The following is a 65,321-nucleotide window of genomic DNA, read 5'->3' on the forward strand; positions in this document are numbered from 1 at the left end:
AAATGCATAATTTTCGCCTCCTTTCACTTCATATTTGGATTTGAAATGCCAACCTTTCCGGTTTTAGATATTTTGGTGTTATTGATATTTTCTTTATTTACTTTTGTATGAAATGAAATACAAAGGAGTGTGAACATTATTGGATTGCGAACTCAAGTTGTACAATCAAATTATACTCTTATCTCCTTCTCTATGTCCTATCTAAATCATCCAAATTCCAAAGAGAACATGACCACCTGTCCTCGTTCAACTTTTTAGGGTCTTGTACGAAATTAGTATAGCTCATATTTTGACTATAGAGCAAGCACTTCTATTCGGCTATGAATAATATTTAAGTATTTGTAAATACTAAAGTTCAATATTGACAAATACTAATTTAGTAACGGTATTTTACAAATACTGAATTTCATTACAACATTCCAATGCGATTCTTCAAATACAAAAATTTCAATATTTACAAATATTCATATTTTTTGTTTAAAAAGTATTTCAAGTAAAATAATAGTTTACTCACAAATTTTTAAAGTATTTTTAAGTGAAGTTTATGTCCAAACACCATTTTTTCTTTACATTTCGACTTAAAATAATCTTTATTTTTTTTTAATTTTAATCAAATATTGTACAAAACAATGAAGATTGTCCACAAGAATGAAGAAGAATTTTTTAATCTAATCGAAGATAGCGTGCTTTAAAGGAAAATTGAACTTATTATTAGAGAGAGATATATTACAACTTTAACTTGCAAAAGGTAAAGAAAAAACATTTGCAGTTGTGATCAGATGTGAACCTAGACCATATTGGCCAAGAAATAAACAAGACAAAGACAGTGGCGTTAAAGTCAATTAAGATAACGTACAATACTAGATTAGTCCCCCACCATACCAAACAAAAGAGCCATTATGACTCCCCATCAAACAAACAACTATAAAATGATCAAACAAACCATTGCTGCTTTAATTGACATTGCTGTCACACAAATTGCCCAAATTGAAAATTCCATATTTTGAAATCATACTTACCCTTCTCTTTTCACCACAGCTTGAAACATACACTTAGGTCCTGAGTCAATACCCGAACCACCACCTTTGCTTTGTGTTAAGAACCAAAATTATAACCTTAGGCTACTTGAACCGCTCTGGTCCATGCCGGCCCTTACCACCTAGCAACGGTCGGTTAAGCGCGGTTCGTTCTTGACTCAGCCTCCAATTCTGCTCGAGCTCTTGACTCAGCCCCCATCAACTAAACACAATAGCACCTCTTTTTTACTAGTTAAGTTATATATTATAAAACAAAAAAAATTAAAAAAGGAAAGGGCGGTATGCCCCAAGTCAGATCATCATCACGTGAAAAGCACGTGTGATCCTTCTTCCAATTAGCTTTCACAATGAAGGGCAGCTTTAATCTTCTGAACAGTGCATGATATAAGATTATTGACTGTCTCAACTGATTCCACTGTAAGCTTGGCTGTAGGGAGGCTATTCACCAATATCTGGAAAGCTACCGTCAAGAGCGACCCGCTAATTCTTTGATCTGGGCCCCCATTACATGATGGCCCATTGGACCCACAATTGGCAGTATTAGACCCACGAGATCCTGGGCCGTCGGGTACAATCGAGAATCCCGAAGGGAGCAAAGCCACGTACGCAGAATCACCACCGTTCATCACCACATGCATTGCCGGGATATCAACTGGCGCGTAAACAACCAGCGCTCCTGCCGCGTCTATGCACGTCTCTTGAAGTATCAACATGCTGCTCTGATTCGCGTTAATAGCCTGTCAAGTAAATAAACCCTCAGAATGAATGAATTTACGAAGAGTGCCATTCTGCGGTATAATACGTCAATTTCTGTTACAGTGTTTAATAAACTGAGTCAACTAGGGATTAGGACTTTTCATGTAAAAGGTGATATCATGTGATAGGGCTGACCAAAAAAAAGGTAACAAGTGTCATGTGTTTTGACTTTTTACGAATTTACAAAAGAAACAACAAAGTTAAAAACTACAGATCTGCAATCAAATGTCGTTTAGAGATACTTCCAAATTCCCTTATTTGTCCTTTTCAATTCACCTTTTTATATCTTAAGAAAATGAACCCCACCCATGCAAAATCAATCAATTTCTCTCAAATACAATCAATCATTCTACATGCATTCATCTACTAACGCCATGCATTATTATCCTCACACCCTATTTTTTTATCCATTCAAATTAAAATCTCTTGCATGATGGAGTATTAATTTATTTTCTTTAAAATGAAAAGGGTTAAAGAAATTACACTAGCACGGAGGAGGGAGACGCAGTTGCCATGATCTTGGCCTTTGGCAATATGAGCCATTTCTTGCATAGGACCACCATTGGATAGGATATCCCACTCACTCCGGAGACGTTCGTCGCGGAGGAAATCGAAGAGTCTTTGTGGGGAAACCGGCAACCAAACGGAAGTAGCAGCGCTTAAAACAATCCCCGGTGGCTCACCGGGGTCATCGACGCTCTTTCGGGTCATAACACGGACATCTTCATCCACATTACCAGCACAAAGTTTGTTCCACTTGTGTACCGTTGAAGCACAAACACCAGCACAAAAGTTGTTTGTCATGCGTTGTGCTAGCTTCAACATGCTCCTTCTTCCACTTGGAGTTATTGCTGCATGTGATTTTTTTTTTAGTCACAGAAAATGTAAGGGACTCATCACATGAAAGGGGTTGATTCATTGAACAATGAAGCTAATTAATAGATTTTTTGATTTTGAAGTAATGTATACCCGTGTGATCCCTTGAAGATACGGTGGAGGACATGAGAATTGCAAGGCATTCGCACTGACGTTGGAGTGTGGCCACCCATCTTTGTGCACCAAAGCCCATCCCGGCACTGATCAACGGCCGGTAAAGATGGTGAATCACGCTCTCATCATATTCGCCATGTTCTACCCATGTAACCTGCACAATTCAATTGACAGAGAATTTATATAGTCAATCTAAACTTGCTTAAAATAGAAACCTTCTAATTAGTCACAAGGAAAGAGAAAAACTCAACTATATTAACATCAATTTTAAATTGAGACATGTTAACCACTGAAGACTGATTGTCTCTGGAAAGTCCAAGTTTCTTTTATTAATTGCAAAATGGTAACATGAATCATATTCGTCTACTACCAAAATTGTAATGTATGGTGTAATTTATGGCATTATTATTTTTCCACCTTTAGCAAATAATTCCAATTCCGAGCAATGTAGCAGAAAATATCCCAACTTATTGGTGCTACTACAATTTTTTTAAACCATAACATGGTCTAAAACCCAAAAAATTATAATCTAAAAAAGTATGCCATGGGAAAAGCGAAATGGAAAATGAAGTTTTTGTGATGATACACGACAAATCTTGGAAATAGGCCTTGAAAGGTTGGGTTCAAGGAGAGACATTATAGAACCTAGAACCCTAAAAGTGGAAGGCATAAAATACAAGTTTTCACCAATTTTTTGCAAATTTGAAGGCACGAGGTAGGCTGTAGACATTGAGAAATGTACTACAAAGCTTTAGACCTTGTAGATACTCACGTGACAACAAAATAATAGTCAGTCTTGAAGTTTGACTAAAAGGTCCTTTACTAGTATAAAAAACAAACACATCATAAGGCTGGAACCAGATAATACACAGTTAGATGAATTAATTATAGACAAGGGGGACTGATCGAGACAGCATCAGAGATTGGAATAGAAACATCAAATACATTGTTTATTTAAACCAATGTTTGAGAATTACAAGGCATCTTTTTTTCTTTCTGAATCATATGAAATTAATGTGTCCCAAGGCGCAAAAATAGAAGTAATGGAGGCTTCTATTCAATTTATTAATCACCTTAACCTCGATTTCCACACGTACGGTGATCATACAATATTAATATTAAGCTCATCTTAAGCAGGAAGTTGCTGAAATTTAAAGACTTTAATATTCTTCTGTCCCCTACAATCAGCATCTTATCAGGTTCAAAAATCTGATCTCTTTGTTTTGGACCAAATCAATAACCAAGAGACTAGCTTAGTCATTTTTTTGACAGTGATTTTGGTAATACAAACTAGGTGGAAACTCCAATTCAATGTCTTGAACTAAGCTCCAAAAATGTGTAGTTAGCTCAACCAAACTCATTAAACACAAAAGAGCAAAGAATAGCTAGCCCATGGATGTGCACTCATTGAATACTATAGTAAATGACACACTAAATATTGTGTTCTATGAGAAGTCTTAGTGAACAAAGTTGTCTAATGCTTGTACCAGTGAAAAATAATAAGTCAGACTCTAAAACTATTGTTAAAGAATAGCCCGGTGCACTAAGCTGCAGCTATGTGCGGGGTACGGAGAACAGTCGGACCATAAGGGTCTATAGTAGACAACCTTAACGTAACCTGCTTTTCTGCAAGAGGTTGTTTCTACGATTTGAACCCGTGATGGTAATAACTTTACCAGTTACGCCAAGGCTCATCTTCACTGTAAAACTAAAGTTATTAAAAAATATATAGTTGAAAGAGAAGGAGAAATTACTTTGCTATAGCCATTGGGCATATCTTGAACTAGACAGCCAGAAGGAAGTATCCTACTGTTTGGAAATGTCGGTGCATTAGAAGTTTCTCGGATGGTATCAATAGACACATCAACGACAGCCCAAACTCCTTCAGCATGCTGCTTGCAGAAACGCAGGAAATTGACCTCTCTTATTGGTACTAATGGTGAAAGCACTTGCAGTTCAGCATGCATCTGCAAATTTAATCAGTCAATTAATGTGTTATATTTGCATTAATAGGATTTTACAATGGACTAAACATAACACTGAAATTCAAAAAGTGCATATTGAATTACCAGCTGAAGTGCACCATTTCTGGTACCCCCCATACCACTTGATATAACATCTGTTGTTGAGGTTCTAGCAATCAAGCATGGAAACATTTCTGCCCATTTATTCTGTCAAAATTAAATGTAACCCAACTTAATCATAAAAAACATGACATCAAATTATCATCACTGACAAGGCTATAGGATTTAGATACCTAAAAGAGCAAATCAAGAAAGCTAAAAGAAATTACTTACTGAGTCCATTAATGTCTCAACAAGAGCCAAACTATTGATTATAACCATGCCTGTCTCCCTGGAAGCCTCAGAAACAAAACTATTTGGTCTCATACCAATGCAAGGAGTAAATGACCTCATGTATTCCTCATGGTTTAGTATTTCTCTACCACCTTCTACACTCCTGAACCAAAGGGGTTCATCAGTTTGTGCCATTTTTACAAGTTCATCCATAGCAGCCAAAGCAAGTTCTAAATACATGGATCTCTCAAGTGATCTCTCAATTCCAGTTGTTTGTCTAGTTGAAGCCACCACTGGCAAAGAATTTGAAATCCCAACACCAAAATCAGGAGGAGCTAAGGGCAGTGTTGTTGGTACATTGCTCAAACCACCAAATCCATTGTTTCCAACTCCCAATTCTAAACTTGAATTAGGCATTGGTGGAGGCATTGAGTTAACTAAAGATGAAATGGGTCGCCCCAAAAATTTGCCAGCAAGTGCACAAACTCGATCTAATTCGTCTTTCAGCCTAGCATTCTCAATCCTAAGATGTTGTTCCTCTAGAGATATTTCACCAATCATTGCTGGACCACCACAGTTTGTACAAATTGGATTTCTCATTGCCTCTCTTATTGACATGTTTTCTGCTCGAAGCTTATCATTCTCTTGCCTTAGTATTGAATTCTCATGGCGTTCCAGTTGAGTCTGGTGCAATCAAGATTCATCATTATTGATAAAAGAAAAACCCCATAAAATATTGAATCTTTTAAAGCCATAAAAATTAAATCTTTTTTACCTTCATCTGAGTTCTACGATTTTGGAACCAAAACTTAACTTGTCTAGTCTCCAAAGAAAGCCTTTTGCTCAACTCCAACCTTTGTTTCTCATCAGGATGAGGACACTCTTTGAAGAGACTAAAAACCAAAAAAAAAAAGAAATAAATCTCATAAGAAAAAAGCTAAACCTCGAAAAAAAAAATCCTTTTTTCAGTTGAAAAGATGGTAATGATTACGATTCAAGTTCTTGGATTTGCTGAGGAGTGTGTCGGTGATATCTTTTCTTCCTTGGTGGTTTGTCGGCAGCATCTTGATCATCACCTGATGCACCTTCTAAGTTATCACTTCCAGATCTGCTGTCTGGTTCTTCCTCTCTACTTCTTCTACCATTACTGTTATTCCCCTCGTAGTTTTCTGCCATTCTTGTTACCTCACTTTGCCCTTCCATGCCTGTTTGCTGCCCCCACCAAATGAAAAAAAATTATAAAAAGGGGTTAAAAAAAGAAAGTGGTAACAGAAAAGATTAAAAAATTTATGCTTTTTTTAAGGCTTACAAGAGCAAGAGAAAGCCCAGGAGAGTTGAACATGGATTTGGCAAGAGATTGAGTAAGAAGACGTGGTTGAGAAATTGCACCAGCGGGCATGTTGTTGTTGTTGTTGTTGTTGTTGCTGCTGTTGTTGCTACTATTGCTATTGTTGTTATTAAATGGTATATCAGCAACAATTCTTGCAACGCCGCCACCACCACCACCAGAAGTATTATCAAGAAAATCCCCAAAATTCATGAAATAAACCAACACAGTCTCAAAGCACTTAGCTGTATTTATTTTGTATATATATAACAGATTCAGTGTATCTTTTAAGCTAAAAATGAGCTATGAACAGAGAATAAGGAGTAAGGAAAAGGAAAAGTGGGGAGAAAAATTATGAGAGGTAGAGGAGACACAAGGACGAATCCAAATGTCTCCAACTTCCTCTCTAATTTTTACTCTAAGAGAGAAGAAGAAGAAGGAAAGAAAGCAAAACACCCTTTACTTTTGCTTCCGTTTAGTACTTCTTGCCTTTCTCTTCTCTATACTTTCCTTAAATAACAGTACCGATTAAAATTCCTCTTCTCTCCCTACCCTAAAAATAAAACCCAAAAAAAAAGGAAAAAATGGGGACCTTTTTCTGTATCTCTAAAACCACTCTTAGCTGCAAATACAAAAGCAGAAGCTTAAAAGAATGGTTTAAGCAAGCAAAACCCTAGTTTTGAGGGTCTGTTTCTGTTTTGTTATATGTATCTCTGCATGCTTGACTTTTTTTACAAAACAAAAAAAGAAAAACTTTTTGGTTCATGACATAAAAAAGCAGAAAAGGAAGTGAGAGAGAAAAGGGGCTTAAAAAGGCTTTGTTTTTTCAGTGTTGCAAAGACAATAGAAGAGACGAGAGAGAGAAAAAAGGGGTAGAATAGTAGAAACTAATGGGAGAAAAAAAAAATCACAAAAAGGTGAAGATAATACGCAATATTGTGGACTCATCGAAGCCTTACATATACATACATCCAAAACAGCACAGAAAAAGGTTTGGTTGACTCTTTCACTCACTTCCACCCACCACCCCCCACCCCCTATCCCCCACCCCGTGAAGACTGTGAAATAATGTGTAGCTCTTTTTATCTTCTTTCTTTTGTTGATTTTTCTAAGCTCGACTTTTTACTGTAACAAAACAGAGATTTAGGCAAGAAAAAGATGAAAAGCCAGAGTGAAGACAGTTCATTCAGATCCCAAGAATTTCTTTTACATACACTTACACACACAAATTTTGTTCTTTTTCTTCTTTTTCTTTTTCTGTTTTTTTTTTTTTTTTTTGCCTTCTTTCCGCTTGGATATGTTGGGATCTGGAATTACATGAAGATTATGAGAATTAATTACAGCAAGATGACAAATTTAAAACAGGAAACAGGGGTTTATTAGTCAATGAGTTTGTCACTCTTCTCTCACTGGATTAAAATAAGCAATAAGTATTTGGAAAAGAATAAAAAAGAAGATTCTTTCTCCTTTCTACTAAGATTTTGTTCAACATTGACTCCCTACTCTTGTGTGTGTAAGCAAGGAATTGATATTAAGCTTAACCCATTGACCGACTTCCGAACTGTATTTGTTGACGGAATTCGGTGAGTTAAACGACCGGTGACTCGCCTCTGACGTTTATTACTCATCCGTTCAAGAAATAGTACGGGCTTTTTTAACTTTTAGCAGAAACTATTTATATAACAATGCTTACCTATAATTGACATTTTATTGGCCTTTAATTTAGTTTGGCATTAGCAGCCCAAAAAAAAAGAGGCATTAATTAGCATAATCCCCAACGGACACGCTTTTATAATGAGAAATTTTCACAAACTACTATTGTTTAGTTGTTATTGGCTAGCTGTAGCTATCATTTACTATATTACTTTCTATAGTTATGTTTTCAGTTTTGTTAGAGTGTATTCGATGTATTTAAGCTACTGTATTCATGAATAAAGTAGCAAAAATCGGCGAGAAACAGGGGAGTACAGCTAGGCAATTATTGTATTCGACTGTATTCGCGATATGTATTTGTGAATACATTAACGTAAATAGCGTAAATCGTGGTCTATTCAGCTGTTTTTAAACAGAAAGTGAATCAATTAATACAAATAGACTCCTAATATAACTCAACAAACTTAATTATAAATCTTAATACATAAATTATATTAATTCAAAAAAATATGAATACATTCATGGAATATAGCGAGACAGTGAATACAATGAAATATATGGAATACATCGAGATACATTGAAATACAATGAATAAAGTAACAGACTCGTCAAGTTGCTCAGCCCCAAAACTCCCTCGTCTTTGTTCAAAAATAACCCTAATATCGTATCGTCGATAGCAGATTTCGAACCTCCATTGTTAGCCCCAATTTACCTTATGTCAGATTTCGACATCGATACAAAACATAAGACATTGATTTCTAAACAACTCTTCAACCACTAAAAAGGAAAGAGAAGTTCAAAGATAGAGAAACTCAAAATATTAAATATTAGATAAAATAGAAAGGCGAAGGTTTTGCGTCAGAAGCTTCCTGCTGCCCAGCCGACTACGTCATCATCATCGGGCCTAATAGGTGGATCAGCATCAAAATCTGGTACAAATGGCGACTCCATCACCGCAGTTGCATCTGTCGGTACGGTGATTTGTGGCGTTGGTTGAGAGAGAGAGAAAAGGTGGAGAAAAATCTGAAAGAATGAGAGAGAAAAATAATACAAAGCGTATTTTATGGCTTAAGGGTAGGAGGTGACCATAAATAGATATTTGGCTATAAAAAACAAAAGGTAGCTATGAAATATAATTTTCTAAAAGGATGTTTATTTAAAATAAATAGGGTATCAACCTTGGCTACAGGAGGTAAAAATTCCTTTTATAATCCCTCAAATATAGGGAAGAATTTTAAGATTTTGTCCACCCTTTACGCTTGCACGATGTATCCTTTCAGAATTATAACTACCTAGTCGACCCAAAATAAAAACAAATGCAGAAATTATATTTCCTTCACAAATCAAAAAGGGTGCGAAGGTTTTTCAGCAATCATGGCAGTTGAATATCAATTTTCAGATTTCAAATTCAATAATTAGTGCTTTGTTCAAGAATAAATTTCTGTATTTTTAGCTGAAAGAAATCAGTAAAACAAAGTTTTCAATCTCTATATATAGAAGAACAGATTCAATGATAGCTTTGCCGATTTTGATATAGCACGATAGACGCTGGGATAGCAAGAATCGATTTGTGGATTACTTAGTTGAAGGCGTGGTGATTAGTACAAATATTAAATTTGGTGATTTTGTTTCTACAATTGCAAAACAATTGATGGTTGACACCACGATTAATTTGCTTGAAATCAAGTACAAATGCGATGATGATTCACCACCAATGTTGATACACAATGATATGGGATTGTGTGTATATATCGAGTTGAAGAAGAAAAATTATGCGTCTAATGTATGTTCACTGTGTTTAACAGTGAAAAAGAGAGATATGCACGCTTTTAATCGAAATGAGGAAATCCATCTGGTTGCCTACAAATTGCCGATATATGATATACATAAAGGTGATACACTACAGTTGATTGGGTTTGATACCGTAGATGATCCTAAAGTTGTAGATTTTGATGAAACTCCAATAATAGATGATCATCTAAATAGTTGTCACGACCCAAAACTAAACCTGGTCGTATGGCGCCAATCATGGGACTAGGCAAGCGGACACACTCCTAAACAGTTTGATATTTCATTTAAAGATAGATAAAAGCCTTTTTCATACCGAAATTTCATAAAAAGTTCAACTAGAAACAAAATGCGGAAATAAACAGCCCGACATCGGGGTGTCACTAAGTCATGAGCAACTACTACAACCGTTCTGAAATATTGCGAGACTAACATAGTCTGAGAGTAGCCAAAATACACAAAAGGGAAGATAAAGAAGGAGAAAAGCAAGACTGCGATCGCCAGGCAGCTATCTCGCTATCTCTGATGAAAGTCTGCAACTGAAATAATCAACAGCTGCTACCGTGGCCAGAGATACCTGGATATTGACACAATGTGCAGGGGAACGTGAGTACACCAACTCAGTAAGCAAATAGTCCAAACTATGGACTGATAGGTAGTGACGAACTAACCTCAACAGGTAAACAGAATATAACTGTGCAGTAAAGTAGGCAGGCTTTCAATTCAAGTATTCAGCTCAAGTAGTGAAGTAAATACAAATATGAACAATGAGAAGTATAAAGTTGAGCTAGAGCTAATCTCTACGTGCCAATGCACAGGTGCATGAACATGTACCATGTACCTCCACTCTCAAGTGCTCAATCACTCGATGCTGTATATGGCCATCCGGCCCAGGAAAGATCCATCCTGGAATATATACACATCACTGACAACAGTAACTCAGTACCGAGGAAGGCCATTCCAGCCCTATGGAGAAGATCCATCTCCAGGTATAAACGCTTCGGACAAGATCCATGTACAAGGAAGATCCATCTCTCAATAATATCAACTGCGCTCACTAGGGGTGTGTTACAGAATCCGGAGGGGCTCCACCAGCCCGGCGCTATCATAATCATCATCATAACCGTTGCGGCTAGCAGCCCGATCCCATAACGGTCACTCATAATCAGGCTCTCCGCCTCACTCAGTCATCACTCTCTAGTCTCACACACGGGGTCACAATGACATGAAACTAGCCCGGAATAATGATATGATTTGTCAAATAATAACCATTGAGACTGAGACATGATATGGTATGCATGAATAAGATTGAATACAGAATAACAATGAAACTAATGAGATGACAGCAAGAAAAGACCACTCTGGTCCCAACAGTATCAGCATAAAACCCTAATATGATATCTAGCATGTTTTACAACTCATTTACTTAATCACATGATAGAAACACGGATATCAGCAAGAAAGAGTCACTAAGCGGTGCCATGGAATGAACCAGGCCACGATTCTCACGGTGCATGCCTGCACGCCCGTCACTTGGCATGTGCGTCACCTCAATACTAATCACGTAACACATAGTTCGGGGTTTCGAACCCTCAGAACCAAGTTTAGAAGCATTACTTACCTCAATCAAGCCAAAACCCTACTCCGCGATGCCTTTGCCTCTCGAACCGGCCTCCAAAGGTCCCGATCTAGCCAAAAGCAATACAATGCAATCAGCACAAGCTAGAGGAATCAATCCCATAAGAAAATGCTAAGCTTTAGGTCAAAAGTCAAAAAGTCAACTCAAAAGTCGGGCCCCGAGCCTGATCGGGTCCAACCCTACACCGCTAGAGAGTGGCAAGAGCGGTCGATGTAGCTTTTACCCGAGAAGGTCGGGATCGAATCCATAGGAAGCTAGAATAAGTTTGGGACTAGGTTCCTATCTAAACAAGCAATGTGCGATGTAATTGTTTACACTTCCAAATATGCTTTGATTTCTTTACTATTCTAAATTTTATACTAATGATGCAGGAAATTAGACTAAGTATGATATCTTTTTGTAGAGTTTCCTTAATTGATGGAAAGGCACTAGGGAAGCGACTTTCCCCTAGGTGAATATTTAATGGGTTCTAATACCTAAGGCAAAATTATTATGTTTGGGTTCGTGATATAGCCAATGCACGAAACTACTCACTCAACCTCTCGGTAGTTTGAGTGACTTTGCCCTAATTGACTTTTTCAAGACCAATTGGGTGTCAAAATTGTGCAAGCAATGTAGGCTCAAGTCGGGTATTACTATCTCTAGGTTTAACCCTTTAATTGGGACTATCAATCTCTTGAATACGCCCCAATTCCTTGTTGGCCTGATTTTCCTAGACTCAAACTCTCTTTCTCAAGAAGAGCCTAAGTCAAAATGGCACAAATTAGTGTTTGCAACCACTAATTCAATATGGAAAACACAAATCAGGCCAAATACCAACCACCCATAAATAACTAAGCCCTAAAATAAGAGACCCATCAAATACCCACACTAGGGTTGAGCCACAACCCTAGCTAATGGGTCTATCTACTCATAATAGCAAAAGAAATCAAAGATTTAAATGAAGATTGATCCGTAAAATGAAATTACAAGATAAAGTACTGAGATTAATTGCTAAACTAGCTATGAAATTACTCAAAAAGGTAAAAAGAGGTGGTTCACGTGCTCATCTAAACAACAGATGACCTAAAAATTTGAAAAAGAAGTATTTATACAAGGCTGAATTTTCTGGACAAAAATGCCCCTAACGGAGGTACCGTTGGTAGCGGAAAATGGACTGCTGCAGCGGTGAGGCCATCGTGGCGCGTAAAATCAACTGCGGACCGCGATAACTCGAAATCCCAGGAAACTCCACCTCTCTGAATCATGCCAACGCGGACCACTGTAAAAGGACCGCGGCCGCATAAAAGCACCGCGGTCAGCGGTGATTGGTAACCCCAAAATCAAGCTCTGAATCATGCCACCGCGGACCGCGATAAAAAGACTGCGATCGCGGTGGGTCTTCTGCGTCCGCGATGGATTTTCCGCTGTAGCGGTGCTTTGACTTGGTTTTGCACTTGTGCAGGTTTCACTCTTTTTTGAGCTGGTTTTGACTTCCTTGTCACTTTTTGACCAAAAACTGCAAACAAGCACAACATGTAAGCTTTCGGGATTACTTGTATACATTTTTAATCCAAAACTCAAGCAAAAATTCATAAAATAGACTAGAATCCCTAGTTATCAACTCCCCCTAACTTAAGCTTTTGCTTGTCCTCAAGCAAACAATGTAAGTCCCACCTCCTTAAGATAAAAGAAAAGAAAATTCAGTTGTCCTAAAGTGACCTCATCTAGCATCAATTGGGACTAACAATTGCCCTCAACTCAAATGAGTCATTAACAACATTCAACCTTTTTAAACACCATGGTTTTAGTGCGACACAAAAGCATCAAGAGTTGACTCACTCATGAAGAAAATTCTACTACTTTGGTCATTGTGGAACCCAAACTCATACTCCTAACCTCTCCACAAACAAACCTCACTTTTAGATTGTAACACTCAGAACGAGGATTGTGGAGAACACACTCATCTCTCTCGAAGAAAGGTCACAAGTCCGGCTCTAAGTACCATAAGCTTGCCCCTTATGTCAGTCACCACTAATGTAAGCTCACCCAACTCAAGATCATACATGGCGTTTGTGGTAATGTAATGAAGGTTTTTGGTTCAGGGTAGGATAGATTGGTCTAAGAAGGTTTCATCTTCCCTTAAGCACTTCATTTGCTTCATTTTGGCACACATTTTCTTGACTCTTTGAGTCATTTACTTCTTTAGGGGTTAGAGAGACACACTGTCACACTTTCTTGATCATTTCAATTCTTTTTCTCCTTTCCAACCTTTCCATGCCTTTCATCCTTTTGTTTTTATTGAATCCCTTCATTTCCTCTACATTGTTCACCTTCCTTTTGACTTTTTGTCTTTTCTTTCTTTTTCTCTTTTTTCTTTTTCTTCTCTTCATTTTGTGCCTTTTATCACTTTTGCATTCCTCGTCTCTCCCCCCAAACTTATGCTTTTGCCTTGTGCTAAGGAAACATAGGGTGCCAATAGAGGGTCATTTCAGAACGGATAACGGTTTTTATCATGGTTATTGAAAGAAAAAGGGTTATGGCTCAATGAGGTTGACTAGGGATATCATCATTGGTAGGCTATGGATGTTTTCAAGTCACAATTAGGATCAAGGAGAGCCTATAATCACTTCTCAAGTCAAGCTACACTTAGGATTTTGCTTCAACAAACATTCAGGGCAAGTTCTAAACTTATTGGCACGCGACTTGGACTTGCAAATCAATAACTCACCACACAAGCTATAGGATTGTTAAAGAGACAGAGTCGGGGGCCCACAACAACCTTAGCTAAGATTTGAGCAACACAAATGGTTCCGAAAAACCACTTGATCATTGTTTAGTCAACACAAGAGTCTTAAGGTCGCAGCTATCACCATCCTACACACCAATTTATTTCTAACCATAAGGTCAAAGGCAAATGTGTTAGGCCCAAGTAAAGCTTTGGTTGAGGCATTATTACTCACTAGCTACTATTTACACAAAACGAAAAGAAAACAGACTCAAACCCTTAAGAAGGTTGTCATGCCATCCATCATCGGGAAGAGCCACCCGGTTCACACAATCACCACCTTTAGAAGGAACCGTGGCATTAAGAAAACCAAAGGCTTATTGAACAAAAACTCATAAAATAAGAAGCTACGAACAGAAAAAGAAGCTACTAAAATGAAATAAGAAGCTATGCTATTAAGGAAAATTGCGAAAGAAGTTACGAAAGAAAATACGTAAAGTAAACTAAATATGTACAATAGGGGCTTTAGACAAATATACAAGAGAGGGAATGAATATATATAAGAGAGAGTAACTTTATGTACAAACCAAGATTGCAAAAATACGAAAAGTGAAATAACTGGTAAAATTATATACATACCAAAGTGAAAAATAAAGCATAAAAAAGGAAAATAGTATCATAATTACATTCCAACTACCAATGTCATCAAAGTAGGGATAGCCCCCTCAAATGAAAGGTAGCATTGTCCTCAATGCTAACTAAATAAAAATAAGCTCAAAAAGAAGGATAGAGAGTAAAGAAAACTCCCTATGGTTCCTCCGTCTGCATGGGTCATGTGCCTGGGTCCCTGGGTTATGTGACTGTTGTGGGAACTGTGGCTGGCTAGAAGCACCTGTATCCTGTGGGTCCTCCAGCTCAATCTCTGCCATCCACATGTGGAATCACTCTCCTTCTCTTAGGCGCTCTCTCCAACTCCTGCTCCTGAACCTGCTCAGTCTGAGCTGCTGGAGGCTGGTCATGCAGTAGTAGCTCCAATGGCAAGTGATCAGCTGCCTTCATCTTCTCCACTTCTCCCCTCAACTGCTTTACCGACTCCTTCGAGGCCCGAGTCTTTCTCAGCTTCTTTGTCTGTTCACTCAGCTTCTGAAGTGATTTTCCTTAAACTGCTAGAGCCTCCATTATAATCTTCTGTTTGTCCAGGAGTTTCTTCTGGCTGTCCAGAAGCTCCTTGAGAGACTCCTCTACTGAAGCTGGCACCTGTGGCTGTGGTGGCACTAACTGGGCTGCCACTAAGCTAGATAGCACAAACAGCTTAGAAGTTACTTGTCACGACCCGGATTTTCCACCATCGTGAGTCGTGATGGCGTCTACTAATAGGAGCTAGGCAAGCCAATTAATTTAATATCTCTCTTGACAACATCAACAATATAAAGAAAGACGAGACAATTAATACAAAAGCGGAAGTCTCAAAACATAAATAGCTGAAACCAAGTGCGGAAGCTCAAATACATCCCTACCTAGGTCTGGTGTCACTAACTCACGAACTTCTACAGAATGCTAAATACAAAGTCTGAATAAAAACACGGTACTGTCTGATCCGATGCAAAGGAAATCAAACTAAAACCAAGGATAAGAGAGACTCCGGGCCATGCGGACGTCAGCAAGGCTACCTCGGGGATCCCTAGACTGAAGTCAGCTCCCAATGCTCCTACTGCTGTCCAAAAGCTCCTGCTCCGGTACTGTGATCTGTGCAAAAAGATGCACAGAGTGTAGCATCAACACAACCGACCCCATGTGCTGATAAGTGCCTGGCCTAACCCCGGCGAAGTAGTGACGAGGCTAGACAGGACTACCAATCAACTTGTGCAGATATATATATACAAACTCTACAAAGATAACAGCGGAAGGTAATAATTAAGACTGGGAGGGGAACATGCTTTTGGGGATAATAGATAAAATAGAAAAGTAGGAATAAATAAGGAAAACTACGACTAATTTCTTCTAACACAGAATACGTGGTCGGCGTGCCACACGATCCCATTCCATAATATATAAGTGGTCGGCGTGCCACACGATCCCATTTCATAATATATAAGTGGTCTGCGTGCCACACGATCCCATTCCATAATATATAAGTGGTTTCCCGGCAAGGGAACAAGTATCAATTCAACTATCCCGGCGAGGGAGAATACAAGTAAACAGCTAGTTCCCGGCAAGGGAGCAACGACAATAACTTACACGTCCCGGCAAGGGAATAATTACATCTCTTTATCCTTCGTTCACTTCTTACTTCCTAACCAAATCATAATTCGAGCCAACGCTCCAAGGAGTTTACAAGTCATATTTCCTCTTCATACTGTTCACATTATATAACAACTATCAATTAAACAAGGAAGAGTCACTACAGAATCCCAAATAAGCACAGCTAAGGACTCACGGTCATGCTAGACACCGGTGTATAGATACTCGTCACCATGCCTATACACCGTACTCCATATTTAGCAATTAGCAAACAGTACTCTACTCCTATTCCCTCAAGCCAAAGTTAGATACCTCGAATGCTCCAAACTCAACTCAAGCCTCTAGTATAGCTTTACCCCTCGAATTAGGCTCCAACTCGGGCAAATCTATGAAATAATGACTTTACAATATTAATAATAGCTAAACAAACTAAACCCAATGCCTAAATATGAATTTCTAAGCTTTCTTCTAAAAATTCCAAAAAACCGACCCCTGGCACGCTTGGTCAAAACACGAGGTTCGAACCAATTCCATGTTACCCATTCCCCCACGAGCCCGGATATACAATTTGTTTTCAAATTCGACCCCAAAACGAGGTCTAAATCAAAGAAAATCGAAAAGCCCTAACTCTACCCTTTTCCCCCAATTTTCAACCCTAGATTACATGATTTAGGTTTAGAAACTCATTAATTAATGAAGGAAGATGAAGGAAATGAGTGGGAATTTACTTACCCAAGAAGCTTTGGTGAAGAAGTGCTCAAAAATTCGCTCAAGAGCTGTGGAGAAGAAGAACTCGTGTGAAATATGGACTAAATCCCGTCACTGTTCTGTTTTGGGGTAGTTAAAATCACTGGGCAAAAATTCCCTATGCGATCGCGAAGAAGGTTATGCGATCGCATAGGGTAAGGGGAAGCTGGTCATTGTGATCGCGGAAAGGCTGCTGCGAACGCATGGAAGAAAAGACTGTGCATTCCAGGTTTGGACTTAATGAAACGCGAAAGCGGAATAAGGATTGCGTTCACATTGAAGGAACTGGCTAAGCTTATGCGATCGCGGATGGATCTATGCAATCGCATAGAACAAATGTGGGGCACCTGAAGGATTACTCTATGCGATCGCAATGTTACCTATGCGATTGCATAGAACTGGATACCAGAACATCAGAACTGAAACTTCTGCAATTTTCTAAGGCCAAAACCACTCCGAAACACTCCCGAGCCCTCGGGGCTCCTAACCAATCACACACACTAACTCAAAGACATCCTACGAACTTAACCGTGCGATCAAATCGCCAAAATAACATCAAAAACGAGGAATCAAACCTCAAAATCATCACTTTTTCATCAAACTTCATAAACTTTCATTTTTAGATATATAGGTCCGAAACACGTCAAATGACGTCCGATTTCAACCAAATTTCACAGAAAGCGCTTAAACCACATATAATACCTGTACCGGGCGCCGGAACCAAAATATGAGCCCGATACCAACACGTTCTAATCAATTTCCTTTTCAAATTTCCATATTAATTTCAAAAAAATAATTTCACAGAAAAATTCATTTCTCGGGCTCTCGACCTCGGAATTCGACTCCGGGCATATGCCCGAGTCTCATATTTTTCTACGGACCCTTCGGGACCGTCAAATCACGGGTCCGGGTCCGTTTACTCAAAATGTTGACCAAAGTCAACTTTAATCATATTAATATCAAAATTCATCGATTTTTACATAGAATTCATATTTAAGCTTTCCGGCTAAGCGCACGGACTGCGCACGCAAATCGAGGTAAGTAAAAATAAGGTTTTTCAAGGCCTCGGAAGCACAGAATGAAAGAGAAACCAGGTGATGACCCTTTGGGTCGTCACATTACTACCTGCATCCAGTTGTTTCTGTGGGCAGTCAATGGGTAGGCTGAGGAGGATGGAATATCTGGAGGAGTGGAAGTAGATGGTCCGGGTGTGGGAACTGGTATGGTAGGGGAAGGCTGGGAAGCAGTGACTACTGCTACTGGATCTTCATACTGGCAAGTAGAAGTAGTGGCTTTGCCCTTGGATTCTTTGGCTCTGGGGTTGTCCTCAGCCTTGAGGCTGTACCATGAAAAGGGCATCTTGGGTTTCAACTTCACGTCAAATTGTCTCTTCTCCACCTCCTGATCCTCCAAATACATTGTAAGGAAGTTCGGAAAGGGATATGATCTATCACCCTCATTTACCACCCCGGTGATCACCCTAGACATAACATTCCCGACATTGATCGGGAACCCCGCCATAATAGCCGCCACTAATATCGCCCGGGAGACTAGCATAGTGTTTTCATGGGTAGTAGGGTCCAGCCTGCTGCATACAAAAGTCTCCCACCCCTTTGCCTCAAAGTTTAGGGTTTTCCTCAAGATAGGAACCCCTGCAGTCAACCATCCTGGGGTGGTGCCCGGGATAGCCAGGTATGATGCTAACCACGGGCGGGATGCCTCATCCATCGCCACCTTCTCTAAGTACAATGTCTTATATTCATCATTAAAGCCCAGGTAGCCATTGATGGTTTTCCCATCAAACTTCACTTTCAGGTTCTGCACCTTAGTTACTTTTGTATCCTTCTTAATGTGGTAGACATTGGCATAGAACTCCTTGACTAAGTGCTCATTTGCATCCACCACCTGGCTGGTGAAATAGTCCCATCCCAGTCGCTCCCTGAATTGCCTCTTCACGTTGGGGTTGTGAGGCAGAAGATCCCTCTCTATGAATTGGCGCTCAAGAATAAGTGACCTTTGAGGCCACCACTCCCGGAACTTGTGGTATGCCAGGTCACTGAAAAACCTCCTTCGCCACACTTCAGGGTTTCTAGTTCTTTCCACACCTCTGGTCTGAGGCACACCCCCTCCCTCTTCATCTGGTACCTCATCATCGCCGAGATCCTCTCCAGGTGACGAAGCTGTAGGTGAGGTAGAGGTTGCACTATCACTGCTCTCTGTTGAGCCCTCAGAAGACACATGAATTGAATCACGAGCAGTAGGAGAGTCTGGAGGTGTAGGTTCATCTCCCAAGCGGAATCTTCCCGGGAGTCAGCAACATGAGTAGGCACGGAATCAGACTCCGAGGCCCCCCGAGAGGGCACATACTCACTTCCCGTGGATTGAAAAACAGCTCTATCTGCAGCTCTGATGATTTTTTTTGGTTTTCCCAATTGCTTTCCGAACTTGTGGGGTCAATTTGATCACTCCTCGTCCCCTACCCTGGGAGGACTCCCCTCTTCCTTTTTGTTTGTCACCATCTCCTTTAGATTTAACCATTGTCTGCAAGTAACATCAGTTGAACATTGTTAGTATCAACACCAGAAAAATCAGTGCAGAATAGCATTTGAAATAGTTGACCGCAGAAAATGCATCGCGGCCGCAAAGACTGCACCGCGGACCGCGAAAAATGCATAGCGGCCGCGGTGGTATGGGATTCAGACTACCCACTTCTCTGATTAAGTAGCACTGTGGACCGCATAAAAAGGAGCGCGGCCGCGGTAAGGCACCGCGGACCGCAAAAAATCAACCGCGGCAACGGACACTCAAAGTGACCTCTCTGAAGTTCATCATCGCGGACCGCGAAAAATCCATCTCGCCCACGGAGAGGCACCACGGGCCGTGGAAAAACAACCGCGGTCGCACTAGTCAAATTAAAGCACAGTTGGCCTAGAGTTTTTAGTTCTCATGCATATTAGCATTCACGTCAAAATTATCGATCCCCCTAGGTATTCAATTACCATTTCTAACTAATTTAAACCTAATTTAATTAACAATACAGACTTCTAAGTCTAGATTAAAAGAAAAAGGAAGAAAAATAAGTAAAACTAGCAATTTAAAAGAAAATAAGAACAAATTAAAGACTAAGGATTGATTGGAATTACCAGATGTGAAGTAAGAGACAAGTGAAGATCAGTTCTTGTGTTTGTGCAAATTAGGGCGTGATGAACAGTATTATATAGTGTTTGAGAGTGTAAGGAGCGAAAAGTGTACAAGGGGGTCTGAGGGTCTATTTATAGAAAAACCCTGGGACCCACACAACTTACCTACCGCGGACGCAGAAAATCAATCGCGGACCGCGGTTGTGAAGCTCAAAAGGGCTATTGTTTAGAGACCGTTGCGGACCGCGAAAAATGAACCGCGGCAGCGGTAAGCCACCGCTGACCGTGAAAAATGCACCGTGGCAGCGATTGAAACTTCAGAGAACCTCCACTTTGGACCTTTTAGCACCGCTGACCGCGGTCAATTTTTGCCTCCGCGGTAAGCCCATCGCGACCGCAAAAAATGCACCACGGCAGCGGTCAAAACTTCAGAGAGTGCTAAATTCTTCCAACTTAGTCCTTCACTGCATCAAAACATCTCTACACACATCTCACAACCAGTTAGTCCAAAAACAAATCCTACACTAAGAAGAAAATCAAAAAGAAAGAAGTAAAACGCATGGGTTGCCTCCCAAGAAGCGCCTGATTTGACGTTGCGACATGACGCAGGTTACCATCAATCACTTGAGATGGATCATTGCCACCACATGGCAGTCATCAAACTTGCCAAGATAGTGCTTGAATCTGAGCCCATTAACTCTGAAGATCTCACCATTTTTGTTTTTCAAATGAAGAGCACCAAACGGAGTCACAAGCACCACCTCAAAAGGTCCACTCCATTTCGACTTAAGCTTTCCCGAAAACAGTCGTAACCGGGAGTTGAACAAAAGAACCAAATCACCCACTTTGAACTCCTTGCCACGAGCATACTTTTCATGTAGGTACTTCATATTGTCCTTATACAAGGGCGCACTGGAGTAAGCATGAAACTGGAACTCATCAAGCTCATTGAGTTGCTCTACACGTAGATTTGCTGCAATATCCCATTCAAGATTTAGCTTCCTCAAAGCCCACATTGCCTTGTGCTCTAACTCAACCGGGAGATGGCAAGCTTTTCCAAACACCAACCGGTACTGAGACATACCAATCAGAGTCTTGTAAGCAGTCCTGTAAGCCCACAACGCATCATCCAGTTTCTTTGACTAGTCGGTCCTATTTGCATTCACCGTCTTTGACAATATGCTTTTGATCTCCCTGTTGGAGACTTCAACTTGCCCACTAGCTTGAGGATGGTAAGGGGTAGAAACTTTGTGGTTGACACCATACTTTGCAAGCAAAGTGTCAAATGCCTTATTATAAAAATGAGAACCCCCATCATTGATGATAGCTCTAGAAGTTCCAAACCGAGTAAAGATACTCTTCTTGAGAAAAGCCACCACACTCCGGGCCTCGTTGTTGGGTAAAGCCACGGCCTCGACCCACTTTGAAACATAATCAAAAGCCACCAGAATGTTTGTGTTTCCACAAGAACTCACAAAGGGTCCCATGAAATCAATGCCCCAAACATCAAATATGCCAACCTCAAGAATAGTGTTGAGAGGCATCTCATCCTTCTTTGAAATTCCACCTGCTCTCTGACACTCATCACATCTCTTCACCAGCTCACCTGCATCCTTGTACAGAGTAGGCCAATAAAACCACAACTAAGCACCTTTGAAGCTGTCCTCTCCCAACCATGATGACCACCGTAGGGAGAGGAATGACACGCCTCCAGAATACTCATTTGCTCCTCCTCCGGAACACATCTCCGGATCACCCCATCATTACAGAGTTTGAACAAGTAAGGCTCATTCTAATAGTAGTCCAAACTGTCCCGTTTAAGCTTCTTCCTTTGGTTAGGAGAGAGCTCACACGGGACAATACCGCTCACAAGAAAGTTGGCAACATCGGCAAATCAAGGCATGCCATTCATAGATACCGAGAGGAGTTGCTCATCGGGGAAAGAATCATTAATTTCTAGGCCATCAAGGGGCCTCCCTTCTTCCTCCAAGCGGGACAAGTGGTCCGCCACTTGGTTTTCACACCCTTTTCGATCCACAATCTCAATGTAAAACTCTTGAAGCAATAAAAAATCCATCTCATCAACCTTGCTTTGGAATCCTTCTTTGTCATCAAGTAGCGGAGTGCTGCATGGTCTGTATGAACTATCACCTTGGCCCCCATGAGATAGGGCCTAAATTTCTCCATTGCAAACACAATTGCTAACAACTCTTTTTCCGTCACCGTGTAATTCACTTGAGCATCATTCATTGTTTTGCTTGCATAATACACCGGGTGAAACATCTTGTTTATCCTTTGACCTAAGACTGCTCCCACCGCAACATCACCTGCGTCAGACATAAGATCAAAAGGTAAGCTCCAATTGGGTGCGGTTATAATAGGAGTAGTTGTCAATTTGTACTTGAGAAGTTCAAAAGATTTCATGCATTCCTCATTGAACACGAACTTTGCATCCTTTTCCAATAATTTGCACAACGGATTCACTACCTTAGAAAAGTCTTTGATGAATCTTCGGTAGAAACCCGCATGCCCAAGAAAACTCCTAAGCCCCTTGACTGAAGTAGGAGGAGGAAGCCTTGAAATCACTTCGATCTTAGCCTTGTCCACCTATATTCCTTTCTTTGAGATCTTATGGCCGAGGACAATGCCCTCATCGACCATGAAGTGGCATTTTTCCCAGTTGAGTACAAAATTTGTCTCTTCACACCGAGCCAACACTTTGTCAAGATTCTTCAAATACTCATCAAAAGAGTCACCCACAACACTGAAATCAACCATGAACACTTCCAAGAAATCCTCTACCATGTCGGTAAATATAGCCATCATGCACTGGAAAGCGGCCGGTGCATTACACAAACCGAAAGGCATCCTGGAAAATGCAAAGGTCCCGTACGGGCATGTGAATGTGGTTTTCTCCTGATCTTCCGGAGCAATCAATATCTGGTTGTAATTTGAGTACCCATCCAGAAAACAGTAGAAGGCACGCCCAGCAAGTCTATCTAGCATTTGGTCAAGAAAGGACAATGGAAAATGATCCTTTCGGGTCACTTTATTCAGCTTGCAGTAGTCCATGCACATCCGCCATCCGGTGACAGTCCTGGTTGGAATCAACTCGTTTTGCTCATTGGTAACCACGGTCATACCACCCTTATTCGGCACACATTGCACTGGAGAAGTCCAAGAACTATCCGAGATGGGGTACACAACCCCTGCATCAAGCCACTTGATCACCTCCTTTTTGAAAACCTCTTGCATAGCCTCGTTCAACCTCCTTTGATGTTCCACTAAGGGCTTGGCATCATCTTCAAGTATAATCTTGTGCATGCAAAAGGCGGGGCTTATTCCCCGAATATCAGCTAGAGTCCATCCAATTGCCTTCTTCCATTTTTGGAGCACCGCCAATGTGGTATCTACCTGCATGTTAGTAAGACAAGAGGAAAGAATAGCTGGCAAAGTTGAACTAGGGACTAAGAATTCATACCTAAGGTGTGGAGGCAAAGGCTTCAACTCCAACACGGGAGGTTCCTCGATTGAGGGCTTTGTTGGGGGAGTTTTTCTGTTCTCAAGATCTAGAGAGAGCTTACGGGGCTCATAAGAGTAAGACCCCATACCATGTAAAGCATTGACACACTCCACCCTTCCTTCATCCTCATTGACATCAAGGTTCAACAATACCGCTTCTAGAGGGTCCTCCACATTGATCATGGCACTAGTATCTTCAACGATCACCTCCGTGACAAGATCCACAAAAGAGCACAATTCCTTGCTATTTGGCTGCTTCATTGATTTGCACACATGAAAGACCACTTTTTCATCACCCACCCGGAAGGTGAGTTCCCCTGCTTCCACATCGACCAATGCCTTCCCAGTTGCAAGGAAAGGTCTTCCCAAAATTATAGGCACCTCATAATCTACCTCGCAGTCGAGAATCACAAAATCAGCAGGCAAGATAAATTTGTCCACCCGAACAAGAACATCATCAATAATACCAAGCGGCCTCTTCATCATTCTATTCGCCATTTTCAATCTCATTCAAGTCGCCCTCGGTTTCCCGATACCCAAAGTCTTGAACACGGAGTAAGGCATCAAATTGATGCTTGCTCCCAAATCACATAGTGCCTTTGCAAAGTTTGCACTCCCGATGGTGCATGGAATGGTGAAAGCGCCGGGATCTTCTAGCTTCGGAGCCATCGAGTGCACAATTGCACTAACTTGGTGGGTCATCTTGATGGTCTCACAATCCATGGATCTTTTCTTTGTCACCAAGTTCATGAACTTGGCGTAACCCGGCATTTGTTCGAGAGCCTCCACCAAAGGCACATTAATTGATAAGCTCTTCATCATGTCAATAAATTTCTTAAACTGGTTCTCATTTTTCTACTTCGCAAGCCTTTGGGGGTAAGGTGGAGGAGGCCTTGGCAAAGGAGCCTTGGCTTTAGGCATGACCGCTTCCGGCATATCTATTACGTGTTCCCTAGACGGGTTCACATCATTCTGAGTCTCCACCTCGTTATCCCGGATATCAATCCTCACTTCCTCATTCAAGTTCTCATCATTCACATTTTGAACAACCAAAGAGATATCATCCTCTTGCAACTCAACTTCATCACTCAAAATTTCCTTTTGTTTGGAGGCATTCACATCACCACCTCGACCGCTTCTTGTAGTTACCGCCATTGCATGCTCGGTATTGTTCCCACCCTTCGGGTTGACTACCGTATCACTAGGTAGAGCTCCCTTAGGGAGAGCATTCAAAGATTGTGAGATTTGGACAAGTTGAACCTCCATGTTTCTGATTGAAGTATTTTGGGATGCCAATTAGGCATCAGAGTCGGCGTTCTTTTTCATCATCTGTTCAAACATCATTTCGATCCTCCCCATTTCATTGTTTGATGAGCTAGGACCTTGGGATAGAAATGGGGGTGGGTTGTTTGGTTGTTGATACATCGGGCCTTTGAAAGCCTTGCCCCCGTTTTCCTTGATTGCCATTGTTCTAACCATCCTGATTGTTGTTTCCGCCCCAATTGTTGTTGTTGCCACTCCAGTTGCCCTGATTGTTCTTGTTGTTCTGGTTGCCCCAATTCTGATTCTGGTTGTTGTTCCCTGAGTTGCTATTCCCTTGTTATTGATTCCCCCAATTGCATTGGGATCTCCATTGTTGTGGGTTAGAAGCATTGCCCCTTTGACCTTGATAATTGTTCATGTACTTGACTTTTTCATTCTGCTCATCATACCCATCATCTTGGTTGAACCCACCACTATCTTGGTCATATTGATCCTGACTCCCTTAGCTTTGTTGACCTCTTTGTCTCCTTTTGTTGACCAATATGTTGACACCCTCCATAGCATTTACTTGACGTGGTGCTTGAACCTGCTGTAATTGTGCCTTTGCTAACTGATTCATTATTGTTGCTAGCTCCGCTATTGCTTGACCATGGTTATGGATCTCTTTATGCAAGTGAATGACCATAGGATCACCCTGTGGCACATTAGCTCGAATTTGCCAAGCTGAGGAAGTGTCCGCCATCTTATCCAATATATCACAAGCCTGATCATACGGTGTGTTCATGAAATTGCCCCCTGCGAGCTGGTTCACTATACACTGATTTGTTGTGTTAAAGCCACGGTAGAATGTCTGTTGTATCATTTCCTCGGCCATATCATTGTTTGGACATTCTTTCACCATAGTCTGGTATCTCTCCCATATCTCATGAAGTGGTTCGTTGGGCTCCTTTTGAATGCCAAGATCTCATCACTCAAAGTCGCCATGTGACCCGGCGAGAAAAACTTTACTATAAACTTGTCCGCCAACTTATCCCATGTATGGATGGTATAGTTGGGAAGTCTCTCCAGCCAGTCCAATGATTTCCCTCGAAGTGAGAAAGGGAATAATCTCAACCGCAATGCATCCTCTGACACATTCGTCTGCTTGCTTCCCCAACAGGAATCAACGAAGCCTTTAAGGTGTTTTTACGCATTCTGATAGGGAGCTCCTGTGAAGTACCCTCGCTGCTCCAACAAAGTCAACATCACATTGGTAATTTGAAAATTGCCCGCCCGGATCCGGGGTGGGACAATTGCACTGGCGTAGCCCTAGTTTGGAAGCACCCGAGGTACGACTCTTAGAGGAGGCGGGGAGGGTCTGGAATATTGTCATTGTCCTGTCGGTCTCTCCTTTGTCCTTGAGGTACTAGAAGTACCTCTTCCTCTCCATTATCATCAACCTCCTCCCCCGGTGGAATATCTCCAAGAGGAGCATTATTTGCCATTTTTGTACCTGTATTGATAATTCACCCAAGTCAATAGACTAGAAGGAAATAAAAACAAAACACAAAACTAGATAGATAGATAGCCAAAACTGTTTAGCTCCCAGGCAACGGAGCCAAAAAGTGATCGGGTCCAACCCTACACCACTACAGAGTGGCAAAAGAGGTCGATGCAGCTTTTACCCGAGAAGGTTGGGATCGAATCCACAGGGAGCTAGAATAAGTTTGGGATTGGGTTCCTATCTAAACTAGCAATGTGCGATGTAATTGTGTACACTTCCAAACATGCTTTGATTTCTTTACTATTCTAAATTTTATACTAATGATGCAGGAAATTAGACTAAGTATGATATCTTTTTGTAGAGTCTTCTTAATTGATGGAAAGGCACTAGGAAAGCGACATTCCCCTAGGTGAATATTTAATGGGTTCTAATACCTAAGGCAAAATTATTATGTTGGGGTCGTGATATAGCCAATGCACGAAACTACTCACTCTATACCTCTCGGTAGCTTGAGTGACTTTGCCCTAATTGACCTTTTCAAGACCAATTGGGTGTCAAAATTGTGCAAGCAATGTAGGCTCAAGTCGCGTATTACTATCTCTAGGTTTTACCCTTTAATTGGGGCTATCAATCTCTTGAATACGCCCCAATTCTTTGTTGGCCTAATTTTCCTAGACTCAAGCTCTCTTTCTCAAGAAGTTCCTAAGTCAAAAAGGCACAAATTAGTGTTTGCAACCACTAATTCAACATGGAAAACACAAATCAGGCCAAATACCAACCACCCATAAACAACTAAGCCCTAAAATAAGAGACCCATCAAATACCCACACTAGAGTTGAGCCACAACCCTAGCTAATGGTTCTAGCTACTCATAATAACAGAAGAAATCAAAGATTTAAATGAAGATTGATCCATAAAATGTAATTACAAGATAAAGTACTGAGATTAATTGCTAAACTAGCTATGAAATTACTCAAAAAGGTAAAAAGAGGTGGTTCACATGCTCAGCTAAACAACAGATGACCTAAAAATCTGAAAAAGAAGTATTTATACAAGGTCGAATTTTTCGGACAAAAATTCCCCTGACGGAGGTACCGCTGACAGCGGAAAATGGACCGCTGCAGCGGTGAGGCCACCGTGGCCGCGTAAAATCAACCGCGGACCGCGATAACTTGAAATCCCAAGAAACTCCACCTCTCTGAATCATGCCACCGCGGACCGCGGCTGCGGTGAGGGCACCGCTGCCGCATAAAAGCACCGCGGTCAGCGGTGATTGGTAACCCCAAAATCAAGCTCTCTTAATCATGCCACCGCGGACCGCGATAAAGGATTGCGATCGCGGTGGGTCTTCTGCGTCCGCGGTGGATTTTCCGCTATAGCGGTGCTTTGACTTGGCTTTGCACTTGTGCAGGTTTCACTCATTTTTGAGCTAGTTTTGACTTCCTTGTCACTTTTTGACCAAACACTGCAAACAAGCACAATATGTAAGCTTTCGGGATTACTTGTATACATTTTTAATCCAAAACTCAAACAAAAAGGAGCAAAAAATAGACTAGAATCCCTAGTTATCAGAGCCCACGCCTCGAAATCCGGAAAAAGTCATAAAATTTGACAACCCATTCGATTATGAGACTAACCATACTAGTTTCACTCAAATCCGACTTCGAATCGGCTTTCAAATCCCAAAAATTCATTTTATGAAACTCCACCAATTTTCCCCAAATTCCGTCCCAAATCACGAATCGAGTGATGAATTCAATGATATATTCATGAATATTAGCCAAAACCGAGTTAGAATCACTTAACCTGAAGAATTTCTTTAAAAACCCTCGAAAAATCGCCTTAAACCGAGCTCCCAAAGTTCAAGATGTGAAATAAAACCCTAAGCCTCGCTTATATAGTGCTCTCTAAACCTTCACTATGCGGCCCGCGAAATTCTGTCGCGGCCGCCGGTCCTGAGCCCTTTCCATTCAGCGGTCCGCATAAAACTCACTACGGCAGCACACCCCTCACCGCGGTCCGCACAATTTTGTCGCGGCCGCATAACACCTCCGCGGTCCGCATAATTTCCTCTGCGGCCACGTAACACCTCTGCGGTCTGCACCAATTATATGTGGTCCGCACTTCCAAGACCAGATACCAAATATCAGAGATCTGCCAACTTCCAAAGCCAACTAATGATCCGATAACCACCCGAAACTCACCCGAGGCCCTCGGGACCTCAACCAAACGTTCCAACACATCCCATAACATCATTCAAACTTAGTTGAACCTTCGGAGCACTCAAAACAACATCAAAATACGAAATTACCCTCAGTTTCATGCCTAAGAACTTCTAAACTTCCAAATACCGCAAACGACGCCGAAACCTACCAAACCTCGTCCGAATAACCTCAAATTTTGCACACACGTCACAAATGACACCACGAACCTACTCCAACTTCCGAAATTCCATTCCTATCCCGATATCAAAATTTTCCACTACCGACCAAAATCGCCAAATTTCCAACTTTAGCCAATTATACCTAAATTCTACCACGAACCTCCAAATTACATTACGGACGCGCTCTTAAGTCCAAAATCACCTAACGGAGCTAACGGAACCATCAGAATTCACATCCGAGATCGTTTACACATAAGTCAACATCCAGTCAACTTTCCAAACTTAAGCCTTCACAAAAGAGACTAAGTGTCTCAAATCCTCTACAAATCCACTACAGACTCGAACTAACTGACTCAAAATATCATACTATAGCTGAAGGACACAAAAAGAAGCAGAAATAGGGAGACGGGGCTATAACTCTCGAAACGACCAGCCGGGTCGTTACATCCTCCCCCTCTTAATCAAACGTTCGTCCTCAAACGGGTCTAAAAACATACCTGAAGCCTCAAATAGGTGTGGATATCTGCTCCGCACCTCCCGCTCGGTCTCCCAAGTAGCCTCCTCCACGGGCCGACCTCTCCACTACACTTTCAGTGAAGCTATATCCTTCGATCTCAACTTTCGGACCTGTCGCTTCAAAATAGCCACTGGCTCCACATCATAAGTCAAATCACCATCTAACTGAACCGTGCTGAAATCCAAGACATGAGACGGATCGCCGATATATTCCGGAGCATAGAAATATGGAATACTAGATGCACCGCTTTTTTTTGTTCTTGACACATAATATGTACCTAATATATATATGATATATAATGGATCTTTTTTGTCTAGTGCCGGGACACATATTCTCTTTGGAACCATTCCAATTATTTTTTTATTTAATTGTATTCTTTTTATTCAAGAAGTTTGACCCCCCCCCCCTCTTAGATTCAACGTCAACCATGCTTCAACCTTGGATCGTTGGTGAGGAACATTACGAAACCACCCAAAGAGTTAAGCAAACTTTGTTAGGTGGAAAAGCAAGCTTATAAGCCACCTCCCCAATCCTCCAAAGTACCTCAAAAGGCCCAATGAACCGAGGGCTCAGCTTGCCCTTCTTCCCAAATCTCATAACACCCTTCATGGGTGAAACCTTCAGTAGAACCTTCTCCCCAACCATATAAGATACATCACAAAAGTTTCTGTCCGTATAACTCTTTTATCTTGACTGCGTTGTACGAAGACGCTCCTGAATCACTTTTACTTTGTCCAATGCATTCTGAACCAAGTCTGTACCCAAAAGCCTAGCCTCGCCCGGCTCAAACCATCCTACTGGAGATCTACACCGTCTCCCATATAAAGCCTCATACGGAGCCATCTGAATACTCGACTGATAACTGTTGTTGTAAGCAAACTCCGCGAGCGGCAGAAACTGGTCCCATGAACCCCCAAAATCAATGACACAAGCACACAACATGTCCTCCAATATTTGAATAGTATGCTCGGACTGTCCGTCTGTGTGAGGGGGAAAAGTTGTGCTCAACCCAACCTTAGTACCCAACTCTCGCTACACGGCCCTCCAAAACTGCGATGTAAACTGAGTACCTCTATCTGAAATGATGGAAACTGGGATACCGTGCAGGCAAACAATCTCTCGGATATAACTCTCGGCCAACCGCTCTGAAGAATAAGTAGTACATACAGGAATAAAGTGCATGGACTTGGTCAGCCGATCCACAATCACCCAAATAGCATCAAACTTCCTCAAAGTCCGTGGGTGTCCAACTACGAAGTCCATGGTGATCCGCTCCCACTTCCACTCTGGAATCTCTATATGCTGAAGTAAGCCACCCATTCTCTGATGCTCATATTTCACATGCTGACAATTGAGGCACCGAGCTACAAACCCAACTATATCTATCTTTATCCTCCTCCACTAATAGTGCTGCCTCAAATCCTGATACATCTTCGCGGCACCTGGATGGATGGAATACCGCGAGCTGTAGGCCTCTTCTTGAATCAACTCCCGAAGCCCATCTACAATGGGCACACATATCTGGCCCTACATCCTCAATACCTCGTCATACCAATAGTCACATCCTGGCACCATCATGCAGAACCTTGTCCTTGAGGACAAGCAAATGAGGATCATCATACTGGCACTCTCTGATACAATCAAACAAGGAAGACCGAGAAACCACACAAGCTAGGATCTGACTGGGCTCCGAAATATCCAACCTCACAAACTGATTGGCCAAGGCCTGAATATCAACTGCAAGAGGTATCTCACCAACAAGAAGGAACGCAAGACTACCTATACTCACTGCCTTTCTACTCAAGGCATCGGCCACCATATTGGCCTTTCCCGGATGATACAAAATAGTAATATCATAGTCCTTTAGCAGCTCCAACCACCTCTGCTACCTTAAATTGACATCCTTCTATTTGAACAAGTGTTGGAGGCTACGATGATCAGTAAACACCTCACAAGACACACCATAGAGATAATGCCTCCAAATCTTCAACGCGTGAACTATGGCAGCCAACTCCAAATCATGAACGGGGTAGTGCTTCTCACGAGGCTTCAACTGACGAGAAGCATAAGCAATCACTCTACCCTCCCGCATCAACACACACCCAATGCCGACCCGAGAAGCATCACAATATACTGTATAAGAACTTGAAGCTGATGGTAGAACTAACACTGGAGATGTGGTCAAGGCAGTCTTGAGCTTCTGAAAGCTCGCCTTACACTCATCCAACCACCTTAAAGGAGCACCCTTTTGAGTCAACTTGGTCAAGGGTGATGCAGTAGATAAAAATCCCTGAACGAACCGATGGCAATAACCCACCAAACCACGAAAGCTACGAATCTCTGTGGCTGAGGACGGTCTGGGCCAACTCTGGACTGCCTCTATCTTCTTCAGATTAACCTGAATACCCTCATTGGACACCACGTTCCCCAAGAACGCAACTAAACCGAGCAAAAACTCACACTTGGAGAACTTAGTAAAAAGCCCCTCCTCCCTTAACCGCTGCAATATAACTCTCAAATGCTCAGCGTGCTCCTCCTGGATACGAGGGTACACCATGGTATAATCAATGAATATAATAACAAACGAGTCGAGATAAGGCTGAAACACGATGTTCATCAAATGCATGAACGTTGCTGGGGCATTGGTCAGCCCAAAAGGCATCACAAGGAACTCATAATGACCATATCGGGTCCTGAAAGTTGTCTTAACAATGTTCGAGTCCCTAATCTTCAACTGGTGATACCCTGACCTAGATCAATCTTGGAGAACACCCTCGCTTCCAAGACCAGATACCGGATATCAGAGATATGCCAACTTCCAAAGCCAACTAATGATCCGATAACCACCTGAAACTCACCCAAGGCCTTCGGGACCTCAACCAAACGTTCCAACACATCCCATAACATCATTAAAACTTAGTCAAACCTTTGGAGCACTCAAAACAACATCAAAATACCAAATTACCCTCAGATTCAATCCTAGAACTTCTAAACTTCCAAATACCGCAAACGACGTCGAAACCTACCAAACCTCGTCCGAATGACCTCAAATTTTGCACACGCATAACAAATGACACCACGAACCTACTCCAACTTCCGGAATTCCATTCCTACCCTGATATCAATTTTTTCCACTACCAACCAAAATCGCCAAATTTCCAACTTTAGCCAATTATGCCTAATTCTACCACGGACCTCCAAATTACAATCCGGACGCGCTCCTAAGGCTAAAATCACCTAACGGAGATAACGAAACCATCAGAATTCACATCCGAGATTGTTTATACATAAGTCAATATCCGGTTAACTTTCCAAACTTAAGCCTTCACAAAAGAGACTAAGTGTCTTAAATCCTCTTTGAATCCACTCTAAACCCGAACCAACTGTCCCAATATATCATACTACAGGTGAAGGACACAAAAAGAGGCAGAAATGGGGAAACGGGGCTATAACTCTCGAAACGACCGGCCGAACCGTTACAATAGTATTGTTGAGGAAGGCCAACTTTACAAGGACAAGGAGACACTAATAATTGTGTTGAAAAACTATGCTATTCGGAAAAAAAATTCAGATTAAGGTCGATCGTTCAGGTCCATCAAGGTATGTATACATATCTAACGTTAATAATTGTATACAATCGTGAATTTTTTATATTAATGATGCACGATAGTTTATCTGAATTTATTTACAATTGTATAAATTTGATGTTGTTAGATACTGTATGGTATGTGTCAATGACCGTTGTGCGTGATTTTTCAAGTCTTCATCTCTATACAAGTCGGAAAAAAATTGGATTAGAAAATTCAATAAGGTCACACATGTTCGACGAAGGATAGATTGTGTACACAATATGTAGCTACTGCTCCTGTAATTGGAAGAATTATCTGTGATAAATATGTAGATCCTAAAACAGTACACACTGCAAATGACATAATGAAAGACGTGAAAAATATTATGGTATTGACTTAAGCTACTGGAAGGCAAAAGATCAAAGCAAAAGGCACTTAAGTTTTTTAGAGGAGGCCCAAGTGAGTCGTATGCAAAGTTGTCGAGCTACTTATATATATTGATGCATTCCAACCCTGGGTCGGTTGTTAGTTTGAGAAAATCGGATGAAGGACACTTCATGTATGCTTTTGTCGCATTATATGCATCAATTAAGGGATGTGAGTTTTGCAAACCTATTGTTGTGGTTGATGGAAGCTTCCTTAAAGCAACATACAGAGGGACGTTACTCACAGCTTGCTCGCGAGATGGTAGAGGTTTGTTTTAGAAAAACTCTACTGTATTTCATTATTCATATTCATGTATATCCATGTATCTCATTGTATATCAGAGTATACTTATATGTATATATGTTTATCTTATGTGTATATCCATTTATACTTATATCTTACTTTTATATTTATGCATATCGATTACACATCCATAGGTATTTCATCTCCCCCCCCCCCCCCGCCAACCCCCACAATCCACCGCATGTATGTTACTGTAAAATATTGCATACTGATGTGTACATATACAAGACACTGAATAAATAGTATATATTTATAATAAAAACTTTGTTTAATACCTATGATTAATATTTTGTAAACAGGCAAGATTCTACCACTTGCATATGCAATCGATGCCTCATGGGGGTGATTCTTCGAAAGGTTCAAAGAAGCGTTTGGTGACAGAGATGACATGTGCAATGTATCGAACATGAATGAGAGCATAGCGAAGGCAGCCTCAGTAGTGTATCCACAAGTTTCTCATTGTGTTTGTATATGTCATCTATGGAATAACATAAAAGACATATATAAGAGGAGCCAAGAAGAGCTAAGAGATATATTTTTTGCTACGGTATGAGCATATACCATTCAAGAGTTTAATCATCATATGACAGAGATGGAACAAATAGATGGAAGAGTGAAGGATTACTTATTTGATATTGGGTATCACAGGTGGTGTAGAAAGCATGCAAAAGTCAACAGAACATGACAATGACTTCCAATATTGTAGAGTCATTAAATTCAGCAACTAAGGATACGAGAGATCTTCCTGTACAACGATTACCAGAAGAAATTCGAATGTTGATCAAGAGGTGGAACTACATAAATCGAAACACTGCTCGTATTCTGCACTCTGCAATGCAAGTGGTAAACCACCAAACCTATGAAACTTCTTTACGAATCTAAACGTATTTCTCACCGAACCAATCAAAGCTTTAAATACAACATTCCCCTATAAAAACTGCTCGTATTCCCTACTCTCAATCAAATAAAAATCTCGATTACTTACAAAGAATATTTTACTAATTGTGGAAAATAAGAAGGTGTATATGAAGTACAATAACGAAATCTATAGAGCATCATTATCGGACTGCCATCTTTTTGCCATAAAACAATCAATAAGGTCGTCCTTTGATACTGTATCACGATTGGGAAAGTAGGCATCCTTGATCCTATTTGATCCACTATAAGTTCCCTCATCATTGACCTCGCCACCACACCTTAGTCCAGATATAATGGCAAATTCTCTAATCCCAAAATACAGGGTAGTATGATTGATCTTGACGTAAAACTCATTATCACTATCTTGAAACAGCTCCTTTGACATTAAGAACCATATGACTTGATTCTGAACAATAACAGGAGGCAAATCGAGGAAAAAGCTGAAACAAGTTTTCCTAAATATTTGAATCTGCTCATCAGTCAATTTCGACTTTAGCTCATCAACAACCTTAATATTGGTATGTGAGCTCCAACGAGAAGTCGATAATTTTGTATCCAATGCGACATAAAAATCCCATTTCTACATTAAAAAAATTTGTTAATTATACTATACCATATATGTAGAAAGTGAACATCATTAACTTCTCAGCAACTGCACATCTTCAAAAAGAATAGTTCAATACCGTTTCAAAACTCAAAGTTTCTACATTTTAACAGAATTCAAATACAAAAGAAAAGATACTAATACTAAATAAAAAAGGATAACGAAAAAAGATGTAGTCAAGTATGGGGATTTCAATCACTACACAAATGTCCTGTGTTAAACATGAACGGGAAAAAGGAAAGTTTAGTGTTAAAATTCACTCTAAACAAGGTGGGCAATATAAACAGATAATTTGCCAATTCCTAGACAACGATATAGAGTTAAAACACACCCAAAGTCATTATATAAACACGATATTAAGCTAACTATGCGAAAGACGTAACATTCACTCAAGCACTAATAAGGGAAATCAAAATTTTCTATCCTTACTGAAAATTCAAAGGAATTAACAAGAACTGGTAGAAAAAAAAAGGTGCCCAACCTTTTATTTCAACTTCTATATTCACATAACATCTAAGTATACATTAAGCAAGGATGTCAATGCTCAAATACGCTTTGCATGAAACCACAACTTTAGCTGATAACATTATTTAAGCAGTAGACATGATCTCGGCCTAATTGTTCAAGCAACACCCAACAAAGAAAAGAACTATAGTTAACACTATGTAAAGGATAATTCAGATATAATACATTAAATCAGTTGAGATTAAAAAATACTTCAAAGGATGTTTATCACATTCAACTTCGTGCTAACGCGCTTTCTCTTTTTAGGTTTAACAACAACATTTTGTTGTATAACGGACGCATTTGCTATTTTGTTCCTTTTTCTTTTGTATACATTGCATCAACCCATTTTTTTCCTTGATTGTCCTTTCGAACGACTATTGCATGTGGTGAATTCGACCCCTTAAACACCGTAACTTCGAAATCAGAGTCATAATCAACATGAAGAGATGAAGATTTTACCACTATTGCTTTAGATTTTGATTTCTTAGAGGTTGAATTTTTGCCCATCTTTCAACTTGGAAAGAATGCTGATATTCTCGTTGAAATTTCTACAAAAGACTCTTGATTTAGAGAAATAGTTGAGAAAAAGATTAAGAAGAAACCAAAAATATAGAGATTTGGGGGATTTGAAAAATCTGAAATTTGTGGAAGATAGAGAAGAATAACGTTAAAGAAGGAGAGAGGGGGATGTGCTGAACGTTACTTTTGATTTTAAATAAAAATAAATTTGGTTATAATATACCAATTAAAAGAAAGAAAAACTTAAAGTTAGGCGATAGGATGCCAATATCTAAAACTAGGGCTTTTATTTTATACTAATTCTCTTAATAGGTTGTTATACCATGCGATTCTTTTACGATTTTTTTTTTATTTTTAGTCCGCGCCAGAAACTATCCTTTTATTTGGGATGATAAAAGTGTTTGGGCCGAATGGCAGGTGTGTTTTCGGTTTGGGCCTTTTTTACTAATCCTTTGTTCTCTATTTTAATTTAAATTTTCTAATTACAATATCAAAAATTATAGTCATTTCTCAATGAATTTGTTTGCTTAGTATTAATTTATTATTTTCTACTGAATAAAATAATATGTGATTAGCAATAAAAGCAAATATAGAAGCATAAATAAAAAACATTATGATGCAGCAAAACCTAAAGTTGATGATGTTGATAACTCGGGAGGGGGTGGGGGTGGGGGTGGGGGTGGGGGGGAATAGACAATGGAATTTTAAAATCATTAGTGATGGTTGGTTTTGAGAGAAGAAAGGGAGAATATAAAGACTAAGTTTGAATGATTAGTTTGACTGTTTAATAAAAAGTCCGAGGGGAATGTTATCACCTTATAAAATGACTATTGGTGACAAAATTAACCTATAAAATAATTTACTCTATAGGCGCGCTAACTGATCTGGACACCACAATTATATTTAGGAAATTTTACCTCTTATAGCAAATTATTACACCATATTTATTATAAACTAAAACAATTTCAAAATATCATTACTTATAGCTACCTTTTCTATTTTATAGCAAAATAAGTATTTATTTTATACCCTACCATTAAGGCATGAAATATGCAATTATGTTCTTTCTTTCTCCCTATCGGCAAGATTCTCAATCCTCTCTCTTCTCCCTCAAACATAACACGAGCTTTTTGACATCTCAGATTCGGTTTGTAAACTTACCCAACTTCTACACTAGAAGAAAAGGTAATATTAGCGTTGATACTTTCGTGCTACGTTCTCAAATCAACATTCTCCATCAACTCACAACTAGGCGGCTCGCTGATTGCTGTCGAATAGATCTGGCCATGGCTACGCTGGAGAAGATTTGAGAGCCGGATTCTTATTCGTAGGGGTGTGCATTCGAATCGGTTTATCGATAAATCGAATCGATTATTTGTTATTGAAATCGAAATCGAAAAAATTGAAACCTTATTGAAACGATAACGATAATCATATGTACAAATCGATAATCGCTAAGTAATTATCGATAAGGGTCAAAATCGAATCGATAAATCGAATGCACACCCCTAGACTGTAGACACTTGTTAAATGAGTAATTACCTATTTGTGTAGATTAATATAACATACAGAATGTGTATATATTCCGCTACTATTTTGAAAGCGGCTATACAATATTATTTTCCCTAATCTATACCCTTTCCTTTACCCTAAGTCCCTTACCCTATTATTTCCTCTACCACATTTAAGGAATGATCATATTTAAAGATCAAGGGAATGAAGTTCAAATTAATGAAAAACGGAATTAGCCGTGATGATGTGTTTTGTTTTGTTTTGTTTTTTTTTATACTGTTGGAGTGTTGGTGGCATACATTTTATCCCTTACTTTAGTTTTGTTGCATGTTCTTGTTCACACAATTTTTATATTATAAATGGTGTTCGTCTTATTTTAGCTTCTTTATGTCCATATTAGTTAGGCGCATTTATAGCAATAAACTTTCCGTGAAATCCCGCAAATTTTCTTATTGGTGTAATCGATAACCGAGTCGATAAGCCCCCAAAATCGATAAATCAAAATCGAAAAAATCGAAACCTTATTGAAACGATAACGATAAGCATATGTACAAATCGATAATCGATAAGTAATTATCGATAAGGGTCAAAACCGAATCGATAAATCGAATGCACACCCCTACTTATTCGTCTCCATTTTTAGTTTTAGTACAATGTATATAGTATTTTGCTTGGCCGAAAAACGTCATCTCCAGCGAACTTTCTTCTCTTATTTGCTATTTAGTCACATACAATGATACAAAAATATTGTATTCTGTACGAATACACTTAAATATATTGTATTTTTGTATAAATACATTTTTATTTTTTTGCATGTATTTATGTATAGGTCTGTATTTTTTGAATACAACCAAATATCACTGTGTTTTGTGATTTTTTGTTGTTTGAATACAGTCAAATTGAATATGATAAATTGAATACAATGCATAATAGTAAATAATGAAAATCGGTGAATTGAATACAATGTATACAGTGGAATTGAATAGAACGGTATACACCCTATTTCTTGATTACCTCACTGTATTTATAAATACAATCGCACGAATACACAGAATACATCAAAGTAGCAGCGAAATTTATGTAGAATTGATCTTGTTGAGCTAATTTAGGAGTGATACACACTAATTGATCCTCTTTTCGTTATTAAACAACTGGATTTTCCTATTTTTAGGTGAATTTCGCTACTGTATTTACGATTACAGTAGCGTGAATACAGCGAATACAATCGCACTACTGGACTCCCCTATTTTTAGGCGAATTCTGCTACTGTATTCATGAATACAGTAGCACGAATACATCGAATACAGTTGCACAGTTGGAGTCCCTTATTTTTTGGGCGACCTTCGCTACCGTATTCATGAATACAACGAATACGGTCGCGTAACAACTAAATAGTAACTATAAGAAGTAATTATGTATGTGATAGCTATAGGTAGTTAATATCCACCAAAACAATAGTGGTTTCTGAAAATTCCTCTTATATTTACCCAATCATCCAAGTTGGACCGGTTGAGTTGGGCACAATTTCATGAATGGTCAATGTTAAAATAGCACGTGCTAGGCAGTTTTTGAACCGGTAATTGAAAAATAGACAGCGTTTGCAAAGTCATTGAAAAATAGCCACTATTTTGCTGCAACATGGAAAGTTTCGGCATAATATACTGGAGATTGGAGCACCTGTGTATGAACTTTATGAAATTCCAGCATGTTATGCTGGAAGTTCACATGTAAAAAATTCGAACTCCAGCATATTATGCGGGAATATTTTCTGGATTTTGAACAGTATTTTTGTTCAGATTTATATATCTTTACATGAAAAATGGCTAAATTTCAATTACTTTTGAAACCGTGAATATTTTTCAATTACCACTTGTAAATCTAGCTATATTTGAATTTCACCCAAGGTCAATGGGTCCAACCCAAATCGGTCCATTTAAAAGTTCAGCTAATTAAACGCAGAGGTCTGTTGAGGATTGAAGCATAATTCCCCTTGTACAAAATAACCTCCATTGCTATCTTAACAGTAATTACGACGTACCGTTTTTTACTATTTGAGTTTGAGACACTAGAAAGACATTTCATAGATGTATTAACGAGAAATGGTGATGCCAATGGTCTTCTTTTGCTAAATTCTATCTTTAGTTGCAAGTTGGATGTCTTTGACATTGAAAAAGTAGAAGAAAAGGTACCCTGGGGGCCGGCCATAGTGGAGGAATAAGCAGTGAAGCCGCCATTCCTGCCATATTTGAAGCCTCATAAATGAGTAAGCTAATTAAGTCATATCGCTATCACTAACTTATTAAGTAGTAGCATTTACTAACTAAACTGGGCAATTCTTAGGTCCAAGCATCGTTAAAATGCGGTTTATATATATACCGTCAGTGTAAAAAAATATATATATATATATATTAGCATGATTTAGATATATACAGTGTATGATTGTATGTGTGTGTATGTATATTGTATAAGTTGTAGTTTTGTATAAACACGTGTATAGTTCGAGAAGAAAGTGAATAGACTTGATATAGGTGTGAACCTAGATCAATCTATGGTCCTAGCCCGTGTTAAATGTCAATAGGAGTCCAGGACCATATTATCAATTTTTTTCTTTTGCTTTTAGAGGAAGAAAGTGTCAAAGATTAAATGCAAACTATGCAATTGAGGGAAATTAGTACCTATATAATGAGCCCCAGAACATTTATGTTTGAACCTGACACTTTGCTATAATTTAGCGCACATAAACCGAACATCATAATCTTGGATAAGTTTAATTAGGATGGGTAGCTTCCCACCCTTTAAAGATAAAGCATTAATAAATTGAGATTGGAAACTATATGAAGTAGCAATTTACTTAAGATGGAGAGTAATAATCATGACTCATGGGGGAAACTTGTAGGGAGAACAAAATACAGAAATAATTGGTGTGTATTACTTGCAACATTTTGATTATATACTTCTTATTCCAAGATTTCGTTTTGCATGGATAATCCAAAATAATGTCTTTTTTACATTCCCTATGTAATATGTATTTTAGTCGCGATATAATAAGGCGTATTATCAATTTTAATTAACCTGCGTCAAAAGTTTTTTATATTCGGTAACCGAAAAAAAGTATAAAATTTGTATTTTTTATATAACATACAGAATGTATATATACAAAAAATTTATATTTTCTGCTATTATTTTGAGAGCGACTATACAATATCATTTTCATGTAATAACTTTGACAAAATCTCCTATTTTATGTATCAATTTACTTATCCACTACCTAGAAAGTACATATAGACCAACTCTTTATGTGGACTTGACTATGGGACTTTAAATTAGAGAAAATCTCACTTTATACCCATTAATTCCAAACTTTTTACCCTTTAATGTCCGGGCCCAAATTATTTACTACTCCTACCCATGCGGCCCAAACTATTTACCTGGTTATTCATTTATTCTATTAAAATAGCTCTTCTTTCTACACTGAGAATTTGGACGAGGGCACAACTTTAGGTTACCCCTAGTAGGTAGTTGATGACTCTATAGGAGCAGAGAAATTTGGGTGAAGACCCAATATTAAAGAAGGCTTGGTCTTAATTTTAGTAACTCTAGATCCTTGAATTATTTTTTTGTTTGCTACTTCTTGACTTACTTGTAATTTGTTCTTACAAAATTGTTCTTCCATTTCCCTTATATCCTTCTTCAAAAAGAAATTAGATCTGATTATCTGAGAAGTTGACCTCTGGCTAGATTTAATTCTGATCCACTTTTTCTTTATTGTTCTTTCCCTAGCTCTTGCTCTTGCCTTGGCTTAAAATTTTTATTTTGAAGATTTCTCGTTTGATTCAAAGTGAGTGCTATTAAATATTGCTTATAATACCTTCTAGAAGTTCATACTGGAATTTGATAGCATTTGGAGCTGATTTGAGGTGATTGAGTTGGAAATTTCAGTTGAAAATCGAAAAAGAACACAACTACCCAATAGTATACTGCTACGGTATATAATATGTTGTAGGAGTATATAGCTATACTGCAATAATATACTATTATAGTTTACAATATACTACAACGGTATATTGTAATAATCGAAGAAGAACACAGTTACCTAACAGTATACCGCTACAGTATACAATATACTATAGGAGTATATATTTATACTGCAACAGTATACTATTATAGTATACAATATATTGTTATATTATACTGTAATAATATGCCATATACTGTAACTGTATGCTGTAATAATATACAATATACTATAATAGTATACTTATTACCCGTAAATTCACTTGTCTTTTCTCTTTTAATTTGCTTTAAGCTTTTACCTAGCGTGAGGGGCAAATTGAAAATGCAAAATAAAATAAAATATCATAGTATGCTATATAATGTAACGGTATACTCTTACAATTAGATCCTTTTAGAATTTTTTGAAATTTTTATTGACAACTGATATTATTTCAGTTTAATAATTGAATTAAAATTTTATTAGCTCTTTGCATACAATTGTATACCCTGTTGGTATAGCTATGTACTATACTGGTATCATATGTTAGTTAATATTTTTTGGTTGTATTAGCTACATTTAATTGGTACACAATTTGATTTTTCTTTAGTAAAAATTAAAAAAAAAGAATAATAAAAAATAGTGAAAACAGTAAATGAAATTAGATTTTGAAGAGAAAAAGAATATAAAAAAAAGAAGTTAAATGAAATTAGAAAAGGAAACAAGAAAAAAATAAGAAGAAAACGAGAAAAAAGAAAAGGAGAAAAGAAAAAAAAAAAAAAAAAAGCATAAAAATAAAAAAGAATTGGAGAATAAGGAAAAAATTCCCCACAAAAATTACTATGGGTAGGAAATATAATTAGTTTATGCGTAGAAAAACAAATGGTAGATAAGGGTAAATAGTTTTGTTTTTGTGGGTAACTGTGTCAAAACCCCATAAACAAATGGGCAGACAAGAGTAAATAGTTTTGTTTTTGTAGGTAACTATGTCAAACCCCAAAAACAAATGGATATACAAGGGTAAATAATTTTGTTTTTGTGGGTAACTGTGTCAAAACCCCTTTAAATTAACAACTAATAAAAGGTCGAACAGATAGACCCATTCTCACCAAATGAAGACAATACACTGTTTCAACGATGTAAAACCCTGTCCTACACCTAGTGTTTGAACAGTAATATTGTGGTGATTAATAATACACGTTGTAACTAGGCCCTATTTAATTGCTTAATTGTCTCATGATGGAAGATTTTTCCAAAAATTTGATGGAAGATTTTTATTGCCCGTTTGGACATAAAATTTGATGGAAGATTTTTTCATTTTTTTTTTTTTTGAAATCAGCGTTTGTTCATAAATTTTTCAATTTTTACTTGAAAATGTATTTTGGAAATTTTCGAAATTTTGAAAAACTGCAAAAAGCTATTTTTCAAAATTTTCACTCAAATCACTCACAAAACTTCAAAAACAACCCAAACTGAAATTTATGTCCAAACACAACTCTAAATTTCACCATTTTCACTCGAAAAAAATTTTCACAATGTTTTCGAATTTTACGATTCTTATGTCCAAACGCCTACTTAGTTTCCACTAACACTTTAAAGTTTAATTCTCACTCTTTGTGAACACTAGTTTTGACTCTCTTCATGTATATACTGTTGTCGAACTTTTAATTCTACTTCTTTCACTAGAAAACAATAAACACTTAAACCAAACAATTATACAAAATGGAATTTCTTAAAATATATACATTAAACGTGGATTTCCATTGCATTTCTTTGTATTTCTGACAATATGTTTTTTGTCTTTTTGTAGGGAAATTGTTGAAGATTAGTTAGGACTTAGGACCTGCTTCCTAACTTAGGGTTGTTGAAGTGTGGACTAGTAGTTCAGATCTTGAAAAGTCTCTTAATTCTTTTTTGCCCTTTTGGTATTACTTTTTCCGTTTTAATTTAGATGAGTTAGTGTAACTCGGTACGGAGTTTAAAAAAAAAAGACTTTTGAAACGCGTGGTCTTAAAAACTTAAGGGGTAAAAGCTTTATGGGCCATGATAGTTTTGTGGTTATAAAAACTTCTAATTAAGGATAAAATAAGTAAAATGAAGAGTTTAAAGTTAAATTATTTCTAAATATAGAAATGTGTCATTTATTTTGGGACAAACTAAAAAGGATAGTACCACGGAGAGAGTACTAATTTGGGCAAGTATGGATCCTTGTATTTCTCTGTAATTTTAATTTCCCACTTCTCTAAACACTTCTACATTTATGGAATATGTTTGGTATGTAGGAAGTCCATGAAAATGTTTCACATGATGATGTTATTTTTTAGTTTTTGGTTACTATGAAGAGTATCTTTCCATCAAAAAGGGAAATATGACACACTTATGGACACAAGTCATTTTCTTTAAAACAATTACTCCCATTATTAATCTTTAATATATATTTTTTTAAGATTTTTTTTTTCCACCGATCAATCAAACACTATTTTCAATGAAAACAACATTATCTTGGAAAAACATGTTTCATGAAAATTGACGTGACAAACACACTAAATTGTGTTCACATAAAAAGTACAGCATATACGTCAGAGTCAAGTTCAACTCTATACCCCGTGTTCATCATTCACATTATATTGTATGAATAAAGTGTTTAAAATTAGATTCTAATTAATTATTTCATTTTTAGGGGTGCTTTGGACGTCACTATAGAGCAAATTTTCCCTAAAAAGAAAAACTAAAAAATAGCAAAGCAAAAAAATCCCATCATAAATGAAGCCAATTTAAATTGGAGGCCAATGGGAAATTCTGCTGGAGCTTTAGGAGCAAACAGAATGCATGAGTCTCCCCCGTGATAGCAAAACTTTTAGGGACCACTCTTCAAAGGCTCCATTTCAATCCCTTTTTGCTTGGTGCCAGCCAAAAATTTGGTTAAATCACATGTATAGCAGCTATTATCACCTTTTTTTTGACTGCCCATTAATTTTCTTAGCATAAAAAAGTTGCCTTTGCCTAATCTTTGGATGAGAGGTAGTCGAGGTGCCTGCAAATTAACCAAGGTAGCAGTTACCCGGTGAATTAATTGAGCTACGTGCAAAGCGCTATAGGAAGAAACAGTCACTTTTGTGCACCAAATTCTGCATGCACTTCATTAGAACAACTCAACATTAGTCGACATATTTTCTGCTTTCTATTTGAATTTTCAGGTTTCTTTCAGTTGGTTACAGTAAAAGCAGCAAACATGACATATTGGCTCCTAAACAAGAACTGCAAATAATGACAGTGCAGGTTGACAATAAATTTTTAATCAGGCAAGAGCCTAATAAAGACTATTCATTCATGTGAAGAGCAAAGCGCATAGTAGGTGGCCGTGTTTTGTTGGAATAGCAGTCCAAGAAGCATGTCTAATTCAGGTGAATTTGCAGAAAAGGGCCCTCACTCAGTATGTACAGCAGATGTTTTATATGTCTGAAAAGTAAGCTCAAGATATGAACACCCCTCCCCCCCCCCCCCCCCCCAAACCTTTTTTAATGATAACCATGGTATCCGGCCAGTCAACTAATTCCACAGGTTACTTGCCACCTCCCACCGGTATACCACTTATTTTTGCACAGCCATGCGTAACCTTATGTACCGTGAAGGAATTGCTTCCTGCATTTTTGGTTAAATTGCTAAATATATGATGTGGATATTTTATTAGATTTTTCAGCTACCTGTACTTGTAAAGGAGCTAACCTTTGCTCCTGTGCACCTATTTTGGTGTTTATTAATAAAATACCTTACTTATCAGGGAAGGAAAAACCTAGTGATAGAACACACTGATGTTCAAGGTTTAACAGCATGACCTAATATCGCAGAATAGGAACAAACATACTGAGAACTCTTCCAAAATGACTACCTTAAAACATTAGGTTTTACGGAGGAATGTCAGAACGAAAATAATCTGGAAATGTAAGTACATATGCAAGGGAAAGTGCTGAATGCGATGTAAAACGAAAAAATAAAACTGAAAACAGGAAATGGAAGGATTGAACATAGTCAAGGGAAAAAATGAGAAGCCAATGTCATGGCCCCAAAAATTCTGGAAGTATGATACAGCAGCGAGTACATAACATGCAGTTTTTGCGAACACCACGTCCACGAGTCTGGTATACAAAAATAGCTGCGCCTAGCTAGTCTTGTTCGAAAATATTGAACAAGCTCCATATCCCTCGGAAAATATTTTCCGTGAAGTTCAACTTTTATGTTCAAACTGATTCATGCTTTGAGGCTTGAGCTAAGCAAATCCCAATTCCACCCCCACCCCATCCCAACCCAACAACAAAAAATAATAATAATTCTACCAATACTCTTCAAGCTAAAAAAAGAAAATCATTTCATCATTTAACTGAATCTAATAGAAGAGTTCGTAACAGTATGCTATAATTTTTTTTACAGTTTTCTACATAAGCTAGATCGAAAGAAGAGATGGAGCAAAAAGTAGACTACTTGCATAACTTGAAACATGCCAATTGGCCATAGTAATGAGACAATAAGGAAAAATGGAGATATACCTAAAAGTACAAAAACAAAAGGATCAATCAGTGGGATGCAGAAGGTAGCTTCCAAAAATTCTTGGTGGCTACCAGGATTTTCTCCCTCACATGTGATTCAGGTTCTTTCTCATGAATTCTTGCCGTCCATCTTACAGCAGGAGCAATTCGGTCTACTTTGTCTATCACTTCAGGAGAGTCCCGAATTATGACAGTTCCTTCAGGCCGAAGCATTCTATCAATTTCTACCATCAAATCCACAAGGCTACACCTGAAAGAATGTACAAATGGTTCAATCATTATACATCAGAAAGGATTGGTCCAATATTTTCACCAAATATGCTGTATCAGACACACCTATCACTGTTAAATATATCACAGCATCGCATCTCTTTCTTTGGTATATCAGTTCTGTTATCTATTTCAGGAATGAGAGGGCAGGGGCAGAATATTCCCTATAAACAACTCTTAACACTCAATGTAACTTGTAGAGAAATGCATGGTCAATTACAATCTTTAGATTGCACAGCGCATCTCTTTTTAACTTCCTGCATGCTAAATGACCCTTAGGGATAAGAAGGCATTTCTATTTAACCTTTTTTTAAGAAACTTCTATGCTACAAACTGGAAAGGTAATAAGTTTACTGCATCATTTCCATGCTGTATCATCTCTATGCAGATCAATTATATCTTAGATGCTAGGAGCAGCTTAAAATACTTATCTTTTTTTTTTAATCAAGCAAATAAAATTTCATTAATGATTGGGCAAAGACAAAAGCGACCCAACGCAAGATCAAGTAAATAAAATGTCAAACTTGATCAACAGATAGCATTAATGTTCAACCTTGATAAGTTATTCAAGGACAAAAAGCTAACTACTATTAAGGTTGTCTGAAAGTCCAAAGACACCATTGAAGAAGGATTTATCTTTAAGAAAGTAAATGGAGTGTATATTCCAAAGGAAAAATGCTCTGCTCTTGAGTTGAAGTTTGATCAAAGATATCACAAGTTTTTGCCTGTTAGTTTTACCAGGGAGACTACAACATCCATTGGTTGATGTCAGACATGGTCGATAATGAGCTATAATCCACAAGTTAAACTTAGATTAAGGTCATTTTCAAAATCTCATTAAGTGTAAATGGTAAAAGCATAATTCCTCACTGTTATCACCTAGATGTGAAATGGTTGCTAAACTTTATGTCAAATGTTGATCCAGTAACACCAGAAATTCAATGTCTACATGCAAATAGCTATAAAGCTTCATTAGCACCTACGAGTATGACCTAGTGGTCAATGAAGCTTAGAACGGACCATGGGAGACTAGGGTCCAAATCCTAGTAGAGGCAAAAAAATTTAGGTGATTTCTTCCAATCTCTCTAACCGTTGATGGACAAATTTACCAGATACCTATACTGGTGGGAGATAGCTGGTATCCAGTGGATTAGTCGAGGTGCGTCAAAGCTAACCCCGGCACTACCTTTTTAAAACAAACTATTATAGTTCATTAAAATTTGCAAATAGCTGTTGTATTATGTTGGTTCACCTGCTAAGATCATTTTTCTTTGGAAGGAAAGTAAAAGCATCTAGCAGATTGCTATTTTGTGGTGGTGTGTGTGAGGTCTTCAAGTCATATGATCATGATTTGAAGTAAGGAAAACATGAAAGTCTTGCAAATTTCAGTTTTATCATGCTGGGTGCTATGTCATCTACATAAAGTTCCCTTTTATTTGAAAATCTAAAAGTTCCAGATAAAACAATGCATGTGCACCTAAGCTGCCTTGAGAAAATAGCTGGGCTAACTGAATCCTTCTAAGTTCCTTGTGTTTATCTCCCTGATAATCTAATTTGTGACCTTTCATTGGGCGTTCTAATGTCCTTTTTTTTTGGGTTATATGATGTAAGTAAAAAAACAATCATTTGCTCGCTCCTTTTATTTTGTTTTCTTCCTTAACATTGACTTTGCAATGGCTATAGTTTATTGATTATTTTATGGGAAGTTCAAAGTGGAGAAGAGGACTACTTAATATTAGAAGTAGTAGTTAGGCAGTTAAAATAGTCTTCTATCTTTTGGATGTTTAAGATTATAGATCAATTGCTGTACTATATTGGGCTATTGGCATAATAATTAGTGCTATCCATGTTTCAGTGCTTCAATTAGAGTACATCATCTTTTTGATGTATTTGTGTTGGATCTGAAGCTACTCTTATTTTACAAGTATTTGCTCAGATGCACCAAGAAGATGCTGCTCTTACCTTCCTTTAAACATGTAGGGAGGCAAGGAAATCCACAGACATATTCAATGCACACCTACACTTCTAATTCTCAAATTATCTATTATTTCTCTTTCCATAATGTCCTAAAGATACACAGGTATTCTATTCAACGTGTCTGAAGCCACATTTTTATCGTCCTCTAGCATGTCAATGACTCTTAAGTCTTAAGCTTTCTTGGGTTTCTACGTTCTGCACTTTTTGCAATTGACCTACATCTACTCCTCGATAATTTAAGCTTTCTTTCTTCACGTGTTTTCTGTCTTCTAGCATTTCAAAGACTCCTAAGTTTTCTTGGGTTTCTAAGCTATAACCGTTGACACCTCTTCCTCCCCAATTTAATGCTGTATTTGTTTCAAATCTCCAGCCGGAAGTTGTAGCAGGAAGTATAATCAAAATATTGGTATTCAAGTCTTCAAGATTTACTTATCTTTCATAATTAAAATATTCTTTGGGAACCAAGTCGGGAACCAGCATAGGTGGTGGAGGCATCAGCATAGGTGGAAGCATTGCCAAAGATGGAGTTTTCCTTGGAGCCAGAAGGAGGTTGCAGTGTAGGTGACCACCAAACTTTGAGCAAGGTTTTGGTGTTCCCGGAATTGGGGGAAATTTTCTGTTTTGTTCCTTTTCATATTTTTCCTTAATTGGATAGAAAAAAATCGGAAAGATTGTAAGTGTTGGACATGTGGCATTTAAGTAAGGACTCGAATACAATTTTTTACTGTTCACGCGCTTGACTTTTTTGATTCCCATGGGCATGGCACATGTCGTTTTAGGGAGGTAATCATTCCACTTTTTACAAGTAGTGGCATCAAAAAGGATGCGCATGAAGAGAGTGTAAGAGGGAATTTGTTGATAAAGGGCGCGTAAGAGGGATTTACATGCAAGTTTGTGGTAAAGTGTGTATTAAGCCTATATTTAACAGTACAAGTATAATGGTATTGATCCAGCACCAGGGTTTAAATTTCGGTAGAGGGAAAACATGATTTGTTTTATCCATATAAGCATTGGTGGACAAAGTTACTCAGTACATGTGTTGTGCTGTGGGAGGTAGCTGATATTCGGTGGATTAGTCGAGGTGCACGCAAGCTAGCGCAGACACAATCAAATAAATAAATAAGTACAGTGGTATCCACACATATGATGGTCTTAACTTTAATCTTAAATATTATCACCACGGATATCCAACAAGAACAACCATGGATATCCAATATATTAGAATTTACTAGATGAAATTAATCACATATAGCCGAAAATATAGACAAATATGTGCCATTTGCAACGAAATATCATGAATAATTGATATGGAAGCATCATATGTTGAAAAACTTGATGAAACTAACTGCTTGGACTAACATAGTTTTTGTATCTCTAAAAATTACCCATTACTCAAATATCACATAAGAATGGTTTCTATCGACTATTATAGTCCAACATACTTCTTCATTTTCTTAACTAGAAAAGCTGCATTTTCTAAAAATAGGTGAGAACTCTCATATACAAGTCCAGAATTGCTAACTCAGGGAACATCATATTGGAAATATCTAATTATGGACAATCAGAGATAGAGAGCATCGAAGAATTGAGAAAGGTTAAACATACCTGGTCTTTCCAGAAACGGGATCCTTTATGAGAGATTCTATGGCTCCCACATGAATCAGATCATAAGTCCGAGGGTATGTTGAGAAAGGCTCACACCTGTGACACAGGCGGTAAATGGAGTTTATTAGTTGAAGTGAATAATCCATCTGTCCATCTTTCCCATGACTCTCTAAGTTCTCGGATTTGCAAACCATTAGTGGATGACTCTTATTGTGAGGAAAGAAACTTCCAGACATAGAGATAAGAAAGAGAAAAAGATTTGACAAAACTCGCTGTCTAGCAGGTGGGATTAAGAAAAAAAGAAAAGAAAAAAAGAGACAATGATCCAGAGTCCAGCTAACCATTTGTATAAACTTTTAAGGATGACTATCAAATATGTGATACAGAAATTCTCGACCTACCAGTCATGATAAACTCCAATAAGGCCTCTGTCAAAAATCACATCAAGTGTTAAAGGCTTATGTGCTGGAACAACATTCATCACCCAGATTGGATCTGATGATAACGCTGCAGCAAATCCTCCGAAAAATGCATTCATGTCCATGACATTGCGAACTGATGAAGTTCCTAGTTTCAAGTTCAATGAACTTTTATAGAATGCAACTCTGCGTGCCCATCTTCTTGAGTCAGCTTCAAACACATCCATTCCATTTTTAGTAACAATTGCCCTAGCTGGAGCTTTTGTCAGCCGCGCCGGCCATTTTGGAATTTTCCCAATGGCATATTCTCCTTTGACAGATAAAGTCCTACTCACACATTTTTTCAACTTGAAGTACCTGCAAATTAATTTGAGATACAAAAGTAGAGCTAGTTATTTAAAATGCTTCCACCAACAGTATGGTTGACAAGGTAAAAGCACCATAAGTTTGTTGGAGATTATAGCAAAGATGTAACTGAAGAACATGGAAGGAGAAATAAAAAAGAACAAAAGAAATGCATAAATGAATCACCATGCAGCACTTGGGTCATCCGTGTTATCGCACAGTTCAAGCCCAAATTCATTTTGATTAGGAAGACATGAATCCCCAAGAGGCTTTTTCCAGATGACAGTGTTTCCATCAACAACAATCAGCTCATAGCACAACGATCTGGCCACTGTTTGGAGATCCCCCCACTCCTTATCTTGCTTGGGCCACTGAACAGGAGGACCAGAAATAACAAGGTAGCCGCCGGGGCGGAGTAACCGGTCAACTTCGATGAAGTATGTTGCATCTGCATGGCAACAATTCTTCTGTCAGGGTCTCAGACAGCAGGTATATAAAGCATGCTGACAATGACCATCGAACTCAGAAAACTCACTATATGCAGTAAAAGGAATCAAACACCGTGAACAATGAACCAAATCAAACGAGAAGGCAGGAAAAGGAAGCCTGCGCGTCCCAAGCATCGCAACAAATGCGGGTATTCCTCGTTCCAAGGCAAACTGTATTTGTGATTTATGTGAATCTCTTGGAGCAAAAGACAGCGTCAACATGTCTTCGGCAAGTAGGTAGCCACCAAAACTGGCAACCTGCAGCAGGAACGAATGTTCAGATACCCAGGAACATTAGTACAGATTCTAAGGAACCGAGCAAGAACATCATACCCCACATCCCATATCAAGGGCAGTCCTCAAAACTCCACCAGCAATTGGAATGTACTGTTTAAGCTTCTCGATATACTGCTCTGCCCCATCAGGAAACATAGTTCCACCACCAGGGAAGATAAAATACGGCCCTTCTTTTTTCATCCATCCTTGGTGCCCTTTCCTGTCAGCTATTTTATTGTAGGGCATATTCTCATGCCATATCTGCGAAGAAAGGGAAGGTTTATTGTGACCATGATTGCAATAATTAAACACTCCAAAAAGAAGTGAAAAATGCAATTTTCAATGAATATGGAGCAAGTTATTAAGAACTGCCACCAAAAGAGGCCCACAACTACAGATGTAATGCAACAATTTAAGCCGAATCTAAAAGAAAAGAAGAACTAAATTCTTTTAACAAATTGAAAGGCTAAATTACTAAGTCAATTGCCACCAGGTCCAAGATTAGGGAAAAGCCACTATCCACGTTAATCTAAAAAGAAAAGGGATGTACAAAAGGAAACCATTACAGAATCCATCCAATGAAACTACAACAAGCAGCACTACGAGTATTCAAGCAAGATCATACATCATAAGGCACTGATGAGACTAAATCAAAAGGCAACTTAAATGTTGTTCCACGCAGCTAAATCCAGCTCATCTAGACTGAAACAAACCAATCTTGTGATATCACCACTCACTTAAAATGTTGCACACCTAACATAAATAAATAAAAGTGTCTCTTGTAACAGCTTAAACTTTTAGATTAGCTATTCACATTTCAACATGGCATAAAAACAAGCAGAGCTCCTCGGTTCGATTCTCACAGCAATCCATCAACAAACATTAAACTCAACAGTAGCGCCACGTGTTGAAGCCTAAAATGATAAATAAAAAGTCTTTATTCTACTAACAGCTTCAGACATTTCAAAACAAGCTTCTGGGCTTCAGAGGATTGATTAGCTTCAGATCAATTATAACTACTAAAGATTCATCTTTTCGTATTTACCTTGTGCAAACTGTCAGGCCAGTGAACAGAGACGCGGTAACCTTGTGGGGGTGGAATCAAACAAAGAGGGGTGTCCTTAGGCAAAGGGCAATGCCTTTCCCTATAATAATTCATCTCTCTACTCAACTGGCTATTTAATCTTGGATCCTCACAAGGCATATGATCCACATAGTCTGCTGGGCATGCATCAATACCTGTTGTCTGTCTCCCTGACTCCACCTATTAATGATCCCACAAATTATTAAAACAGATCTAATCCAAACTGAACTGAAAGTATAACTATATGAAATTGTACCTGTGCGACAAGGCGACTGCGCTGACGTGGATCCCCAGAGGCTGAACGAAGCAGAGACTGACGCCCTGAAGCAGCTAAGGAATCACCCAAAGGGGTACACAAAAGAAGGAAGAAAATTAACACTGCTGCAAAGAAAGCTGCTGATACTAAATCAAGAAGACGCCACTGTCGAACATTTCGCTTTGACGATGGTAGATTCAAGTGACCCATTTTCACTAGTAGCAGTTAATAATAGAAACCTCAAGATCCAACCGCACACACACTGACACACAGAAATTTATGCATGCGAGATGGAAATTCGAAGATCTGAAGCATATGTTGAAGTAGATTTGTACTGCTTTTTGAGGTGAGTGTTGTGCTTAAAGGAGCTCGCGGAGAGAGAGAGAGAGGATATTTTTATTCCTTTAAAATTCGGCCATTTTTTATGAGTTAAGGACTAAAGAGTAGATATGGAGATCTATGCCAAGGTATTTTCTTGGTATGTTACATTTGCCTCCCCCATAATATGTCGGTAATTGTATGTTAACTCTTGTTTAGTAGTAAGAATTCTAAAATAAATATTTATTTTTATTTGTTACTTTCACATATCAAAAGAAAAATAATTTATTTTTCTTATTTTCCTCTTAGCATTTATTACTCATTCCAAATCCATTAAAACTATACGCCAATTAATATGAATATCATAATAAATTATACACTTTATTTATTATTTATTATTTATTAGAGGATGTACAAAGTCAATAGTGGACAAGTAAAAGTGAACGGAGGGAATACTTGCTAACACTCCCATTGCAATCATATTAGGGATTGAAATTACACATTGCTTAACAAATCAAGAGAGCGTGATGGGAAAATGAGAAAAATGACTCTTGAAATGGACCACTTTAACTTGGCTATTTAAGTGGTGAGTGCTAGAACTTAAAATCAAACTAACATCTCAGCATAAACTTTAGAATTTTTACTGCATGGTTAGAAATTGCTCAACATAAAAAATAAAAAATAAAAAGTTAAGAGTCTATAAAAGTTTGAGAGTAAGTTTCTTAAGGATGAATTCGTTCAACTTCACGTCATACAAAATAAGTAACATTTTTTATAAAATGAGTGATCACCAAAGTTCACTTGGCGCGAGCCTTTTGATGCCAAGTCATAATTCAGAAAACATAATTCGATGAATAAAAAAAACTAGGTCGAGGATCCAGATAAACTGTCGGTGGTTATTACTTTTATCATTTGTGATTGTCACAACTTCGCGGCGACAGGCCGGACTCACGGTTGGAGGGGAAGAAAAGTCTTAGTTGCTTCAAGTCGGACTAGCCTAACGGAAATCTCATCAAAGAAAAAGACATGTATAATCATACAAAGGGAGGCAATATTGAAGCAAAACACACTCATCAAAGTGTCAGTAGGTTAACCTCAAACATTAACTCCCACCAACCCAAACAGCATAAACTCGAAGATTAATGACCATTTATAATAGCCTGTTTGGCCAAGCTTCTCTGAAAAACAAAAGTGTTAATATACAAAGTTGAAGTGGTTGGGCAAGTTTTTATACGAAAAAAAAGTGCTTTTAAGTAGAAGCAAAAAAAAGTAATTTTTCTCCAAAAACACTTTTTTGAGTAACACTTTTAAAAAAAAATACACTTAGAAACAGTTTTAAAAGCTTGGCCAAACACTAATTGTTGTTTAGAAGTGTTTTTTAAGTAAATTAACCAAACACAAACAACTTCTCACAAAAAATACTTTTAAAAAAAGCACTTCTCGAAATAAACTGATGGCCAATGAGACTATAAGTCGTTGACGAATACAATAATAGGCTAGATGGAAATATGGAATGTTGTATCTTAAATTTTAAAGGGAACCAAAAGAACAAGGTAGTAAATGGATTAGCATTCATTGATGATGACACATCACCAAGAAAGGTTGCAGGAAGTAGATCAGGCAAAAAATATATACTTTTCCATCATCTGGTAAATCTATAATATGAACAGCAATCCACTATTATCCTGAAAAACTTCTCAATCCAACCTCTTTCGACAATGGTCAACTTCATGCAACAGACCTAACTTCATATTAAGGCAAACAAAACTGCTACCGCCCTCCTTATTCATTTTCAATGTTTCCTTGAGGCTCTAAGGATGTGGTCATGCTTGAGAAGGTTTGCTCTCAAAAGCATTGATCTGACATCCCGGTCGAATTCCCTGCCTGTCTGCAGCACCTTCTGAAAGGTTGCATTTCTCTGATCAGCATGCCGTGCATATAAAATTTTGTTGTGCGAGTCGATTCGAGCCTGCAGGATAGTAACAATCATGATCTATACCCTGAATTAACTAAACAATAACAAGGCTTTCCACACAGAAGATGGGTACAAAAGTACATGTTACTGGTCCATCACCTGTATTTGGTTGTCAGTGATCAAAGCTTCAAGTTCCTTCTCCAAACCTGCAACGCTCGTCTTGAAAGCATTGGCCATCATATTCAAATCAACCGAGACAAATGGGTGGGTGTACTGGATTAAAGCTTTGTTACGGATTTGATCATACAGCGTCTCGACATGGTCATGCAAATGGATGTCAAGCAACAGATTTGCTTTAAGATTTCCTAGATACTCCAGACAAGTAGCATAGTGACTGCAACATAGATAAAAATGAAGTATATTAGGGGAAAGGGGAGTCTGGAAAAATCAATTTCAGAACACAACAACTCCAGACATCGGCATTTCATTCGATTTCAAATTCATACGATCATTTTAGTTTGAAATGACATAACAGTTCGAAGGTAAGGAAAAGAGAAGCTTATCAAATTACTCACACAAAATGTTCAGATAGGCAGGATAAATCCTCCACATCTCTTCTAGGATATAATCCATTCTCCTGAGTGCTATCCTTCATTTTTTCCCATTAATCCAAGGGTAATAACTGGAAAAGCAAGTATATCTGCCACATCCTTGGTATATACAACAACTACTACGCCCCAAACCCAAATTAATCATCAACTTCCATTCCAACCATTTGGGCTTATTTCATTCCATTAGTTCATAATTTGTCATGTAGAGAAAATTTGGGATTCTATCATCTATCTTATACAAACCACCTCTAAACCATCTTGTGTGTATATCAATGAAATACATTTACATGTCATAAAAAAAGGGTTGAACGGAGGTAATACACTTTTCTTTCGTTAGTTCAAACAATTCCAGTTTTGTTTATAATAAGCAAAGAAATCTTATTGAAGGTGATCAAAGAATAGGTATAACCGTCTCAGTGCTCACTTAAACTTTTATCCTTCCATCCACAGTAGAAACATGACCAGACAATGGTGGAAAAGGTCAAGTTGCTGATTTCATGCATAAAATATCAGGGGGTGAACTTGAAAAAGGATAAACAGGACCATTGGGTAGCTCTAATTAAAAGTTCCATGTGGAACTCAGCAGCCAATACAAATACATCGAAAGGCATTTTCTAACGAACATATCATACAGATGGCAGACATGACTAATGATGTCTAATCCACTGACACCTTGCAAAATAAATCTAAATCATAATACATTCCAAGTTACCTTGTGTAGAAATCATGAATGAGCTCCCTTATCTCAGGTACCAGCTCCAAGAAATTCCTGAAGTTAATATTGTCAATAACTTTGCTCTGCCAAACAAAATCATCTGAATCAGCAAGTTGCATCGTAATTATATCATGCAGCTTCAACAATAAAATCACTTAAGAACGAAAAGAAAATTGTATTATTGCCTTCAGCTCTGCTCGGTCAAAACTTGCAAGTGCACAAAGTCCACCATAAGTAGCAACATCTTGTGGTGCAATAACTTCAGTGTAGTTGTTACCTAATTCTGGACCAACTTCCAGGAACTGCAACGACCCAGTGAAATGTCAAATAAGTAAATGAAACCAAAGGACCTAAAATCCTTCTGTGGTGCCAGTTCAATCTAGGTAACAAGAACCGAATAACAAACACATGGTAATATGCTATGAACTGCAACTGAAAATAAAAAAATAGAAGGCAACTGAGCACAAGTTCCTCAATTGACATTAACAATTTTAAAAAAATTCCTCAATTGACATTTACCAAATGAAAAACTTAGTTGAGGAAACTCTATGCACATTATCACGATTGATGACGGTAAAGGCACTTAACTACCAATTCAAGACTGAGCTACAACTTGGGGTAGGCCTAAGTGAGAGAAGACCATCTTCTTTTTATTGATGAAGCCTAAGTGAGTACAGACTATCACAAACCTTTCGAGCAGCAAGCTTATACTTCTTTGCCTCCAAGTTAGCCAACCCAGCAGCACAACGAAGTTTTGCAACTGTAAGACTTTCCAGAGCATCTTGGCTCTGCTCCGCCTTGCTAACATAGCTTGCAACGTGTGTGAACTGGCCCATCTCAATGCTGACCAGAATTGCATTCAAACACATATGAATTATGTGCTTTGCAGTCGTGCAATAATCACGTGTACGAACATAATTCTTAAATGCCTCTCCAAGCTGTCCATGTGCATAGTAGAAATCTCCAAAATCGTTGTATCCCATCCTAATGCTCTCTTTGATCAGATTTGTCTACACAGAAGGAGAGCGAGGGAGAGAGGGAGGTTACATGAGTTCCACTTAAGCAACAAAATTTGATATATATAAAGTGAAACAAAGTGAAATAAAATAATTACAATGATGCAGTTAAAAAAGAAAATCTAATGGAAAGGTGCAATGGTGTGCCAAAATGAAGAGAAAAGTAGTAATGAATGGCCGAATGGAAGTAAGCATGCCCAATAAGAAGGAATTCTTATGTGTCAAGTTATCTCACGAAATATGTCAATATGCCAGATCAATAATTTGTCAACTTCTGAAACAGCTATGAGTTAAAGGGGATATAGTAGTAAGAGAAATGAATAGAACGCGAGACTGTTCAATAAGTTGTGAGATTGAAGTAGAAGGCATTAAGACATCTCTTTAGTTTCACTAGTATTTTTGGTGAAAGCAGAAAATACCATCTTGTATTTATGGTTCAAACATGGTGGAAGATGATGGATGCATCAAGAAGAGTAACATGCAGTCATGCATGTCACCCTTTTTTTTATGACTTGGTGTTTATTGATGAAAATATAATCAACTTATCAAAAGAAAAAAAGCAATTGGCCTGATCTAATAAAATCTGAGACAAGCTCACTTTGCAGTAAAAAGAGTGGCGTAATCTGTGTTTCCATAAAACGGTAAAAGCAGAAAGAGAATTCTTCAAAAATTACATTTGATTCTCCCAAATCCATCTCACTCAAGAACTTCCAACCATATTGATCAATCTGAAACCAACTTGGCTAGAACCTTTGACTATTCACTTTATTTTCCCTTCGAGGAAATTTATGGTGAGTGTATAGGTTACAAAACACAGCATCAAAATGAACCCAACAGCGGCATTAGGTACAAAAGCAGGTCAGACATGAAGTTTCTAATAAGATACAGGGCATAACACAATGAGGATACAAGTTTACAAACTTACAAAAACAAGTCTTTTTTATTGTCGATACACAAAATAGAATGCATGTATATGTATTCTTATTGCAAGGATAGATCTCCTTAACCCCTCCCTTATTTTTAACTTTTACTCCTCTTCCGCTGTCAATTTCCATATGTTCTGAGCACTTTCAGAATTTTCATCTAAAGTAGCAATACATCTTATTCCTATTAAAAGATTATCTCACTAAATATGTGATACGCACAGAACAATGAGAAAAAATTGAGAACGGCCAAGCAGGTATCTAACCAGTATCTACTGGGAATTAAAAATGTTTCATAAGGATACAACAGCCTTCTAAAGTTTCCATACTTCTCAAAGAATAATTACTAACCATCATGTTTTTTTTTTTCTTGGTAATGAATTGGACATGATTTCCTCATTTTATTGTTATAAGTCAAAATTTCATTAGCACAAGTCAGAGTCAAAATTCTGTACATTACACATGGTTGCTTACAAGGAACTATTACTAAGATATTTAGTGGGCGTTTGGACATAAGAATTGTAAAATTCTAAAAAAAAGTGAAAAAAAATTTCAAGTGAAAATGGTATTTGAAAATTAGAGTTGTGTTTGGACATGAATATAATTTTGGGTTATTTTTGAAGTTTTGTGAGTGATATAAGTAAAAAATTTGAAAAATAACTTTTTGGAGTTTTTCAAATTTTCGAAAAATTCCAAAATTCATCTTCAAATAAGTAAAAAAAAATTCGCAAAAAACTGAAAAAATTCTTATGTCCAAACGGGCAGAAAACCTCCCCGAGTGGCCAATGTATCATGATGAAAAAAATTAGCTCAACAAGCTTACCCCTTCTATATCCTATCAATTGCTCATTACTAACGCTAAACCAAATGGATCTACCTCTAAGTATGCACTATAATTGAGCAAGATAAAACTAAAAGAACAGAGAGAGCCCCATAAATTTACCTTGATTAAGAAAACAAATAAAATTCAAAACACGCATTAGCTGCCACTTCTCTAGTTCCCTCCGACCTCCCTCCTGAAATTCAAACTATGTAACCGGTGTATTTTCACTATCTTAATATGACGAGAACAGCAACTTATATTACTTTTCAAGCTGTTTCCGAATATCTAAATTTAAATTGAAAAAAATTATTTGATCTAATCAGGTTTATAGAGAATAAAGACTTTGTTCAAAGAAAGATACCCTATAAGCGTTGAGTTCGTTCTCAAGCTTCTCTTTCCTCAGCTCAGCCCGACGATCCACAGCATCGGACCAAGCAGGGTCCGGCCCATAATTAGGGCCTAAACGTCCATCAATCTTCTGTACAACCTCACGGAACAATTGCGTGTTCTCCCCTTTCTTAATCTCATCATAGGCCATTCTCAAAGCCTCCAATTGCATTGAAGCATTGCCACATCGATCAGCTATGAAGAGAAGCCTCATAATTTTTGTTCGGCCGCTGTATAAGGCGGCGTACAACTCAATATCCAGCTGCTCGCCGCTGATAATCGGCCGGTGACGCTGCGAGGTCTCATCGCCGTTGGCGTAGATCTCGTCAGCTATTTGCCCTAAATCCTCGTCGGGTTCCATCGGAGATTAATTTCTTGAACGTTCGATCGGAGCTAGGGTTTCTACTCTCTCTCTCTCTTCTTCTCACCACTTCGAGGAGCGACACTGAAAAAAAACTTAAACTGAAGTGTGACGTTCACTAATTTTGTTTGAGGAAGTATCGGGCCTTTAAGCCCATGTCGTAGTACACATCGGGCTGCGTTCCTACTGTGGCCCAGTATGCATATCTGGTTTTTTTGGGGGGAAATTACGTCAAAATAGCACCGGCAAGCCAGTTTTCGAACTGGTAATTGAAAAATAGTCACTATTTTATTATAACACAGAAAGTTTCGACATAATATATTGGAGCAACTGTGTATGAACTTCTAGCATATTATGCTGGAACTCCAGCACACGGAAAGTTCCAGCATAATATACTGGAGATTGGAGTACCTGTGTATGAACTTCCAACATATTATGTTGAAACTCCAGTACACAGAACGTTCCAGCATAATATACCGGAGATTGACGCACCTGCGTATGAACTTCCAGTATATTATGTTGGAATTCCAGCACATTATGAAATTCCAACATGTTATGCTGCAAATTCACATGTAAAAAATTCGAACTCCAACATATTATGCTGGAACATTTTTCGAATTTTGAACAATATTTTTGTTCATATTTATTTTTACATGAAAAGTGGTTAAATTTTGATTAGTTTGAAACTGTGGTTGTTTTTCCAGTACCACTTGTAAATTTGGCTATTTTTTAATTTCACCCGAAAATTACGCGATACATCAAATATTTACACTGTATTTATAATTCTTAGCTATACTTTCAGCAAATTTATAGCTATATTTTAATTCTATAGCAAATCCATGAAATAAGAGATTAATTGTTTTGAACTGAAACAAGAGAGCAACAAGCTCTCGTAGCTCAGTTGGTTAGAGTGCTGACTTAGTTTGTGGAGGTCTTAAGTTTGACTCTCGACAAGAATATTTTATTTTTTGTATTTATGTATTTCGCCTAAGTTGTATTCGTTGCGCAAACATATTGTATAATTTGTATACACCCTTGTATACAATCGATACAAGTTGTATCCTTTGTATACACCCTTGTATTTCGCCTTGGTTACAACTGATACATAATGTATTCGTTGCACAAATAAATACAATTGCGCGAACGAATACAATTGATACACGTTGTATTCGTTGCGCGATCGAATACAGTTGATATATGATATATTCGTTGCGCGTTTGAATACATGTGATATAAGTTAGTAACAATTGAATAGTAGTTACGAATAGTAATTAGACAAACTATAGTTATTAGGCTCTAGACTATAGTGGTTTATGAAAATTTCTCTTTTTTTCTATTTATTTTAAATTTCCAACAAGAGATTATATCAATAACATCTATATCTCTATCACAAACAAGTTGGAGTAGACTATATGAATCTTGACAAACAATATTGCTCAATTAAAACTTATCTTAAACAAATATTATATAAAACAAAAAATAAAATTTAAAATAAAAAATTAGCCTCTAAACATGATTAATTATTAAAAAAATCTTCATTTTATTCCAAGGGAGGGATCAAGGACAATTAACAACGGATAATATATTCCCTCTATAACAACACTCCAATAGGTACAAACTAGCCTCTAGTAATATATGAGCCACAAAAAGTTATACTCACCTTCATCACATTTGGTATCTCTCCCTATCTCCTATTTACTCCCATAATCCATATCAATAACGTTATATGTTAGAATCAGTGTTTTTAAAGGCGTTTCGGGGCGAGTCTTAGGGCGAGGCGCAACAAAAATGCCCTGAGGCGATGGTGTGGGGTGAAAGTCTAAAGAGGCATACGTCCGGGCGTTTGAGGCGCGATTTTATAGTGAGGCGTAAGCCCCAGAGATTTTTTCATTATAAAGCAAATTTTGTTGAATAAGTCCTTCATATAACATCCAAATTTTCAAAAGCCAGCTTGTAATTACTCAAAAGTTTTTAAAAAAGAACTGAAATGTCCTTTTTATTGATTGATGTCACGACCCGGATTTTCCACCATCGGGAGTCGTGATGGCGCCTACTATCGGAGCTAGGCAAGCCAAACCTTTTAAAACATTCCCTGATTTCACCTCAACAAGAACAATATAAATATAACGAGTCATTTAAATTAAAGCGGAAGTTTAACATTTCTCTACCCAAGACTGGTGTCGCTATCTCACGAACTACTAAAGAGTGCTACAAACAAGTCTGAATAGAAATACATAAATGTCTGTCTCGGTACAATGGAAACAAACTGAAAACATAGAAAGGGACTCCGGCCTGCGAACGCCAGCTAGGCTACCTCGTAAGTCCCTGGACTGAAGTCAGCTCCGACCGATATCCTACTGCTGTGGTCCAAAAGCTGCTCCGGTGCTGTGATCTGTGCAAAAGAGCACAGAAGTGTAGCATCAACACAACCGACCCCATGTGCTGGTAAGTGCCTGGCCTAACCCCTGCGAATTAGTGACGAGGCTAGACAGGACTACCAAATCAACCTGTGCAGTTCAATGTATATATATGCAATACAAGGAAAGAATACAGAAATTAAACAGTTAAGAGGAAGGGGAGCATACTATGGGGGAAAGTACAGTCCGGATATAAAATCAGCAATTTAAGTAAGAAACAGGGCAGTAACAATAATTAATGAGAGCAGGAAAAATCAACAGTTGCACGGCATCAACCTTCGTGCTTTTACTCTCATTCTCACCAAAAGCAATCAAATAAAGTGCACGGCATCACCCTTCGTGCTTTCCCTCACATAACTCTCATATCATGGCACGGAATGATCCTTCGTGCAATTTTAATCAAATCAGAGCACGGAATGTCCCTTCGTGCATAAATAATCAAAACATGGCACGGAATGACCCTTCGTGCAAATATAATCAAAACATGGCACGGAATGAGCCTTCGTGCAAATATAATCAAAACATGGCACGGAATGACCCTTCGTGCATTATACCTCTTCCTCACCCAAACACTAATCACAACCAAATGGGGCGGGGGGATAAACAAACAATAAGAAATGTCCCGGCAAGGAAAGAACATAATTAAACAGCTAAATCCCGGCAAGGGAGCAACCACAATAACTTTCACATCCCGGCAAGGGAGATAATCAATTTACTCAAACCATCCCGGCAAGGGATTAATCATATCACTTTCTATAACTTTCATTTCTTACCCAATAGTCTTTTTACTGTTCGAGCCAACGCTCCAAAGAATTTACAATTCATAATCAATCCTCATACTCTTCACATTTCGTAAGATTCATCAACTAACGGGGAAGAGTCATAANATTCCTCATTTTTCATTCTAACTTCATAAACTTCAAATTTTTGATATTTAGGTCCGAAACACGTCAAATGACGTCCGATTTCGACCAAATTTCAAAGAAAGCGCTTAAACCATATATAAGACTTGTACCGAGCGCCGGAACCAAAATACGAGCCCGATACCACAGTCTTTTAATCAATTTTCATTTCCATTTCCCTTAATAATTTCAGAAAAACAATTTCACAGAAAAATTCTTTTCTCGGGCTCTAGACCTCGGATTTCGACTCCGGGCACATGCCCGAGTCCTATATTTTTCTACGGACCCTCTGAGACCGTCAAATCACGGGTTCGGGTCCGTTTACCAAAAATGTTGACCAAAGTCAACTTTAATCATTTTAAAGCCACATTTTGAAAATTTTCACCGAATTTAACATATAATCTTTCCGGCTATGCGCCCGGACCGCGCACACAAATCGGGGCAACTAAAGGTGAGGTTTTCAGGGCCTCGTAAGCTCGGAAAAAGAGAGAAATCCGGTGATGACCCTTTGGGTCGTCACATTCTCCACCTCTAAAGCAATTGTTCGTCCTCGAACGGACAAAAGAAAGAAGTACCTGAGTCGGAAAATAGATGAGGATAGCGGCTCCGCATATCAGACTCGGACTCCCAGGTCGATGCCTCAGGAGGCTGACCTCTCCACTGGACACGCACTGAAGGAAAACTCTTCGACCTCAACTGTCGAACCTGCCGGTCTAGGATAGCTACCGGCTCCTCCCTGTAAGACATATCCTTGTCCAACTGGACAGTGCTGAAATCTAACACGTGGTCTGGATCGCCGTGATACCTCCGAAGCATGGACACATGAAACACTGGATGCACGGCTGACAAGCTAGGTGGCAAGGCAAGTCTATAGGTCACCTCTCCCACACGATCGAGAATCTCAAATGGGCCAACTAACCTAGGGCTAAGCTTGCCCTTCTTCCCAAATCTCATCACGCCCTTCATAGGCGATACACGGAGCAATACTCGCTCACCAACCATGAAAGCTACATCTCGAACCTTGCGATCCGCATAACTCTTTTGCCGCGACTGAGCCGAACGAAGCCTATCCTGAATGATCTTGACCTTATCTAAGGCCTCCTGAACTAAATCTGTACCCAATAACCGAGCCTCTCCCGGCTCAAACCATCCGACTGGAGACCGACATCGCCAACCATACAACGCCTCATATGGAGCCATCTGAATGCTGGACTGGTAGCTGTTGTTGTAGGCGAACTCTGCTAAAGGCAAAAACTGGTCCCACGAGCCTCCAAAATCAATGACACATGCTCGGAGCATATCCTCCAATATCTGAATAGTCCTCTCGGACTGGCCGTCCGTCTGAGGATGGAATGCTGTGCTCAACTGAACCTGGGTGCCCAACTCCTGCTGAACTGCCCTCCAGAAGCGCGAGGTAAACTGCGTACCCCGGTCCGAAATGATAGATACCGGCACCCCATGAAGGCGAACAATCTCTCGGATGTAGATCTCAGCTAACCTCTCCGATGAATAAGTTGCTGCAACAGGAATAAAATGCGCTGACTTGGTCAGCCTATCAACAATGACCCAAATAGCATCAAACTTCTTCCGAGTCATCGGAAGTCCAGTAACGAAATCCATGGTAATCCTCTCCCATTTCCACTCGGGAAGCTCAATCCTCTTAAACAAACCACCAGGCCTCTGATGCTCATACTTAACCTGCTGACAGTTCAAACATCGAGCCACATATGCAACAATATCCTTCTTCATCCTACGCCACCAATAAAGCTGCCGCAAGTCCTGATACATCTTCGCGGCGCCCGGGTGAATAGAATACCGAGAACTATGGGC

General features: G+C 38.6%; 3 protein-coding genes across 3 annotated transcripts; all 3 read right to left on the reverse strand.

Moving 5' to 3' along the window:
- On the reverse strand, window positions 688–7,341 carry LOC109237516 (homeobox-leucine zipper protein ANTHOCYANINLESS 2). The gene is made up of 9 exons (XM_019403861.1): window positions 6,390–7,341; window positions 6,072–6,292; window positions 5,856–5,973; window positions 5,081–5,764; window positions 4,853–4,954; window positions 4,538–4,750; window positions 2,763–2,937; window positions 2,277–2,644; window positions 688–1,774 (listed from the first exon to the last, which is right to left on the reverse strand). Exons 1-9 carry the CDS (start codon window positions 6,618–6,620, stop codon window positions 1,373–1,375), a joined length of 2,514 nt encoding a protein of 837 aa, XP_019259406.1. The 5' UTR covers window positions 6,621–7,341; the 3' UTR covers window positions 688–1,372.
- On the reverse strand, window positions 46,189–53,549 carry LOC109237597 (probable methyltransferase PMT13). Its single transcript, XM_019403946.1, has 8 exons — window positions 53,104–53,549; window positions 52,809–53,027; window positions 51,821–52,024; window positions 51,535–51,745; window positions 51,186–51,447; window positions 50,637–51,011; window positions 50,236–50,331; window positions 46,189–46,633 (listed from the first exon to the last, which is right to left on the reverse strand). The coding sequence occupies exons 1-8, from the start codon at window positions 53,311–53,313 to the stop codon at window positions 46,411–46,413; spliced, it is 1,800 nt and encodes a 599-aa protein (XP_019259491.1). The 5' UTR covers window positions 53,314–53,549; the 3' UTR covers window positions 46,189–46,410.
- Window positions 54,872–60,292, reverse strand: LOC109237675 (COP9 signalosome complex subunit 1). The gene is made up of 6 exons (XM_019404035.1): window positions 59,786–60,292; window positions 57,352–57,672; window positions 56,848–56,964; window positions 56,660–56,745; window positions 55,496–55,730; window positions 54,872–55,390 (listed from the first exon to the last, which is right to left on the reverse strand). Exons 1-6 carry the CDS (start codon window positions 60,170–60,172, stop codon window positions 55,214–55,216), a joined length of 1,323 nt encoding a protein of 440 aa, XP_019259580.1. The 5' UTR covers window positions 60,173–60,292; the 3' UTR covers window positions 54,872–55,213.

Source organism: Nicotiana attenuata, chromosome 1 (genome assembly GCF_001879085.1).
Source record: "Nicotiana attenuata strain UT chromosome 1, NIATTr2, whole genome shotgun sequence".
NCBI lineage: Eukaryota > Viridiplantae > Streptophyta > Magnoliopsida > Solanales > Solanaceae > Nicotiana > Nicotiana attenuata.

Coding starts and splice junctions, on each gene's coding strand:
- LOC109237516 (XM_019403861.1), bottom strand. CDS start 6,620: ATGAATTTTGGGGATTTTCTTGATAATACTTCTGGTGGTGGTGGTGGC. Junction 5,765..5,855: donor ATCGTAGAACTCAGATGAAG/GTAAAAAAGATT, acceptor TGATTGCACCAG/ACTCAACTGGAACGCCATGA. Junction 2,645..2,762: donor ATCTTCAAGGGATCACACGG/GTATACATTACT, acceptor AATCACATGCAG/CAATAACTCCAAGTGGAAGA.
- LOC109237597 (XM_019403946.1), bottom strand. CDS start 53,313: ATGGGTCACTTGAATCTACCATCGTCAAAGCGAAATGTTCGACAGTGG. Junction 53,028..53,103: donor GCAGTCGCCTTGTCGCACAG/GTACAATTTCAT, acceptor GATCATTAATAG/GTGGAGTCAGGGAGACAGAC. Junction 50,332..50,636: donor ATTGGAGTTTATCATGACTG/GTAGGTCGAGAA, acceptor CCTGTGTCACAG/GTGTGAGCCTTTCTCAACAT.
- LOC109237675 (XM_019404035.1), bottom strand. CDS start 60,172: ATGGAACCCGACGAGGATTTAGGGCAAATAGCTGACGAGATCTACGCC. Junction 57,673..59,785: donor ACGAACTCAACGCTTATAGG/GTATCTTTCTTT, acceptor CCTTCTGTGTAG/ACAAATCTGATCAAAGAGAG. Junction 56,746..56,847: donor TTGACCGAGCAGAGCTGAAG/GCAATAATACAA, acceptor TTTGTTTGGCAG/AGCAAAGTTATTGACAATAT.